The sequence below is a fragment of the Podarcis gaigeae genome (assembly GCF_964106915.1).
Source record: "Podarcis gaigeae genome assembly, chromosome: 15".
NCBI classification, from domain to species: domain Eukaryota; kingdom Metazoa; phylum Chordata; class Lepidosauria; order Squamata; family Lacertidae; genus Podarcis; species Podarcis gaigeae.
The window spans coordinates 33,143,557-33,200,219 of record NC_139692.1 but is presented as its reverse complement, the minus strand read 5'-3'; the positions used below and the strand labels follow the sequence as shown (position 1 = coordinate 33,200,219).

At 45.6% G+C, this 56,663-nt stretch overlaps 1 protein-coding gene across 1 annotated transcript; it reads left to right on the top strand.

The window, feature by feature from the left end:
- The first annotated feature begins 22,822 nt into the window (after positions 1-22,822).
- MYL10 (myosin light chain 10) lies at positions 22,823-45,775 on the top strand. Its single transcript, XM_083714897.1, has 7 exons — positions 22,823-22,954; positions 31,246-31,335; positions 32,139-32,214; positions 33,224-33,328; positions 38,608-38,686; positions 44,092-44,140; positions 45,426-45,775. The coding sequence occupies exons 1-7, from the start codon at positions 22,952-22,954 to the stop codon at positions 45,522-45,524; spliced, it is 501 nt and encodes a 166-aa protein (XP_083571023.1). The 5' UTR covers positions 22,823-22,951; the 3' UTR covers positions 45,525-45,775.
- The last annotated feature ends 10,888 nt before the right edge of the window (positions 45,776-56,663 follow it).

The following is a 56,663-nucleotide window of genomic DNA, read 5'->3' as shown; positions in this document are numbered from 1 at the left end:
GCTCAGCCTAGCGAGAAGAAAATTGCATCAGATCTGTCCATGTTCAGTGCTGATATATCTGATGGGAGGCTGCTGAGCAGGACTTTTCAATATGCATGGGTAGGTTCTGGAACCAAATACGTTTTTGGCTCAGGTGCTGCTCAACTGGTACCACCCACAAGGTTCCTGGATCTCAATGCTGCTGGCAAATTAGATAAGGAAGTGGATGTGAAACCTCTTCCATATTAACATATGCATCCGAGGCTGGTCCTTCAAGATGGAGAAAGGGAAGGTAAACAGGATATTTCCCAGTGTTTCCCAAACTTGGGACTCTGGCTGTTTTTCAGGCTACAATTCCCATCATCCCTGACCATTGGATAGGTAGGGATGATGGCAGTTGTAGTCCAAAAACAGCTGATTTAAGCAATGCACTTTATATGGGGCTGCCTTTGGGCTTGGTCAGGAAGCTGTGTTGTTGTTGTTGTTTAGTCGTTTAGTCGTGTCCGACTCTTTGTGACCCCATGGACCAGAGCTTCTATCTTCCACTGCCTCCCCCAGTTCGGTCAAACTCATGCTAGTAGCTTCGAGAACACTATCCAACCATCTCGTCCTCTGTCGTCCCCTTCTCCTTGTGCCCTCCATCTTTCCCAACATCAGGGTCTTTTCCAAGGAGTCTTCTCTTCTCATGAGGTGGCCAACGTATTGGAGCCTCAGCTTCAGGATCTGTCCTTCCAGTGAGCACTCAGGGCTGATTTCCTTAAGAATGGAGAGGTTTGATCTTCTTGCAGTCCATGGGACTCTCAAGAGTCTCCTCCAGCACCATAATTCAAAAAGCTCTATCTGGTGGAAGCTTTACCTGGTGCCAAATGCAGCGGCCAGACTGTTGATAGGGGCATCTGGCTGAGAACATGTGTCACCAATGTTGAAACATTTTCCCTGCTGCCCATCAACTACCAAGCAGATCCAAGGTCTTTAATTTACAAAGTCCTGAACAACATTGGTCCAAGCTGCCTTATGAATGAGCAAACCATCCTTACTCCATATCTTCTTCTGTGTACATGCTCTGTGTTCCACAGTGACAACTGTGCAGTCTACCATTGTCTTTGTTTTTTAAACAATTATTGAAGGAGCAGAATCCCAACCATCTCTCAGTTTAGTTCCAGGGAGCTCATGGGACATTTGCTAAGGCCAAAACAGAGAGAGGGAAAGAGAGTCAGCAGAAAACTCCAATAAATTAAGAGATGGTTGGGCAGGCAGAGGATGGGGAAGGGGGAGAAATCTCATCATCTATTTCACCTTACTTCACATCAGAGAAAATCAAAAAAGATTACTCACATAATACAATGATGACTTTCTCCCCCAGGGTGTTGAGTTCCTTTCTTCTCAACTTCTCTCAGTGCTTTTAAGATTGCCACATTTCTTCTTAGATCTGGACCTCATTCCAGGCTAAAGTTGATGCAACCCTGGGTGATTAGGGATCGCAGGAAGGCCTATGGTACGAGGAGAAATCTTCAGGTGGCTTTTCTTTCTCAGTCTCTTGATCAACTGCTTCACAAGTTACCGTCAAAGTTGTGAAGGGTGATGAGTAAGTTGGTCCCAGGTCTCAGCTCCCCGAAGGGTCTCCTTGGGTTTTGTCTTGGGCCTGGTGACTTGGAATAGAGGGGATGTTCCACAGATTTGCATATGACATCAAACCAGGAGGGGTAACTAATGTCTCAGAAGACAGAATCAAGATTCAAGATGACCTTAACAGATTGGAGACCAGGTGCACAAAAATAGGATGGATGACACTTAGCTTGACAGTAGTACAGTGGTACCTCGGGTTACATACACTTCAGGTTACAGACTCCGCTAACCCAGAAATATTACCTCAGGTTAAGAACTTTGCTTCAGGATGAGAACAGAAATCGCGCGGCCCCATTAGCTAAAGTGGTGCTTCAGGTTAAGAACAGTTTCAGGTTAAGAACAGACCTCTGGAACGAATTAAGTACTTAACCCGAGGTACCACTGTACATGTGAAAAGGATTTAGGGGTTTTAGCAGAGCAGAAGCTTAGTAGCCATTATCCTCCATGAATTTATCTACATAAAAGTTGTTAGGAGACCCTCTCTCCCAAATTCCCTTCACAGAACTACAGTTCCCAGAGTGGTTTAACAATCAGTGCCTTTCCCCAGCAAACTGTGGGAATTGTCGCTGTGTGAGGGGAGTTCTGAGGAGTCCTCCTAATAACTCTCAGCACCCTTAATAAACTACAGCTCCCAGGATTCTTGGGGGGAAGCCGCAACTGTTTAAAGTGACATCATATTGCTTTTAAATGTGTGGTGTGAATTTGGTCTGAGTATTTTTCCCCATGGTGCCCCACTTCCTTTCCCCAGCCACAGATAGGATGGAGAATTATGATAGACGATTTGCAGACAACACCAGTCAGAACTGCTGGGATCACACGGAATCAGGCCACTGATCTACCTCCAGTGCAGTATATCCTACTCTGACTGGCAGCAGCTCTCTTACGAACAGGTCCATTTCCAATTCTGCTGAGATCTTTTTAAAACAACTAAAAAACTGGTGGTGTAATATATTGAGCATGGGGTATTCAAACTACCTCATGCCAGTTTAGACCGTTTGTCCATCTAGCCTAGTGTTGTCTGCTCAGACTGGCAGCAGCTGACCAGGGTAGTCTCAGGCAGAGACAGGTCTTTCCCATCCCCTGCAACCTGTTCCTTCTAACCTGAGTTGCCAGGGATTGTTTGTATGCCAAGCTGGTTCTCTGGAACTGTCCCTGTATATATTCCTGCCCCATGTTCCCAACTTTCTGGGGACACACATGGACTCCCCCCAATATCAGCCATCTTGGACCCTACAGCTGGCATAGGAGGTGCTCTGGCTGCTGCCCACTTGGCACTGGTCTGTGACAGAGCCTTTTTGGTGATGGCTCCCCATTTGTGGAACACTGTTCCTAGTGAGATGTGATGGTCTCCCTCATTACTGATCTTCAGAAGAAATGTAAAGACATTCCTATTTACCCACGCATTTGATGGCTGAGAGATACCGGCTGTGGCAACAGTAAAATTCAACACTGTGAGGGTCTGTTATTTCCACATACATCCAGATGTTCTCATTTTTATTTTAAGTTCCAGGTGGTTTTAAATGAATGCATTTTTTATTTGATTTCATATTTTTTATTTTATTTTTAACATGTTGCTGTCTGCTGCCCTGGGCTGGATGCAAATTTAATAAATACAGAAATGAATAATCGAAGGTGTGGGTTTATTTTCGCTTGGCAAAGCTTGAACCCAGACTCTTGTCTCCTGTATTTCGAGCCTTCTCCTGGGCTCAGCTGCAGATGCGGGCAAAAGAGGGAGAGGAAAATATTATTGAAAGAAACACTCTCAGCACAGAATAGGACATCTGGTGAAATTCAGAAGATAAAGAGAGCAGGAACTGTTCCCACCAGACGCTGTGTGATGCTTGGTGGTACAAGGTGTCCTTGATTACTGTAAAAACGTTCCACGCCAGCATGCAGGGAAGGTATCAGTTTTTATTGGTAAACTCTAGGTGTTTTGAGTTACTCAATGTATTCCCATGCTGTTCCAAGGCCAATTGTTGAGACTTTGAGCTCCCAACGAAAACACTTTCTTTGTCAGGGAGGTGCCACCTAGTGTTGAACTTGAGTACTGCTGTGGAATGTAACTTATTAAGAACTGAGAAACTAAGAAAGAAAAAGAAAAGAGGTCACAATTTCACTTTCAGCAGACGTTTTATGAATGGTGAAATGAAGTAGACAGCTACCAGACAACACCAATTGCAAAAATGAGGGCTTTGTCCTGGAGATATAGAAATGTTTGTCCTGGGGAGATATAGAAACGCTGCTGGCATCAAGAGAGGCAGTGTGGTGTAGTGGTTAGAGTGTTGGACCTGGGAAACCAGGGTTCAAATCCCCACTCAGTCGTGTAGCTCATTGGGTGACTGTGGGTGCAACTGAGCTTTCCCCAAAACAATATATGAGCTGAAACAAAGCCGTCCTTTGAATTTTGCCAAGGTATGAATTGTCAGTGGATGCTTGGCCCGGCCTTTCTGTCCACCGGAGTCTACTTTGAATCATCCACTAAGGAATAAAAAGGCTCAGCTTATCATAACATATCAGAGTCCTTTTGTGTATCCTTCCTCTGCAGATCTTATGATAGCTTTAAATTTTGTGTAGTTTTTACACTTCTTATAAACACTTTTATTCCACATATATCCTTGCGGTTCTTAGTTTTATGCCTGCTGGAGTTTTTGTTTTCAGTTTTTAAAAAATTCATTGCTGATTATAGCCGATGACTTATTCATGAATAGAGGCATAAATTAAACCAGGCATTTTAGCATCCTGATGCCACAAGTGCCAGATACACAGAGCAACTCCCGGCCCCCCTGATCAGGCAAGGTGAGGCATCCGCCTTGAGCCGCAAAGCCCAAGAGGGAACACCCACATCACCTCCACCGTCACTGGAGAAGCAGTGCTGGCAGTGGCACCAGTTTCTGGTGAGATCTCGTGAGATCTCATTGAAATCTCACAAGGTCTCTTGATATTTCAGCACTATCCCTCCAGAAGTTGCTGCTGCTGCCGCTTTGTGGGTAAAGGTAAAGGGACCCCTGACCATTAGGTCCAGTTGTGATCAGCTCTGGGGTTGCGGCGTTCATCTCGCTTTATTGGCCGAGGGAGCCAGCATACAGCTTCCGGGTCATGTGGCCGGCATGACTAAGCTGGTTCTGGTGAACCAGAGCAGCACACAGAAACGCCGTTTACCTTCCCGCTGGAGCACTACCTATTTATCTACTTGCACTTTGACGTGCTTTCAAACTGCTAGGTTGGCAGGAGCAGGGACCGAGCAACGGGAGCTCACCCCGTCGCGGTGATTCGAACCGCTGACCTTCCAATCAGCAAGTCCTAGCCTCTGTGGTTTAACCCACAGCGCCACCCTTTTGCTTTGTGGGTGCTGCCACCAAATACAAGTAAGAGAGGCATGGCACTGCAGGCTGTTTTGGCAGTGTGAAATTTATTTCTAGCCACCTGTGTGGTAATAACTAAGTGGCCATTAATAATATGAGTCACTAGCTGGAGTAACAGGACTGCCCTGCAGGGAGAGAATGTCGTCTGCTACTTAGCTCAAGCTTACACTGCAGACGGACTTTTAACACAGTTCAGAGCTGCGGAGAATCTCCTTCCCAGGAAACGCTGATCACCAGCCGATGCTACCAGCCTAACAAAGCCTGTGCTCAGTTTATCTATCTCTATCACACACAGCCTAGTACTGAGCACAAGTGGTCAGGACTCAAACTGACCACTCAGGACTCAGACTGGAACAACTGAGAAACAAGAGGCTGGCAACTGCAGAAGAACAATATACACACAGTGCCTGGGAGCAATGTTGCCACTGATTAAGTTCTTGTTTTGTTTGCAAAGTGAAGGAGGAATATGTACGTAGAGGTGCAGACACAGGGAAGCAGAGCCTAAAGCAAAAACGGTGCTATGTATCAGCCCTCAGAACACTCTTTCGGGAACCCCTGCCACATTTTATTTCTATTAAAATCATTTCCAAATTTACACCCGTACATATAAATTGCCATATGCAAATTTCTTCTGTTTTCGATTTTGTGGCTTTTTTGGCAATGCATGACTGGCCATCCTCTTTGGGGGCTGGTAAAGGCAGGTGTTATGTACTGAGTTGAATAGGATCCAAAATGCAGCAGTCTGATTGGTCCTAGAACAATAGGATTCAGACTGCAGCATTTTGGATCCTATTGTTCTAGGACCAATCAGACTGCTGCATTTTGGATCCTATTCAACTCAGTACATAACACCCCTCCCCTCTAAGTTCCAGTCCTGCCCGGGAGGTTGCATTCATAGTCCTCAAGGTACGCTGGCTGCCTACATGTGCGTTGCGGCCTGGGGTGTTCCCTGGTCCAGGGTTCTGCCTCGTGTTCCGAGGATGCTGGCTGTGATGGGGCCGTTTGGTCTGGCGCAACCAGGTCGTCAGTCATGGCTCTGATTCCGGTGTCCTTTCGGCCTCGCGGGTCCTCTCTGTATTTACTGATTCTGCCAGCTTTTTTTGGAATGGGGAAAGAGGCAGAGATAGTATGGGTGTAGGAAGCCAGGGATTAAAAACCCTGCCTCTCATGAGAGGTGGGCCAACAGCTCATTTGCAAACCTGGCCCAAGAGTTCTTGCCTCTAGAGTTTTAATTGAATCCTGATTCCTTTCAAAACCCACTAGAAACCTCTAAGTTTATATCTTCCCATATACATAAAGGTTCTTGTCATGCAGCCCCCATTAGAAAATGTGTAGGCGCATAAGAATCCTGGATTTCCATGAAGGAAAACCCAAGAGGTTAAGAACAGTGAGCTTAGTAGCTGCACGGGGTGGGAGGGAGATCTAAAGGGGTTAATGTGTGTGGGGGGAGGTAATGGCAGGTGGTTGATAAGCAGAGGATGCAGCCCCTAATAATATCTATATCTCTCCAAAGCTGTTTAGTCCAACTTCGCTATTGATTATTCAGCACTGCTTGCTGGCTTTACAAATGTTTGGCTCCCTCATTCCTCATCCTTCTTCTCTTCTCTGCGCTGTGCTCCCCCCGCTTTTCTTTGCAAATAACTGGGCCACTCTGTTTCCCCAATTGGAACAAGCGTGTTGTTTGATTTATCTGATGGAGAGCCTAAAACTAATTCTGAAGAATAAGGAAGGGGCGGTGGGGTGGGTGGGAGAAGGGAGAAAAGATCTAGAAGCCGGCTGTGAGCTTTTGACTGGTGTCGTTTGTCATTTTCCTTTACGGAGGTGAGCAGGGACAGTTTTATGGTGTCAGGCTGTGGAGTGACAAAGCTGCCCGCAATTTGACACAACCGTGTCCAGGTTTCCTTTACAGCCTCTTGCCTTTCTCCTGATATTATTTTATTTTATTATTTATTCTGCACCCAATTCAGTTAAAGCACAAGATTTGGAAGGGGGATGTCGTGGAACTTTATGCAACAGTCATGGAATGGTTAGGCTCCTGTCTGTACTTTAACATTAATCAATGTTTCCAAAAGTCTCCTTGACCGCAATCCAAATTGCTCTCCGGGCGCTGCTGCTGCAGAAGAGCAGGTGACAACCTGTCACTGAATAGGGATGAATGCACTAGGAAGACTCCCATTTTATATTTACAAATGCTATTATGCAAAATGGTCTGCACGCCAATTCTGGAGGTTTCAGGGATGGGCAAAAACCCTCCTGCAGGAAGGTGTAGTGGATGTCCTGATGGGGGAATGCACTTATACTTAGGGACGGGGGTGGCGCTGTGGTCTAAACCACTGAGCCTCTTGGGCTTGCCGATCAGAAGGTCAGCTGTTCAAATCCCCACAACGGAGTAAGCTCCTGTTGCTCTGTCCCAGTTCCTGTTATCCTAGCAGTTCGAAAGCACACCAGTGCAAGTAGATAAATAGGTACTGCTGCGGCGGGAAGGTAAACGGCCTTTCTGTGCGCTCTGGCACTCGTCCGGGTCCTCCGTGCACCAGAAGTGGTTTAGTCCTGCTGCCCACATGACCCAGAAAGCTGTCTGTGGACAAACACCGGCTCCCTCGGCCTGAAAGCGAGATGAGCACCGCAACCCCATAGTCACCTTTGACTGGACTTAACCGTCCAGGGGTCCTTTGCCTTTTACCTTACCTGCACTTATACTTACGAGGTGCCCCATGGGCTTTTAAAATACAGTGGTACCTCTGGTTGCGAACGGGATCCGTTCCGGAGGCCCATTCGCAACATGAAAAGGCCGCAACCTGAAGCGCCATATCTGCGCAGATGCGATGCACGATTTGGTGCTTCTGCGCATGCGCGAGCAGCAAAACCCGGAAGTAATCCTTTCAGGTACTTCCAGGTTGCCGTGGGACGCAACCTGAAAAAACTAACATGAGGTATGACTGTAGCCTTTTATCCATGTTTCAAAGAGAATTTTTCCAAGCAGGCAGGGAGGTGGGCTTCGATGCCTCTTGATGTGGTGCTGAAAGGAACAGCATCACCAAATCAAGTGGACAAAAGAAAACACAGATTTGTGTAAAAACAGTACAGTACATGCTACTTTTTATATGTGCAGGGGCAAAAACAACCCATCTCACTCTTGCAGGGAAGGTGTTGACCCTGGCTATTATCAGAGGAAGCCTTGGTGGAGCAATGCCACTGGATTCCCACAAATGAAGAATCCCTGAGAGGTGACCATCCAACTTCATGTGTTCTTGTTTTTTGGTTTTCCCCCAGGAGCCGCCTCTTGAGAGGACTTCTGAAAGGAGCCCTCCTTCTCTCCGTGTCTTCAGATCCTTCCCTCGAGGTGGGGGAAAGGGGCTGGAGTTGAGTCCCGGGACTTGCCAGAAGCCTTATAGGAAGCGTGGCTGCAAAATCTTTCTTCTTGGATCTTGCATGAAGCGATCGTTACACAGTTATCACCGCCAATTTCATAGGGTGCCTTCAGCTGTTATGTCCGCAGAGTCACATCAAGGCAACAAGTTTAAGAAGAAGTCAAGGGCAGGCCCTGCCAGAGGACCCCCCAGGCATCCATTCTGCAGAACATAAGAAGAGATGGCTGGATCAGGCCCAGGGTCCGTCTAGTCCAGCGTCCTGTTCTCACGGCGGCCACCCAGATGCCTGTGGGAAACCCACAAGCAGGACCCGTGCCCTCCTGCATTTTCCAGCAATAGGTATTCAGAAACATTGCTGCCTCTGGCCAACCTGGCTAATAGCCAGATAGCCATATCCTGCATGAATTTCATCCTCCTTTAAAGACATCAAGATTTGTAGTCATCACGGGCCCTTGTGGGAGTGAGTTCCATAGGCCCTTTCTTTTCCTCTTTCCCAAATCTTCCATTATACAGCTTCGTTGGATGTGCAATGAGAGAAGGGGAAGGGTTCTAGTGCAATGAGAGAAGGGGAAAACCTTTCTCTGTCCACTCCCCCCCCCCGTTGCTTCTTTCTCTAAACTCAGAAGCCCAAATGGTTTCAGCTTTCCTCGTGGCTCTGCTCTCTTCAATCCTCTGTGTGTTCTGAGAGACCTGAGGGAGGGGAGCTGGTTGCAGCAGGAGGGGGGACTCAGGGTCAGGAGGTGAGGACAGCCGCCCCCTCCTCTTCCTGCACCTTCCCAAGAAGAGGAGGACAGTATAGATTTAGAACAGTGGTTTGCAGAAGGGCATAATTCAGAGGCTGCAGATGGGAGAAGCTGGGAAATATTGGGAGAGGAGCAGCAGGGAGAAGAAGCACCAGGGGAGAGACAGCTGACAGACTCAGTGTCTCTTGAAAGCATTCCTGACTCCCCTCTCCCAGGACCAGGCAGGCATTGAGAATAGGAGAACAGAAAGCTCAGAGGCGCAAGGGTGACGTAGAATAGGAGGGACTGAGGGGGGTGGGGCTTACTCAGAGCAAAGCCATTATCTGAGATAGACGGCATTTCTACATTCTCTCTCTGTGAAAATTGAATAAAATACTTGGTAAGAACCCTTGTTTATCTGCTTCTTGACATCTCACTGTGGGAGGGATAGGATTCCCTGAAACCTGACAGCAGGCTTATTCCTCCCGGTCTGCTCCCTCTTCTCCCTCTGACCCCTCATGGTTGTCCTACCACCAGTCCCCTGGCTCTGAGCCTTTTTCCCCTGGGGTTTGCCTTTGGGGTTCCCCAGCTGGTGTCTTCCCCCACTCCTCTGCATCCAGCCAGTCCATCACAGCTACTTTTGTTTATGCAGTTGTTGTCATACTTACATTCCTAACCTACCTTTCCTCCAAGGAGTTCAAGGTGACTTACAGAGTTCCACTCCATCCCATGTTATCTTCACAACAACCCTGTGCGGTAGGTTAGGCTGAGAGGCAGTGACTGGTCCACAGTGGCCCAGTGAGCTTCTTTTTAAAAATAATAATTTTTATTGGTTTTTTCAGCTATTTACCATCAAAACATCCATCTTACATACAAAATATAAAACCATTTGGCTATTACAGCCTGAGACCTCCCTCCTCTTCGGCTAATGGTTTTCCAAATAAATCTCTAATATGCATTTTATTCTTAATAATATTACTGTTAAATCCTAGTCTTTAAAAAAAACAAGCTATAAATTTCCTTTTAGCAACAAATGATAAATTTAACCTACAAAACTTCTTGTAACCCTACTAGCGATTGCCCAGTGAGCTTCCTGTCTGAATGTGGATTCAAATCCTCAGCTCTCCCAGGCCCAAGTCTGACAGTCTAACCCAGAGCTTTCCAAACCGTGTGTCGTGACACATCAGTGTGTCGGCTGCAGTATGCAGGTATGTTGTGCAAATGCTCTCTGTGCTCTTCCTGAGGCTGGAAAGGGGTTAGTTTAACCTTTGGTTTGCTAGTCAACCTGTGTCATGAAATGATGCATGTCTAAAAAGTGTGTCACCAACAACCAAGTGTGTCTCTGGTCTATTCCCCTCTCTCCAGTAGAATAAAAATTAAAACTTTACACCCGTTCTTTGGCCCTTCTGCTCCTGCTTAATTTAACATGTAGCCCCCTTTAAAATTAGTTCTCAGACCTGTCAAGGAAAATAAAGAACTTATTTATGTATGCTACAACAGCAGCAAGAGTCTTGATAGCACAAGGATGGAAGAATGAGGAAACCCCGACAAAAGAACAGTGGCAAGAGAAACTGATGAACTATGCAGAACTGGCGAAACTGACATGCAAATTGCGAGATAAGGACAACTGGTACTTTAAAGAAGAATGGGAACTTTTTACAAATTATTTAAAAAGACAACAAAATGAACTGGACTCTTTGGCAGGCTTTGAATAAACAAACACAAATTTATTGAGGGTTAATATAGTAGACAGATAATAAAAGGATATACAGTGGTACCTCGGGTTAAGTACTTAATTTGTTCTGGAGGTCCGTACTTAACCTGAAACTGTTCTTAACCTGAAGCACCACTTTAGCTAATGGGACCTCCTGCTGCCGCCGCGCCATCGGAGCATGATTTCTGTTCTCATCCTGAAGCAAAGTTCTTAACCTGAGGTACTATTTCTGGGTTAGTGGAGTCTGTAACCTGAAGCGTATGTAACCCGAGGTACCACTGTATACAATTTTACAGTATGCAGAGAATAACATGAGTTGAGAAATTAGAGAGAGGAGCTGAGGGAAGTCTTGGGGGGGGGGAGGGAGGGTTCTTTGGGGAGAGGGAGTGGGGAAAGGGAGGAAATAATGATGATGATTTGTTTTGATAATTTGTTATGTTGAAATTGTTAATAATAAAAAAGAATAAAAATTAGTTATCAATCAGGTCATAGCAGACGGTGGAGTGGTGGGGTGACATTCCCCTGAGCCACAGTGGCTTTTGTTGCTAGAGATATGGAAGGGGAGGCAGCCCCCTCTCCTGGGACGCAGCAGCGATGCAGGTAGCCAGAGGTCAGGTGAGAGCTGCTGGCCCACTGTAGGGATAACTCTGCCTCTTTCATGTTCCTCTCGAGACTGAAAATAGCAACCACCTGTTCGCCATCTGCAGCCAGAGCATAGAGAGGTCCCGTTATATCCAGGCAACTTTGGCTCACCAAAGCTATGGCGTTGGTTGAGTCATGATCTGTGAGTACGAAGCTGTCAAGCGTCTTTCTCGCAAAGTCCTAGGGATCAGTTGCCTTCATCTGACACTGGGAGGGATCTGATTGTGAAAGGTCAGTGTATTATAGATCCATGTTTAATTGAACCGCAGGCCAGCCATTTGACCGGCAATCGCTGCTTTGCATTAAGATTCTTCTCCCAATCTGTATTTGTCACCGGGGCGAATTTATCTTCCAGGGGCCTCCTCATCAATTTTCCCCATGACAGCTGCAACCTTCTGTCTTAGCAAGTAGGCTTAGGGGGTATGACATGATGGTCTGATTTTGTACACACACACACACACACACACACACACACACACACACACACATCAGCTATTTTGGCAGCCTGCTTGAAACAGGGTGAAGACTTTGGCCACTGGAGGATTACACCCTGAACAGATGGCAAGAGAAAACTTAGCAGCCGACCGAAGAAATCTTAACAGTGGAAAATTGGAAAGATAACATTCTCATGCAGAGGTCTCCAAGTTCTGCACCAGAGCATTAGAACGATGGGAAGGCTGAGCAGCATATTTGGTGGTTAAGGAAAATTGGATTGCAATTAAACAACGCCCACCTCCGTATAGCAGGATACCAGCGGAAGATGGATCCAATTGCCTCTCTGTTCTCCCCTTCTAAAGGACTTCTACAGATTTATTCATTTATTTCCACTTGTGAATCTCTTCCCATAAAATATCTCGGCACAATTACACAATAAGAACATCGGCAGGGGAAAAACAACAACAATTAAGTTGTGAACTGGCCTGTGATCTTCAGCTGAAGGGTGGTGCCTGGTCCCAGTAGTTCATGCACTGGTTATTTCAAGACTGGATTACTGCAATGCTCTCTTTGTAGGGCTTCCCTTGTGCTTGATCCGGAAACTGCAGTTAGTGCAGGATGCTGCAGCACGATTGCTGACAGGAGTGGGGCATTGTCAGCATAGAGCACCTGTGCTCAGAGACCTTCAGCAGTTGCTGATTTGCTACCAGGCCAAGTTCAAGGTGTTAGTATATTGAGTGCTTTTTTCTGGGGGGAATGCAGGGGTACACATACCCCTAAACATTTTCTAATTCTAAGTTTGGCCTCACTGAGAGGCAGTATTTCAATATGAGTAGGAAAATGAGAGTATGCTTAAACATTTTTCTAGGAAAAAAAGCACCGAGTATATTAGTATATAAAGCCCTTGACAACTTGGGACCAGTTTACCTACGAGATCGTCTTGTCCCATAAATGCCCACTTGACCACTTGAACTGGAGTTGTTACAGGTGCCACATAATTAACCCATTCTGCGTTTGCAAGAACTCAGGCTTTTAGTGTGGCGGGGCAACTATACTTTGGAACTCTTTCCAGCACCTGCAAAAAACAACAACAAAACATTTTTATTTAGATGCTATGAAGAACCTTGATGTGGGTTTTAATCAGTAGTTAGTTTATTGATGAATTAAATTTAAAAAAATAAATAAATCGCCGTTTTAACTGCTTTCACTGATCACTTTGTTGTTTTATTCTTTAATGCTGTTGTTTTTATTACCGTCAAGCATGTGTATAAATTTTATGAAATAAAAATCAATAAACTACAGAGATTCTTGGGATGCCTACACACACACACACACACACACACACACACACACACACACATTTGCATGTTGCATAGCCACAAGGCAGGAAAATCTAGTGAGTAAGCATGTCATAGGACTGCCTGAACACTGTTGGGTGACCCCATACTCATACTGGGACACACCAGCCCTGATCAAACCTTCATGTCCAAATGGAACATTTAATCAATGAAAAATTAAAGCATTCACAACTAAATGGGCAGTAAAAAAAATTCATTTTAGCAGTAATTTTTAGACAAATCACGTGGGTATTGTGGTAAAGTGATTTGCTTTTGAGGGGCAGAGACAGCTTCTTACCAAGGCTGGAAAGCACCCTAGGTAAGCCTCTGCTTCCAGGGGCCACAACCCAGAAGGCCCTGCCCCTATGACAGTTTTAAGTGTCAGACTAGGTGCATGGAGAGCAAAGTTCAAGCCCTACACAGCCAAGAAACTCACTGGGTGACTTTGGGCCAATCAGAATACCTCTTGCCTTAACCTGCTTCTCAGGGTTGTCATGGGAAGTGAAATGATATGTCCCTATATAAATCAAGGAGGGGCAGGAATGCTTGCAAAAATGAGTTTCAGGGGAAATTACATGCAAAATTATCTTTGAGTTTTCATGCAGACTTTAAAAAAAATGTTGCAGAAATGGGGTGAACTGCACTTAATTGTGGGGGAAATGCAAGAATCTGAAACGGATGGATTTGTTTATCCCTGCCCAGTTGCTGGAAGGGATACCCTTGTTAAATCTATGGCCCTTTATTCTGTCTCTAGATCAGATTCTACTAAAGCAGGGGTCAGCAAATGCACTTTAAATAAAAGGACACATTCTACTCATGTAAAAACACACTGATTCCCGGACCGTCCGGGGGCCGGATTTAGAAGGTGATTGGGCCGGATCTGGCCCATGGGCCTTAGTTTGCCTACCCATGTACTAAAGCCTATCCCAGGCCTATCTTGCTCCGAGATTTGTGTAGCAGTTTGCAGTTGGGTTAAATCAGTGTGAGTGATATATAGCTGGCCTCCATGCCCTGTGACCATGTTCGGTGTTATGTTAAGGTGCCCTTCAGAAGATGCAGCTGCCTCTAAGGTCAAACAAGACTAAGGGCTTTATATCGGCAAAGAACAATAGAGACCAAGCAGCTGTCAAATAGTTGCTTTGCTCTCTCGGGTGGTGGTCTGGCAAAAAATAAAAAAAGGAACGAAAATAAAAATGGGATCTGATTTCATTGTTTCCTCCTACACTTTTAAAAGGGGGCTGGTAGTTATTTCAGCCATATTAAATACTGGCATCCTGTTACGTGTGGCTGCCGGGAACATTTTTTGGGATCAAAGCAGGAGCACAACATCTGTGCTAAAGATTAGTGGGTGTAAGAGAAGGCAGTATGCTGGCTTTGATGGGTTTGTGCCCCCTCCCAAAATATGCCTGCGTGTCATCTTTGAATACAGTTGGTAAAAGAAACCACTAAGATTTCTTTTCGGAGTGTGTGCCTTCACTGTCCTCTTTTCAGTGCCTGCTAGAAACATTTTTTGTTTAGACAAAAGCTTACTCAGATATGTAGATTGTTGACTTTTGCTTTCATCTGTTTTTGGTTTATAGCTGATCTTCTTTTTCCCTTTTTCTTTTAAAATGTTTCGAATAGTTCTTTTCATCAATAATTTTATTAGAATCATGGGATCAAAGAAGTGTAGAGTTGGAAGGGACTCTAGTCCAACCCTGTGCAATGCAGGAATTGCAACTGAAGCATCCATGACAGATGGCCAACCAACCTCTGCTTTAAAACCTTCAAGGAAGGAGGGTCTACAACCTCCGGAGAGAGTCCGTTTCACTGTTGAACAGCTCTTAACACCTGAAAGGTCTTCCTACTGTCTAGTCGGAATCTACTTGTTATGTTCTCACCCTGGGCCAACAGGGGGATACTGTAGGTAGTTTTCACTCAGGTCCACATATGCAAATAAGGAATTGAAAGTGACATTCAGTGATTGGATAGTTACAGAAAGTTGTTACTGTTGCATTGTAGTGGAGCTCTATATAAGCAGGTTGGCTGAACCCTTCAGTTCAGCTCAGTTCTGTTCTGGCCTGTGAATAAACAAGAGCTGTTTGAAGAATCGCTGTGTCGTCTGATATGTTCACCCACAACTTAACACCACTTGCTTGTAACTTGAATGCATTGGTTCAGGTCCTACTGTCCTCAGCAGGAGAAAACAAGTTTGCTCTACCATCCAAGGCACAGCCCTATGAAGAAGCTTGGCTTCCAGACCCTTGATCATCTTGGCCAACCTCTGCAGCACAAGTTCCAGCTTGTCCACATCCTTCTTAAACTGTGGTGCCCAGAACTGGACACAGTATTCCAGTGTGGTTTGGTCAAAGCAGAATAGAGCGGTCCTATGACTTCCCTTGATCTGGACACTAGACTTCTGTTGATGCAGCCTAGAATTGCATTAGCCTTTTTTTTTTGTTTTGCTGCAGCACCACACTGTTGACTTACGTAAACCACTTTGAGTGTTTTTACAATCAAGCAGCGTATACATTTTTGTGAGATAAAATTGATCTAAAATCTAAAAGTTTAATGTATGTAAGAATGGGTACTTTAAAAAAAATCACTTCAAACGTAACAGGAAAACAGAAAGAAATATTGTCATCGGACAGTAACAATTAAAGTACAGTCATACCTTGGAAGTCGAACGGAATCCGTTCCAGAAGTCCGTTTGACTTTCTAAATGTTCAAAAACCAAAGCACGGCTCTTGATTTGCTGCAGGAAGCTCCTGCAGCCGATCAGAAGCTGTTGAAGCCCCGTTGGACATTCGGCTTCCAAAAATTGTTTTCGAAAACTGGAACAGTCACTTCTGGGTTTCAATTGTTTGGGAGCCGATTTGTTTGAGAGCCATGGTGTTCAAGATCCATGGTATGACTGTATTCCAGTGATTCGGACCTAAATCAATAAATTAATATAGGCAGCCCATATGTCCAAATGCAGAAAGGCTGTGAGATCTTCCAACTGCTGAGTAGTTTTCCAGCCTCCCATTCTCTTTGCAACCACAAATCTTTGCTGGGTCCACTTTCGTTGTTCATCTATTCTTCCCCACACCACAGGGTTATAATCTAAGACTGCCTGCACATCTGCAGTATTAAGAGCTTTTTCCAAAACAAAGTTAATATGAATAATAATTTCTGACCAGAAAGAGGACATCATTGGACACGCCCACATTATATGCCTCAAAGAAGCACGAGAATGGGATTTGTGGAAGAGCCCGGCCATCCCGTTCTTTGAAACAGGACTTTTGCAAAAGAACTTAACCCATGGATTGGGCTCTGATGCACTGCCCTTGGGATAAGTCAACCGGGATCTACACCAAGTTACCTTCTGAAGGAAGCAAAGCTAAATGAGGTGGCCCTTGTAAGTCTGCATACATTCCGCAGTTTTTAATTCTTGCTTTTCAAATGTTTTATTTATCGTCTGCACGACATTTTATGTTCTGTTTCCACGCACCGCTAGTGCGTCCTCTCGTACAGCCATTTGTAAATTCTGAAATACATACAATAAAGTAAATAAATAAATAAATTTGCAATGCACGGGCTTTGATGGCTTTCATCAAGCGTTGGTGCTGCTTTAAGCTTCCTTCAGTGGCTGATTGATCTTCCGTGTTAAAAAACAGAGGCATCTGAGATGGTTATCCCACTGGGTGAAACCAATTAGCACTCAATGTGTGTGTGCAGTGAACTGCTAATTTGGACTCTGCCATTGCCATTGGACAATCAATACGGAGCGATCAATATGGAGACCTGAGCAATCCTTACCTCCCTTGGAGGTGTCTTGCAAAGGGATGGAAAGATCAGCGTCTCTTCCGTGCCACATCAGTCTCACATGTGTTCAGTCATACTGAATCATAGAACTCTACGCTTCTATGTTTCTAGAAGCTAGACCAGGGGTCAGCAACCTTTTCCAGCCGTGGGCCGGTCCACCATCCCTCAAACCATGTGGTGGGCCGGGCTATACAGTGGTACCTCGGGTTAAGTACTTAATTCGTTCTGGAGGTCCGTTCTTAACCTGAAACTGTTCTTAACCTGAAGCAACACTTTAGCTAATGGGGCCTCCTGCTGCTGCCGCACCACCGGAGCACGATTTCTGTTCTCATCCTGAAGCAAAGTTCTTAACCTGAAGCACTATTTCTGGGTTAGCGGAGTCTGTAACCTGAAGCGTATGTAACCTGAGGTACCACTGTATTTTGACAAAAAATATGAACAAATTCCTATGCCCCACAAATAACCCAGAGATGCATTTTAAATAAAAGCACACATTCTACTTATGTAAAAACACGCTGATTCCCGGACCGTCTGTAGTCCAGATTTAGAAGGGAGTTGGGCTGCATCCGGCCCATGGGCCTTAGGTTGCCTACCCTTCAGCTAGAGCTACCTTCCTCTTCTTGTGGACAGCATTGCTCCCAACTCTTCTGTCCTTTGGACTAGACCATAATTGTTCATTTCAGGCATCCTTGAGGACACTCTCCCTCCATCTCATCTGTCACCAACTGATGTGCAGCAGTGTGTGTGTGTGTGTGTGTGTGTGTGTGTGTGTGTGTGTGTGTATCCCATCTTAGAAAGAAAAGATTTATGGCCCTCCTAATGCTCCTTGACTTTAGTTAGCATGGCAGACATGAATCCTATCCAGAACAAGATTATGGCAAAGACATAGAGTGAGCATCAAGTCCTCCACGAGACATTCCTAAAGGAAGGAGATACTTGTGCCTTTACTTCTGCAGACAGATATGGTGTTCCTAACTCCTACCCCGGTCTATCCATATGTAGCTGGGGCACCAGCCTAAAATGGGCACAAACTATTGTTATACCCCAATTCTGAGCGGTGAGATACTCCAGGCACTTACCCAGGGTTCAGTTTCGTTTGAATGGAGGCCAGCGGAGACTGTGGGGTCTTTAGGATACAAGGTTTTATTTACACATATACACAACATAGACAGCATCTTAAAAAGCAGAGACATCACGTTGCCAACAAAGGTCCGTATAGTTAAAGCTATGGTTTCCCCAGTAGTGATGTATGGAAGTGAGAGCTGGACCGTAAAGAAGGCTGATCGCCGAAGAATTGATGCTTTTGAATTATGGTGCTGGAGGAGACTCTTGAGAGACTCATGGACTGCAAGAAGATCAAACTTATCCATTCTTAAGGAAATCAGCCCTGAGTGCTCACTGGTAGGACAGATCGTGAAGCTGAGGCTCCAATACTTTGGCCACCTCATGAGAAGAGAAGACTCCCTGGAAAAGACCCTGATGTTGGGAAAGATGGAGGGCACAAGGAGAAGGGGACGACAGAGGGCGAGATGGGTGGACAGTGTTCTCAAAGCTACCAGCATGAGTATGACCAAACTGCGGGAGGCAGGGGAAGACAGGAGTGCCTGGCGTGCTCTGGTCCATGCAGTCACGAAGAGTCGAGCACAACTAAAAAACTAAACAACAACACACATACAACCTGGGCATAAGATGGAAGGTCTCGCAGCACCCAGGCCCAGGCGAAGAGGTGGGTGCGCCAGGTACACTTGCCCCAGGCCTCAGACCATTAAGCATCCGGGGATCCCTGCCAGGGACTGGCTGCTTCTTTTGTTTGTGTTTATAACATTATTCTTACTAGAGTCCTGCTCCAGGCCTCAGACAAGCTCTGCATGGGTCTGTGAACAACCCAACAGATTCTGCTTCTTGATTGGTTGCAGCTTTCAGTCCAGCACAGAGCAAGCAGGTCTCTGTGTCTCCAGCTTCCAGCCTGCTTCCAGCCCAGCTTTCTCCCTCCCTCACTCCCTCCCTCCCTCTCTCTCTTGTACTCCTAGCTAGCAGCAAGGTTTGCAGGGTGGGAGGTGGCCCACCAATTTGTTCTATGGCACAGAGCAACACCTTTGGTTATGGTAACTGTCTCCCCAAAACTATTATCTAGACAAAGGGCCTGGGTTTGGCAAGCTAGCTGTTATACAGTGGTACCTCGGGTTACAGATGCTTCAGGTTACACACTCTGCTAACCCAGCAATAGTACCTTGGGTTAAGAACTTTGCTTCAGGATGAGAACAAAAATTGTGCTCTGGTGGCGTGGCGGCAGCGGGAGGCACCATTACCTAAAGTGGTACCTCAGGTTAAGAACAGTTTCAGGTTAAGAACAGACCTCCGGAACGAATTAAGTACGTAACCAGAGGTACCACTGTACATTTTGCCTTCACAGAGACAAGATCTCAAGAACTGGTGGGGACTCAGGGCATCATCTAGACTGACCACCAAGCCCCCGACAATATGTAAGTGAGGAGCAAAGCAGGAGCACTTTGATACATGGAGGATATTTTTGAAAGGTAGCTCTGCAGCAGCCATTGTGTTCATGAATGGACACAAAAAGAAGAAGGTAGGTGGGGGAACAAACTGTAACCTAGTGGTAGAGTACAGTGGTACCTGTACTTAATTCGTTCCGGAGGTCCGTTCTTAACCTGAAACTGTTCTTAACCTGAGGTACTACTTTAGCTAATGGGGCCTCCTGTTGCTGCCACACCGCTGGAGCACGATTTTTGTTCTCATCATGAAGCAAAGTTCTTAACCTGAGGTACTATTTCTGGGTTAGCGGAGTCTGTAAGCTGAAGCGTATGTAACCCGAAGAGTATGTAACCCGAGGTATCACTGTAACTGCTTTGCACTCAGGAGTTCAATTCCCGGCATCTCCTGGTAGGGCTGGGGGAATGTCCGCTGCCTGAAACCATAGAGCTGCTGCCAGTCAGTGTAGACGATATTGAACTAGATGGACCACCGGTCTGAGTCGGGGTGAGGACAGCTTCCCATTTCACTCAGCACTGGACGGTCTTGCTTCCTACGTTTCTAACGCACACACCCCGTAGCCAACGCTCTGTGCTTATTGTAGAAGAATAGATACCAAATGGAAATGCACATCGTGGACATAACAAGGCATTCCTCCACAGCCACATCAGATTATGTCACCTGCCCCCCACGCTTGTTTGGATTAGTCTGCTTCTCATTCATGACAGATTATCCCTCTTGACGCAGTGCGACAAGCTGTAAGTAACAGAAAGTGACCTTGGAGGATGAAAGGGAGCACCATATTTGTCAGATTAGATACTGACTCTACAGGCTCAGCGGAAGAGACAGCCACAAGCCTGCGCTTGGCTGTTGCGCCATTGTAAGTCATGACCCAAAAGTCACGACGGCAGTTATGGGGGTGGGGGGAAGCATCCGGGAATTGCCACAAACGGATATAAACTCTTGAAGCCACACTTTCATAAGTGGATCTCTGCTGGATCTGGCCAGTGGGCCACCTGGTCCAGCAACCTGGTCCCACAGCAGCCAACCAAATGTCTACAGGAAACCCCCAAGCAGGACTTGAGCCCAAGAGTCCTCCTCTCCCCTCCTGCTGTCTCCAGCAGCTGGTATTCAGAAGCAGAGCATAACCATTGGGCTTGGAAGCCATCGCTATCCCCATAACCTCTGCTGTGCTCTCTTCATCAGGCCTTTACTGTTTGATGAAGAGAGCACAGCAGAGGTTATATTTTCTCAGAATCCTCTGGAGATATAATCTCTCAAAGGACCTGTTGATGGCATTTTACCATTGTACTGTTGAGAGTGTATTAACTTACGGTCTGTGTGTGTGGTTTGGGAGCTGCACGGTCAGGGGAAAAACAATGCTGTCCAGGGTTGTAAAGACTGCAGAGAGAATAATTGGTGTCATAAGAAAGCTGCAGAGATAGTGCAGGATAGTGCACACCCCGGAAATGATCTCTTTCAGCTTCTGCCTTCTGGAAGAAGGTACAGGGTTATAAAGACTAGGACTAGCCGCCTGAGAAACAGTTTCTATCGAAATGTGATTTTGGTTTTAAACGCAGTGTAAGGTAGTCTCTGTGGGAGTATATTGTATTTAATTATGGGGTATCAGAGTTTTTAGGGGGTTAACCGGGCTGGGATAGCTGGGATAGCAGGCTTGTTGGTTTTTGAATGTCTGATGTAGATTTTTTCAATTTCGTTGTTCTGTATGGGACAATGACAATAAAGATTATCGTATCGTATCCTTCATGAATTTGACTCGTCTACTTTTTTTTTAATGTAGTTTTATTAAATCTTACCCATATAACCCAAATAACAAAATAGAACTTAATTTGTCTTATCCACTTTGAAAGTCATTCCCGCTGGTGACCATCCATCACTGCTTCCTGCAGGAGCCCGTTCCACAGAGTAACCATGCGCCACATTAAGAATTTCCTTCTGTTCTCTGCCCTGACTCTTCAGACGTTCAGCTCCATGGGATGTTCACAAGTTCTAGTGTCATGAGAGGGGTGTGTGTGTGTGTGAGAGAGAGAGAGCTTTCCTCTACCCACTTCCTCCATGCCACGCATATTTTTATGAACTTCTTAGTCGCCTTTTTCTCTAAGCTAAAAAGTCCCAAATGCCCCCATCTTTCCGGGAATCGCTCCATCCTTTTGATTATCTGACTTGCCCTTTTCTGAACCTTTTCCGACTCTGCAATATCTTTTTTTTGAGATAAGGTGACACAGCACTCCAAGTGAAGCCACACCATAGATTTGTAGGATTATTGGCATTTTTATTGTCAGTTCCTTTCCTAAATGGGATTTGCCTTTTCCACAGCTGCCACACACGTTATCTAACTATCCGCTAAGACCTGAAAGTGCTGCTCCTGATCAGTTCAGACTCCATGACCGTATATGTGAAATTAGGGTTTATTCTATTTTATTGCCCCAACATGCATCACTTTACACTTGTTTGTGCTGAATTGCATTGCCATTTTACAGCCCATTGACTCAATTTGGAGAGATCCTTTTGGAACTTTTTCACAACCCCTTTTGTGTTTTAACCGCCCTGAACGATTTCATCTCGTCAACAAACATGGCCCCTTCGTCACTCATCCCTAACTCAAGATTGCTTACGAGCAAGTTAAAAAGCACAGGTCCCAACACCTTCTTCTTCTTCTTTGGCGATCACTCGTAGCCGAGTAAGATTGTCTTCCATAAAGACGGTTTTAACAATGAGTCCATAAGTGACTGTGGGGGCCAATTCTGGATCCACACGTCCTTCCACAGTGGGGACATAGGTTCCTGGGCGGGAGCTGATCATGGTGTGGATTTGCCAAGCGTGCCTTCCTCTTAGCACGTTTCTCCCTTGTGTCCTGAGTTCGAGTGTCTTCAAAGCCCATGACACCTTTGGTAAAGCCTGTTCTCCAATTGGAGCGCTCGCAGGCCAGTGTTTCCCAGTTGTCAGTATTTATACTACATTTTTTAAGATTTGCCTTGAGACAGTCTTTAAACCTCTTTTGTTGACCACCAGCATTACCATTTTTAAGTTCGGAATAGAGTCCTTGGGGGAACTCCACTTTCTCCATTGGGATAATGGTCCATTTATTCCTACTCCCTTCTTCCTGTTTCTTAACCAGGTTCTGATCCACTAGAGGATCAGTGTTGTACACGAAAACACCCCTCCCCATCCTTTTCTCTCCCAAAGATCTTGCCCATGTGGAATTTCACTTTTGCAACTGCTCTTGTCACTGCTCTCCGGAAAGAGTTATCTGCCAGGTATTAATTCTATGGAAGCAAGGCTACCAGTTGGGACGAAATGTCTGGAATGGCAGTGTGGTCTGCTTGCTGCCCTTCTCCAGTCTCACATCTATTGTCTAAACTTGGGCTGAGCATATTTTTACTCCCAAATGCTGCTATATATAGAGGGACAATAGTCATTGTGTCGTTTGGCTGGTGGATTGATAGCAGCGGTGAAGAACTCCAATATGGTAGGTTCCTTCCTCCCTCCTTCCCTTCCCTAGGAGGCAAAGCAAATTCATCCTTATATTTAATCTTGCGCAACCCATGTCTTCTTTTTGCAATCAGTTCCTTCCTTCTTTATTTCCTCCTTGGTGCTGTGGCCCAAAATTTGTCCTGGTTTTTTTTTTTAAAAAAAAACCCATTCTCCTTCAATTACTAAGAAACAAAAAAAATGCATTTCAAAATTATCAAAGGGAAAATAACATTTTAGTGATGTTCTTGGGGGTGGGAGGGGGGGGCAGGGGTTTCATTGCTTTCCAGGTGGCCAGGGGAGGCTTTTATTTCATGCTGCAGATCATCGTTCTGGCAGCCTGCGCTCTGCAGCCTCCTTGGGTGCCCAGGTTTCCTGAAAACCTCATGGATATCCTCAGCTGGGTTTTCTGTTGGAAGGTGGGGAGGCTGGCTGCTCTGTGCCTGACAGTCGTTTACCATTCTTTTTTTAAAGTGAAGTGGGTTTTTTAAAAGTCACTTTTAAAGAAATCAGTTCTGAAAGGGGTGGGGTTTTTTTTTTAGCTATAAGGAAAGATTTCCCTTAAGAAGAAATCCATGATGGTGCCAGTCTCAGGTGCTCAGAAGGCAGCCACCCCAGCTTCAATAAGGAACATATGGAACTGCCTTATATTGAGTCAGAGCATTGGTCCATGTAGCCAGTATTGTCTACACTGAATGGTAGCTGCTCTCCAGGGTTTTAGGCAGGGTTCTCTTCCAGCCCTATCTGGAGATATTGAGGATTGTACTTGGGACCTAGGGGAATGCTCTATCACTGACCCATAACCTTTCCCCTGAAAATAATGCTCAGGGGAAGATATTAGGAAGTAACTTCTCCCATGGGGATTTTTCAGATCAGGGAGATTAACATAAAACAGGCTTACAGATCGTCTAAAATGCTAAGCCGTCTGCAACTGTTTTTCAGTAAACAAAGAAAAATAAGTGCAGGCAGCTAGGGAGGCTGCAGGGTGCTGGATTAATGTTTAATAGAAAACTGGGGAAGCCTTCTGGATGCTTTGCAAGATGCTCACCTCTCTATGATAAGATACGTTCAAGGGTTAACCCACCAAAATATTCTGGAGGGAGAAAAAAATGGGAGGCTCTTTCACAGGAAAAGAAATGTTTTGAGAAGTGGAAGTTTTGGGTACAGCACTATTCCAGCCTTCTACCCTTCACTGAATGCTTTTAAGCAGAGGATGGGTGACCATCTGCCTGGGGTTCTTTAGCTGCATTTTCTGCATTAGGGGTGGATTGGATGACCCCTGGGGTCCCTTCCAACTCTACAATTCTATGATTCTCTCCAAGCATAGCTGTCACGTTTCCCTTTTTTTAAAGGAATTTCCCTTATTCCGAATAGGATTCCTCACAAGAAAAGGGAAAAGTTGACAGCTATGTCTCCAAGTCCTGTGAAGGCCTGCTCCCCTTCTTATCATTGTGGTTATTTTGCATTGTAAGCAGCTTTTTGTTCATTTTTTAAAATGGAAAGAGGGATGAATAATAATAATAATAATAATAATAATAATAATAATAATAATAATAAATTGTGCTTTAAAAAATACTTTCTGAAGCACACAGAGTCTCAGGGAAGCATCAAACATGTTCAAAATGGCAAAAAGGGTAGGGGGGGGGAATCCATTCCTACCCCAAGTAATGATTGTAATATTCTTAATGAAAGCAACCCGAGGACGTCTATACATAAGGAAACGATCATTCTTTATTAATCAGAGAGAAATGTACATGTAATTATGCCAAATGAGCTCTGCAGGGAGGCTTTCTGCCCCCACCCCCACCCCCCGCTGCCCCCTCCCCACCTCTCACACTTTACGATGTCTTAAAAGGATTTATAAATATTACTGGGGTTTTATAGCATCGTAAAGTTTCAGCTCTTTCTGTAATGCTACTTTCAAACGATTACTGGGAGACAAACCTCTGTTGTCAGAAGTAAGACAATAATCGCTGCAAGGCGGGGAACTGCGGCGGCCCTGAATCTCGAGGGCTGGGGAAGGGGAATCCTAGAATAGCAGCTATTCAGTCCTTCCCCTCTCCTCACTTTCTCCTCACAACATCCCTGTGAGGTAGGTTAGGTTGGGAGATAAGGGCTGGCCCCAAGATCACCCAGCGAGCTTCATGGCTGAACGGGCCCTAGCCCAACACGTCGCCACACGGCCTCTACCACTTCATTCTGAAGTATGCAATTTGTGCAAATTTAGAAACAGTTCCCTTTGTGGTTTAACAAGCAATCCTTCTTCCCGTGGAAGCTGTAGCTGTGAGGGAAAAAAGGCTCTCTTAACAACTCTAGCACCCTCAATGAACTGCGGTTCCCAGGATCCGTTGGGGGAAGCCATGACTGTTTAATAATAATAATAATAATAATAATAATAATAATAATAATAATAATAATTTATTTATACCCCGCCCACTCTGGGCGGCTTCCAACAAAACACTAAAATACAACAGCCTGTTAAACATTAAAAGCTTCCCTAAACAGGGCTGCTTCCCTAAACAGGTGTCTTCTAAAAGTCTGGTAGTTATTTTTCTCTTTGACATCTGGTGGCAGGGCGTTCCACAGGGCAGGTGCCACTACCAAGAAGGCCCTCTGCCTGGTTCCCTGTAACCTGGCTTCTCGCAGGGAGGGAACCGCCAGAAGGCCCTCGGCGCTGTGGTGTCCGGGCAGAATGATGGGGGTGGAGACGCTCCTTCAGCTATACTGGACCGAGGCCGTTTAGGGCTTTACAGCGGTTTACAGCGGTTATCGTAGTACTTTAAATGGGTGAACATGGAGTTCATCTTTTGGTAGCCGGTTCCTCAGCGGGTTCGTTGCAGAGGGAGCTGCCTCCCTGTTCTCCGTCCTGAATCATCCACTTTGCTTGGAGGATCTCCAAGTTCAAGTCTTGTGAGGAGGAGACAAACTTCCTCCCTGTCTACTTTCATGCGCTAGTTTCTCCTCAGACCCTACAAATCTTCCGTCTGCCTTTTCTCCCTCTCCTGCTAATCAGCTTCCTTGGATGACCCCACTGGGTTGTGGTGCTATGAGAGAGAGAAAAAACCTTCATTTCCTCTCCCCCGCCTCCATGCATAATTTTATAGATTTCTGTTATCCCCCCCCCCTTCCTCGCCTTTCCCCCCATACTAAAAAGCCTCTAATGTTATAACCCTTCCATGAAGGGAAGTATTTTTCAGATTATTTAAAGAAATACTATAGTATGATGGTTTCACGAGCTGGATTTGAACCATGAGGAACAGGAGGAATGAGAGAGCGTTGTATTGTCGTTGTGGTGAGAGAAGTTAGGGTGCAGCAAGGGGGAGGAATAAAAAGCTTCATGGAAAACGGGTGGGAAGTCGACAAAACCAAAGAAAAAAATCATTATGTATTGGAGTACGTATGGGATTGTTTTGAAAATTTAATAAAATATAATTGGGCTGCCATACATCCAGGATTTCGCAGACATATCTGGGATTGTCTGTCAGAAATATCATCTGGATAGAACCCCACTCCACACTCCAAGAAAAACTCAAAAAAATGCCAAAAAATATTTTTTTGTGTCCGGATTTTCACTTATTGAAATATGGCAACCCTAGAGGGGGCAATGTTATAACCTTTCCTCATAGGGGAAGTTATTTCCCTATTCCCTGGGAGAAGGCTACTGCCTCCCAACCCTGCTTTCCCAAATGACCTGGATGCAGGACTAGGCAAACCTTTTGAAAACCTCTGCAACATTTTCCAACTGAAAATCGGGGGGGGGGGGGTCTTTTGGTGCTGCGCTGCCACGTAATTCGGCTGACTGCCTCGCCTGCCCCTGAGTTAGTTGGCTGCCTTGCCTGCCACAGCCTCTCCCTGGCAGATGCTCGCTCCCTTTCATCCTCGCTCGCTTCCTCTGCCCACACCACACCTCACGCCACCATGACAGTGGTGGCAGCTTTGGCGGCAGCAGAGAGAAGCCAAGAAGAAGAAGAAGAGAAGGAGGAGGAGTTTGGATTTGATATCCCACTTTATTACTACCCTAAGGAGTCTCAAAGCTGCTAACAATCTCCTTTCCCTTCCTCCCCCACAACAAACACTCTGTGAGGTGAGTGGGGCTGAGAGACTTCAGAGAAGTGTGACTGGCCCAAGGTCACCCAGCAGCTGCATGTGGAGGAGCGGGGAAGCGAACCCGGTTCACCAGATTACGAGTCCACCGCTCTTAACCTCTACACCACACTGGCTCTCAGTGTGAGCAAGAGCGCACATCCACCACCTCTGCTCCGGAGGGGAAATGTCTCCCCCATGCGCAAGGCTTCAGCTTCAGGAGGTTTCCATCGATAAGCGCAAGCACCGGCTTCTCCTCCTCCTCCTCCTCCTCCCGTGCTCGGGGGCAGTGCTGGAAGGGGGAAAAACGGGACACTCCCAGATGAAACCAGAAACCAGGATGGCTTCTGTAATTCCCCGATTGTCCCAGGAAAATAAGGACACTTGACGGGTATGTTTGTGCGACCCATCAGTCAGAGATGTTCTTATCCAAAGAGGATCGGGAGGTTGGGTTAATAATAATAATAATAATAATAATAATAATAATAATAATAATATATTTATACCCTGCCCATCTGGCTGGGTTTCCCCAGCCACTCTGGGCAGCTTCCAACAAAGTATTAAAATACAGTAGTCTTATTAAAATACAGTAGTCATGCCTATAGGACAGGAAGGCTAAATGGAACTTCCTTGTTCAGAGGAAGTCTATCTCTGGACACCAGGTGCCCGGGACAGATAACTGGGGGATGCCATCAGATTTAAGCCTTGTTTGTGGGCATCCATTTGGCTGCCGTGGGGAAGAGTATGTCTGATGTGGGAGCAGTGGCGTAGCGTGGGGGGTGCAGGGGGGGCCGGCCGCACCGGGCGCAACATCTGGGGGTTAGGGTTAGGGGGCGCAAATCCACGGGTTTGGGGGTGCAAATTACTTGCCTTGCCCCGGGTGCTGATAACCCATGCTATGCCACTGTGTGGGAGAGTTGTTGCCATGGGCTCTTGCAGTCCGCTTTCCTCCAGGGTAGATAATGAACTTCCTTGTTGATTTCACGAAATGTACATGCCATAGCATGATTGAATTGTGGAGTTGGAAGGGATCCCCAGGGGCCATCTAGTCCACCCCCACCCCCCGCAATGCAGGAATCACGGCTAAGTAATCCCCACCACTTTCCGAGCTTCTATCCTGGCAGGCAGTTGCCTGCTGTCTGAAATTGAAGTTGAAATTGAAATGGCGTGCAAAGAATCCCCCTTTCCTCCCACTGTCCATATGAATTTCTTTTCTTTCTTTCTTTCTTTCTTTCTTTCTTTCTTTCTTTCTTTCTTAAATCGGAACACAAAACTCTCTTTTCCATTCTTGGATCCCCCTAAACGTCACCTCGCCGGCATCTCTGCCGTGACACCGTGAACTGAGGCATAAGCCTGGATTAGATTTATCATCTAATTATAGCTAGAACTGGAAAAGGAGGAATAAAAAAAATAATAATGATCAGAGGTATGGAATGCCGTCCATAAAAGGAGAGGATCAAAAGATCGCAGCACACCGGATCCAAATGGAATCCCGGGGGAGGGAAACAGAGATGACGGCAGGACTCTCCAGGGGACTTCCAGCTCTTTCTACGAGACCACGGTCCCATCTAGTCCAGCATCCTGTTCTCACAGTGGCCAACCAGATGCCCCCATGGGAAGCCCAGAGGCAGGATTCGAACACAAGAGCCCTCTCCCCTCCTGAGGTTTCCAGCCACTGCTGTTCAGAAGCTTTGCTGCCTTCCACCATGCTGCCACTGACAGCGATGTCCTCCACAAATTTCTCCAGCCCCCCTCTTTTTATAAAGCCATCCAAGTTTGTGGCCATCCCTGCCTCCTGTGGTAGGGAGTTCCATAGTTTAACTATGTACTGCATGAAGAAGTCCTTTATTTTTCCCCCCTCGCCCCGAATCTTCCGACATGCAGCTTCATTGGCTGCCTGCAAGTTTGTTTGTTTATTTCCTTTATATCCCACCTTTTCCTCCCAGAAGTTCAAGGTGGCGTACGTGGGTCTACCCCTCCTCATTTAATTCCCACAACGACCCTGTGAGGTAGGTCAGACCGAGGGGCAGGGACTAGTAAGCTTCATGGCCAAGTGAAGATTTGAACCCCGGTTTCCTAGGTCCCAGTTCAGCGCTCTAACCACTGCTCCACTCTGCCTCTGGTTCTGGTCTTAGTTTAGCCCCCTCTCTGCTCACACACACACACACACACACACACACACACACAGTCTCTGTCCTGTCTCAATCCCTGGATGGCAAGGGTGATTCACACAGTCTGCTCAACTGCGTCAGTCCATTGCTCTCATTTCTCTCCTCACTTCCTAACCCCGGCAGCCAGGAGAAATGTAAAGAATTACAGTGGTACCTCGGGTTACATACGCTTCAGGTTACATACACTTCAGGTTACAGACTCCGCTAACCCAGAAATAGTGCTTCAGGTTAAGAACTTTGCTTCAGGATGAGAACAGAAATCGTGCAGCGGCGGCACGGCAGCAGCGGGAGGCCCCATTAGCTAAAGTGGTGCTTCAGGTTAAGAACAGTTTCAGGTTAAGAACGGACCTCCGGAATGAATTAAGTACTTAACCTGAGGTACCACTGTATTGCAGAGAAAATCTTTAGCGAGGATAATGCATCTTCGCCTCTGGTTTTATCTTTGCACACTGTTTCATTTATTTTCAAGTATTTATTTTAAAGTGTGGGGTTTTTTTTTAACTCTGTTTTTCTTAAATTTAAAAATGACAGCATTGCAGAATCCTCAAAAATCCAGATCCGTTATTATGACACTTGTAACTTTGGGGGGGGGGTGAAAGTGTGGCAGAAAAAGAGGGGGGAAGAAGGGTCCTATCCCACTCTAGCTCCAGCCTTGCCCCCTTTTCACTGTGGTCCCAGGTACAACTCCTTTGAACCCCCTGACAGATAACCAAGGAAAGGAAACAGAAAAAGGGTTTAGATAAGAACTTTGTCGTCTCTCTCAAAACAAAAACAGCAACAAGAAACTCCTGACTCCACCTGTTATAATTAGATGGAGTTGGCTCCTAGGGGCTGAGGTCCCTTTGCCCCCCCCCCAAAAAAAAATATTTGAGGGGGCTGGGTGTCCCCAAATTTGATGGGCATTGCTATTCAAATGGTGCGCGTGAGCCGTGTCTCATCATCAATAGTCAGGACTTACCTGGGCCCTCCCAATATTACATTTAAACTGGCACCCCGATTAGGTCTCTCGCCACCTAGTGTCTAAACTATATAATGACGCTATCCACACAAAGTTCCTCCTCCTTTTAAGGAGCACTTCCTCGTCGCATACAAAGTCTCTGCATTCAGAGCAAACTGGGAGATCTTATGTGCAAAAACATTTGTGGGTTTTGTATGTTGTTGTAAGTGAACGCCATGTGAATGCAACAAAGTTGTTGCGTGATACAAATTGTGTTGCATTACATATACAAGTTTAATGTGTACATTTAGTCCAGCTATGATTGTGTGGGTGCTTACCTTATTGATATTTGCCATTAAGGTCTTAATATCTCAACAAGTACAAATATTATCATTTCTATTATTAAAGTAAAAATGAGATCATGTATTCATTTTATATCCTGTGTCAATATTTTTTGCTGGTCTACCCTTGCTGGGGGGCCTGGCCCAAGGGAAAGGAAAATCGCTGGCGTGGATTGTAGTCTGTAATGCTGCTGGACTCCAAAGTTGAATTCATTTCAGTCTGAATTCTCATCAGGACCAGAGTCACGCTCTGCCTGGGTGCCTGGGTATAGTCCCCCTCCCAGGATTATTCTCAGGACTGTGATGCCTCAAGGACTGCCTCTTTCCATATGAACCTACCTGGACCGATATCATCTTCTGAGGCCCTCCTTTGTGTGCCTCCTCCTCGAGAGGTCCGGAGAGAGGCAACACGAGAACGGGGCCTTCTCTGCAGTGGCTCCCCGTCTGTGGAATGCTCTCCCCAGGGAAGTTCACCTGGCGCCTTCATTATACACCTTTCAGTGCCAGGCAATAACGTTCCTTTTTAACCAGGCCTTTGTTTGATCTGATTTACATCCTATAGCCTTTTAAAATGTGGTGGGGGGTTTTTTGGTGGGGGGCTATTGGGTTGTTGTTTTTATTTTTATTAGGTATTTTGTGGTTTTATAACTTGACTTTATTCTGTGAACCATCCTGAGACCCTTGGGTATAGGGCGGTATATAAATTAAATAAAATAATAATAATAATAATAATAATATTCTCATTCTTAATTTGCAGGCACCCAAAATGGCCAGACACAAGAAGGAAGGAGGTGGTTCCAATGTATTCTCTATGTTTGATCAAAGCCAAATCCAAGAATTTAAAGAGGTAAGTTCTCCCTAAGGCTGTGGGTGGAGACGCTCCTTCAGGTATACTGGACCGAGGCCGTTTAGGGCTTTCAAGGTCAGCACCAACACTTTGAACTGTGCTCAGAAACATACTGGGAGCCAGTGTAGGTCTTATGTGATTTCGGCGGCCGCTCCCAGTCACCAGTCTAGCTGCCGAATTCTGGATTAATTGTGGTTTCCGGGTCCCCTTCAAAGGTAGCCCCACATAGAGTGCATTGCAGTAGTCCAAGTGAGAGATAACCAGAGCATGCACCACTCTGGTGAGACAGTCCGCGGGCAGGTAGGGTCTCAGCCTGCGTAGCAGATGGAGCTAATAAACAGCTGCCCTGGACACAGAATTGACCTGCGCCTCCATGGACAGCTGTAAATCCAGAATGACTCCCACCTTGTCCTTCAGGGGCACAGTTACCCCATTCAGGACCAGGGAGTCCTCCACACCTGCACGCCTCCTGTCCCCCAAAAAGAGTACTTCTGCCTTGTCAGGATTCAACCTCAATCTGTTAGCTGCCATCCATCCTCCAACCGCCTCAGACACTTCTCCAAATTTCGTCATATTGTTCTTGGCTCAAAAAAACGTAACGAAGTGCATTTAAAATGTGTATTTTATTTTTGAAAGCATACGCAAAGTGTTGAATGCATTCATGTTTTACTTACTGCAGACGTGTTGAAATTAATGGACCCCAGTTAGCCGTTTACGAAATGCTGAGGCTACAGAGGGTTTTTCGCCTCGTTATAAGCAATATCCCCCACCGCCAATCTCTCACTCTTTGTATTTTGCAATAGGCCTTCACAATCATGGATCAGAACCGAGATGGCTTCATTGACAAGGCTGACTTGAGAGACACCTTTGCTGCATTGGGTAAAAAGCACAAACTTTTTTGTGTACTGGCATCTAATATGTATTTTGGAAAGTTGTTTGTTTGCTGTGCGTTTGGACGTCTCTTAGGATATTGGTAACCACATTATTTTGATTTTAATCCAATTTTAAGCTGTATTTCAGCCGATTGCTGAATTTTATGTCTTAATGTATTATATATTTTGATGTTAGCCACCCTGAACCTGGTTCTGACTGGGGAAGGTGGGATATAAATAAAAATTATTATTATTATTATTATTATTATTAATAATAATAATAATAATAATAATAATATTAACAATGGTTCCTGAGATAGAGGAGCAGGTTTTGAATCAAGATGGAAGACTGAACCTTCTTGTGTTAGTTGGTTTATCCTAGCCAATCAGAGACGACACAGAAAATGGGATGGCACGATTTGTGCATGAAGTGTTGAATAAACACTCCCAAGTACTTCAGTTTATTTCACCATATAGTAAACCCAGCCAACCTGGGTCTGCAATTTTGCACCAAAGGTTTAACATTGTTTCTAATTCCAGCTTATTTATTTTTACACCTGCCACCCCACCAAACCAATAAATTTCTGCCAAAACCTCAGGTGCTGCCACTTCTGGGATCATTAGTTAGAAGGCAATAACATCTGCCAATAAACTGATTTTCCCTTCACCCATAACCCTTGTAATTTGAAGTCATTCTATAGCCTGTGGCCTTCTTCTTGTCCTGACAATTCTTGAGTTTTCCACAGTGTCCCCAGGTTCAAAATATGAGCAGTGATTTTGTTCTCTTAAGGTTTTGTTCTCTTAAGGTTTTTACACTTTGCTGCAATCTCTATTCAAATATGAAGAAAAGCTAATATTAGGTTAGAGATTTTGGAGCGGTGGTTTGCGTATCATTCATTCAGGTGCATGTGCAGATCCCTGGATGATGTCACACACCTACAACTATATAATTCTTCATGGCTGATTGCCACCATTTCCATTTACTGTCACATGACAAGAACGTTGTTCTATCATAGGTCGCATGAATGTCAAGAATGAAGAGTTAGAAGAAATGATCAAGGAAGCTCCAGGGGCCATTAACTTCACCGTCTTCCTTACTATGTTTGGTGAGAAGCTCAAAGGTAAGCAGAAACCAGTGGTCAAATGGTGTGCGTGGATCTCTGTTTACAAACAGTTCCCAGAATCCTTTGCATGGGGCAGAGCCATGGCAGTTTAACTGGCTCAATGGCAGAGCACATGTTGCATATGCAGAGGTCCAAGGTTCATTCCTTGGCCCTCCAGTCAGAAGGACCCGATAGCAGGTGACATGGAAAAATTGTCAAGAGCTCGTTCTACGCTCAAGTAAGACTCTGGTAGAATCACATGCCCGACTGGCATGTTCTCTCCCTCCTGGTCATTCGTTCAAGAGCTTCAAAAGCTTTCTTCAGCCCAAACATCACAGCGAGCCATGCCAACAGACCTCGGCACACACAGGGATCCACAGCAACTCAGCATTTTGGCTAATCTACTTTATTTACATATAAACACACATGGAGCACTGCAACATGGCTCCCTCTCTCTCTAGCATCAGACAGCAAAAAAGAAAAAGAAAAAAAAGAACAAAGGACATTAGTCCCACTTCACAGAACACAGTAATACTAACATCCTGTCTATGTCACTTCCCACTCTGTGGAGTCAAAACATACACCGTCATGTGATAGACAACAATCCCATGACTGCAATCACGGAGCAGGAATTCTAACAAAAATGACAGAGTAATGAGCACCAGGGTAGATGGACAAAAAAGTCTGACTCTAGAGAAGGCAGCTGCTGGTGTTGGTATGAATCCGAGGTATACTTGGAATGTAGCTATTGCAGCTTGCAATTTTTTGTTCATGGAGCAATGGTTCAGGTATACATGCCAATGTCATGGACTGGTTGAATTCAGAGGAATGGTGGGAGGAGTCAGTGGCGGAGCAGCTGCGGAACAAGCCGTTCGGGCGCCTGGGGCAGTGTGCATGCCCTGCACCCAGGGGCGGGGCCAGCCACCCGCAAGGTGAACTGGGGCAGGACACTCCGCAGGGCCTCCGAGGAGTCTGCCTGCCTCCTCCCACTCAGCTGCCCTACAACTGAGAGGGAGGTGTTAGGCAGACTGTTTGGGGCAGCACAGAGCCTGCAGGTGCCCAAGCCACTGTGTCACTCCCAGGACAGACCTGTAGCTTGGGCACTTCAGGCCCTGTGGTGAGTGCCCAAGGCATTTTGTCACACACACCCCTCAGTGGTGACACCCAGGGCGACTCGCCCCCCTGCCCCCCTTCCTCTGCCCCTGCTGCACAGCCCCCCAAGGGAAGAAGGCTCAGAGCTGGGGAATTGGTGGTGGGATGACAATTAGCGGTCAGAGGGAGAAGTGGGAGAAGACTGGGGAGAAGTGGTGTCAGAAGCTGAAGAGGTAACAGGGCTTAGTGAGCGGGGAGAATCTGTGGCAGAGAGAAGACCAGAAGCGGAGGCAGAAGCTGGAGAGGAGGGAGGCCAAAAGGGAGAGATGAGTCTGGCTAGTGAAGAGGCACGGGTGTCTCCCTCTCCTTCCGCGACCAGCTCCCCTCCCCCATGGTCTCCCAGGACAAGAAGTGGCGTGAAATGAGAAAAGCAAAGACAGGCATGCAGGCTTGGTCTCAGATTGCTTGGGGAAAACCCTGGAGGTGAGGATCTTCAGTCTCTGCAACTGCTTCATGGGGGCAAGACCTATGAAATAAGAGTTGCTGTGCTCCTTAGGCCTGACCCTCCAGTGCAGATCCTGTTTTTTTCTAATAAAAAGTTAAGTCCACTTACTTTGTACTGGTGGCTGGCTCGCTTGGGACAGCACACACTTTTGCATATAGGCGCCGTCCCTGGAACGTAACCCCAACGCAAGACACGATCGTACTGTACTGAACAGGATGGACCAATGGTATGACTCAGTAGAAGTCCACTTCCTCTGCTGCTGTTTTGCTCTGCCTAGCCAGTTTGGTATCTCTCAAATTTGTTTAAAAAATAATCAGTGTTGCGGCGCTGTCTTCCATCCCATACTGTCTTTGGGTGGAAAAAAAATAAAAGAAGCAGTTTGTAGTCTGTAATCCTACTGGACTCTTGAGCTTTGAAGTGGAATTTTGCGGCAAGCATTCCCTATTGATTAGCTGGTGCACAAAGTGGTCTCTTTGAGGACGGCGCGGCATCTCTGCGTGGTATACAAATTGCATTTCCTCCAACTCTTTGTGGAGCAGAGGCCCATGTGGCTGACATTAACACAGAATGCTTTCGGGAGGGTGGGTGTGTTTGCTGCTCATCTGGCAGTGGGGTATATATCACTAACCAAAGTTTCCAGCTTCTTCCTAGAGTTCCAGCTCTCTCTCCCCTTGCTCCTGCGCTGACAATGCTTTGATGGCTTTAACAAATTTCTAGCACAGCTAATTGTATAAATCATTGTCATCATCATCAGTAATTACCTGCCCTTCACTCAAAGGTCCTTGGATGCATGACAATGTTAAAACACAATATTAAAAACAGTTGAAAGCCATTTACAATCCCTACGGTGTCATCATGTCTACAGACCTGGGATAACTCAGTCGGTAAAGCATGAGGCTCTTAATCTTAGGCTCATGGGTTCTAGCCTCATGCTGGGCAAAAGATTCCTGCATTGCAGGGGGTTGGACTGGATGACCTTTGGGGTCCCATCCAACTCTACAATTCTATGATTCTAAAGTGACTTGTGCTGGGCTTATGTTCCAGGAATTTGAAAAAAATGTACATAGCCAAACCACCCTCATATGGCCATCCTTAGCTTTCAAGCAAGGCAGAGAGCTTTTAAGAGTTGCTTACCGGGCTCTGGTAGGCTCTTGTGCAGGCTCTTGGAGGACCGTTTGAGTCCCCACAATATCTCACAAGAGCCTCCCAGAGCCTGATAAGCAAGTATGAGAACTTAACAAGCTCTTTCCGCAGCAGGAGAACCCGGCTCAAAGGAGTTTTCAAGCTCTCTGCCTTGCAAGCAATTAATTTGCGGGGTTTCAAATTTGTTGTTGTTCAGTCGTTTAGTCATGTCCGACTCTTCGTGACCCCCTGGACCAGAGCACGCCAGGCACTCCTGTCTTCCACTGCCTCCTGCACTTTGGTCAGGCTCATGTTTGTAGCTTCGAGAACACTGTCCAACCATCTTGTCCTCTGTCGTCCCCTTCTCCTTGTGCCCTCCATCTTTCCCAACATCAGGGTCTTTTCCAGGGAGTCTTCTCTTCTCGTGAGGTGGCCAAAGTATTGGAGTCTCAGCTTCAGGATCTGTCCTTCCAGTGAGCACTCAGGGCTGATTTCCTTAAGAATGGTTAGGCTTGTTCTTCTTGCAGTCCATGGGACTCTCAAGAGTCTCCTCCAGCACCATAATTCAAAAGCATCAATTCTTCGGCGATCAGCCTTCTTTATGGTCCAGCTCTCACTTCCATACATCACTACTGGGAAAACCATAGCTTCTACTATACGGACCTTTGTTGGCAAGGTGATGTCTCTACTTTTTAAGATGCTTTCTAGGTTTGTCATTGCTTTTCTCCCAAGAAGCAGGCGTCTTTTAATTTCGTGGCTGCTGTCACCATCTGCAGTGATCATAGAGCCCAAGAAAGTAAAATCTCTCCGTTCCTCCATTTCTTCCCCTTCTATTTGCCAGGAGGTGATGGGACCAGTAGCCATGATCTTCGTTTTTTTGATGTTGAGCTTCAGACCATATTTTGCACTCTCCTCTTTCACCCTCAATAAAAGGTTCTTTAATTCCTCCTCACTTTCTGCCATCAAGGTTGTGTCATCTGCATATCTGAGGTTGATGATATTTCTTCCGGCAATCTTAATTCCAGCTAGAGATTCCTTCTACTCCACACTTATTAAAAGCACGGGATCCATAGCTGTCAACTTTTCCCTTTTCTTGCAAGGAATCCTATTTGGAATAAGGGAATTTCCCTTAAAAAAAGGGAAACGTTGACAGCTATGACAGCATCTTTGTTCTCCTTTGCACCTGACAAAGTGGAAGGTGTGCAAAGGAGGGCAGCCTGGAAACCTAGCCTTATGAAGAACGGTTGAGGGAGTTGGGGATGTTTAGCCTGGAGAAGAGAAGAGAAGTGACTTGATAGCCATCTTCAAATACCTGAAGGGCTGTCCCATGGAAGATGGAGCAACCTTGTTTTCTGCTGCTCCAGGGCGTAGGAGCCAAACCACTGGTTTGTTACAAGAAAGGAGATTCCTCCTGAACAGCAGGAAGAACGTTCTGGCAGTAGGAGCTGTTCAGCAGTGGAACAGTGATTTCCCCATATATTCATATTTCTCCCTTCCCGCTATATATTTAATACTTTACACTGCTAACTTTACACTAACCCTGCTAAAGTTTTAACCAGATTAACCTGATTCTTCAGCTATTCTCCAAACATTTCCCACTCTTCCTTAAATACTCCATCTTCCTGATCTATTATTCTATTAGATAAATTTGCTAATTCTACATATTCTACTTCTCCTGTGTTGCTATTGTTCTCTTGGTTGCCCAGTTTCTTTGTAGGACTGAGATGGAACTGTTGGTGGCTTAAGTGTCAGTTCTGTTCTCTGTAAAGGTAAAGGTACCCCTGGCCGTTAGGTCCAGTCGTGGCCGACTCTGGGGTTGTGGCGCTCATCTCACTCTATAGGCCGAGGGAGCCGGCGTACAGCTTCCGGGTCATGTGGCCAGCATGACTAAGCCACTTCTGGTGAAACCAGAGCAGCACACAGAAATGCCGTTTACCTTCCCGCCGGAGCGGTACCTATTTATCTACTTGCACTTTGACATGCTTTCGAACTACTAGGTGGGCAGGAGCAGGGACTGAACAATGGGAGCTCACCCCGTCGCAGGGATTCGAACAGCCAACCTTCTGATCAGCAAGCCCTAGGCTCAGTGGTTTAGACCACAGCACCACCCACGTTCTCCATAGGCGACTGTGAATGTTGATATAGGGATCATTTTCTAGGATAATGCAGAAAGTAACGGTCTGGTCTTCTTCTGTAAGCAGCACAGGAGGTTGTGGTATGATGAGGGTGATAGATTGCGTATGTATGTATGTGTGCACGCATGTATGTGACAATATTCGTGGGAAGCCCTAATGTGATAAGTGGTAAAAGTTGGCTCTTTAGTTACACAGATGATTGGAAAATGAAGATCATTTATTTACTGTTAGCATGTGACTTGCTGGGCTGGCATGAGTCGTCTGGGCTACCAACAATGCAGTGCTCTGTACTGGAGTATGTTCACACATTCATCTGCCAGTCCTCAAGTGCCCAGTAACTGAGTGGAGTGAAATCAGATTATGTTCATTTGTGGTGTGAACAAGCAGATACATGTGTGCACAGAAGTATTGGAAATATAAATCTCTGCTTGTTCCCCTTATAGGCACAGATCCGGAAGAGATCATTCTGAATGCTTTCAGGGTTTTCGACAGAGAAGGAAAAGGTCATGTGAAAGCAGATTAGTAAGTTTTCACTTCATTTTGAATCTCTTCCCCATGTTAATTTCGCTTCTGTCAAGTTTGTGACTCATTGCCAGCCTGTTGTATTGCACTGCCCAATGGCTGGATCCCTGCCCTGTGGAATGCCAGATTCTGTGAGCAGTCATCGAAACATCAAATCATGGAATGGTAGAGTTGGAAGGGACCCCAACGGTCATCTAGTCCAACCCCCTTCAATGCAGAAATCCCAGCTAAAGCATTCATGACATATAGCCATGCAACCTCTTCTTAAAAACCTCCAAGGAGGGAGTGTTCATCACCTCCCAAGGGAGACCGTTTGCTGTTACCAATAAAGGTCTGGGCCAGTTTTAACCCAGCTTCAGCCTCTATTTGCTCCCATGCACGCTACTCTGTGCTGCAGACACAAATTAATCCCCATGTAAACAAGAGTCTCCTCCAGCACCATAATTCAAAAGCATCAATTCTTCAGCGATCAGCCTTCTTTTTGTGAGAGCTGGACCATAAAGAAGGCTGATCGCCGAAGAATTGATGCTTTTGAATTATGGTGCTGGAGGAGACTCTTGAGAGTCCCATGGACTGCAAGAAGATCACACCTCTCCATTCTGAAGGAAATCAGCCCTGAGTGCTCACTGGAAGGACAGATCCTGAAGCTGAGGCTCCAATACTTTGGCCACCTCATGAGAAGAGAAGACTCCCTGGAAAAGACCCTGATGTTGGGAAAGATGGAGGGCACAAGGAGAAGGGGACGACAGAGGACAAGATGGTTGGATAGTGTTTTTGAGGTTACCAGCATGAGTTTAACCAAACTGCGGGAGGCAGTGGAAGACCGGAGGGCCTGGCATGCTCTGGTCCAGGGGGTCACGAAGAGTCGGACACAACTAAACGACTAAACAACAACAAAACCAAACAAAAACAAAAACTGTCCTTGCATGTAGAGAACTAGCACATCAGGGAAAGTGTTGAAGGGGCTGAAGCGGCTCTAGCCACTACACAATGATCCCCCTCCTACTTTACCTGCACCCACACAGTTAATGCCACCTCTAGTCTTATCCAGGGAGAGGAGGATCAAGGGCACCCACAATTTCATAATACAAAGTGGAATATAAATGCGTAATACATAACTGCAGGGTTTTTCTTGCTGGAAAAGGACACCCATAACAGCCCACCAAAAATGGTCCCTGCCCAACCTAGCCAAAGTCACAAGACAATTTCATTAGCTCATCACCACACAATAGAACATACTGTTTTCTTATTAGACCCAAGGGTAATGTCAATCATTACATAACAAACCATTAAATCAATCCCATGGCTGCATTTGATGCTCAGCCTCATTTCACATAATTCCAGCATTTAGACATTTGACTCTAATAATTTTTTTAAGCGTGGCTCACACATCCCTTTGAAAGTCTTTCCGCTTTCAAGGCGATGGTTGCTATTCATTAATAGCATTTCTCCATGTGAAGAAGGAAAGACAACAGCAGAACCCTCCCCCCCGCCACTCCATTGGCAGTGACTGACCTTTTAATAAGAACCTTCATCTAATTAACATCCTTTTGGGGCATTTCATTTTTTCCACTGCGTGTTTTCACCTCTCACTTGGAAAATCGTGACTCATTTGGGAGTTTTGGAACTGATTTTGAATGTGATGGCAAAGATATGTGATATCTATATTGCCTTAAACACCATACTCTTACCACACAGAGGGATAGAGAGATGAGAAAGAGATTGGGCACACCGTCCTTTGCGATGTTGAAGCTCAACAACAGGCAACAGCCTCCTTCCAAGGTGGGCAAACAAAACAAAAACTGGCATGGCGTTTGGAAAAGTTTGGCGATTCAGGTTGCAAAGTTCCCTTGACGTTTATGAGGTTTACTCACAAGCAAGAGAGCACAGCGTTGCGATTATGCTTCCCACAGCTGTCCAGTAACAGTCTTGTTGATACCAAACAACACTCCACAAATTTGCACCAACTTGGACCGGGACGGAAATTAGCTGTATTTAAAGTGTGGCCAACCACCTTCTCCAAAGTCCACATTTTCAAAGCCCAGAATATCCCATTTCCCTCCCCGCTTGTTTGCGAGGAATGTGCGTATGTGAGAGACCTGCGCATACATGACGCCAGAGCCCTCTCCTTCCTTCCATATCCTGTTTGCAGAAACAACGCTCTGTTTCCTGAGCAATGCAGGAAGTCATTGTGGATCCAACCTCACATCCACAAGTGAGCTCACAGAGTGGAATAGAAGGCAGGTAGGCACTTCCAATTGCATGCCCTTCTAGGACTGCAGACCCTCCAAGTGTCCCTGTTTTCCAGGGACAGTCCTGGATTTACAGAAGCCATCCCAGTTTCTGATTTGATCCAAGAATGTCCACTTTTCTTTAGAACATCCCTTTTTCATCAGAGAAGTGTTAGAGGGTATGGAATTTGTTGTTGTTTAATCGTTTAGTCGTGTCCGACTCTTCGTGACCCCATGGACCAGAGCACGCCAGGCCCTCCTGTCTTCCACTGCCTCCCGCAGTTTGATCAAACTCATGCTGGTAGCTTCGAGAACACTCTCCAGCCATCTCGTCCTCTGTTGTCCCCTTCTCCTTGTGCCCTCCATCTTTCCCAACATCAGAGTCTTTTCCAGGGAGTCTTCTCTTCTCATGAGGTGGCCAAAGTATTGGAGTCTCAACTTCATGATCTGTCCTTCCAGTGAGCACTCAGGGCTGATTTCCTTAAGAATGGAGAGGTTTGATCTTCTTGCAGTCCATGGGACTCTGAAGAGTCTCCTCCAGCACCATAATTCAAAAGCATCAATTAGTCGACGATCAGCCTTGTTTATGGTCCAGCTCTCACTTCCATACATCACTACTGGGGAAACCATAGCTTTAACTATACGGACCTTTGTTGGCAGGTGATGTCTCTGCTTTTTAAGATGCTGTCTAGGTTTGTCATAATAGGACATCCTTATTTTCATCAGAGAAATGTTGGAGGATATGGGATTGGGAGTTCAGTTGCCTCTCCTCTTTCGACTTACTTGTCAATCCTCAACCAACAATCAAAGGAGGTTTCTAGCATGTGAACTTAAGGGTGTAATAGGCCAGTTCTCAGTTCAATTCTGTGTTGCAGTGGCCTTCAGATACTCTTTGTCCCAAAAGAGAATTTTCTGTTCCTCCCTTTTTCAAAATGAAGAGGGTTGTTCTCCATAATTATAGAGTCCACTCAGGGGTGGAGGAAGGGGTGTGTGGTGGGGGAGGCATGCCCCGGGTGTCACCACTGAGGGGGTGACAAAATGCCAAGTGGCACTCACCGCAGGGCCTACAGCGCCTGAGTCACGTGTCTCTCCTGGGAGTGACACGGTGGCTTGTGCGCCCACAGGCTCTGCGCTGCCCCAAATGGTCCGCCCACCGCCTCCCCCTCAGCTGTAAGGTGGCTGAGGGGGGGGGGGAGGCAGGAAAACTCCCTGGAGGCTCTGCGGAGCGTCCTGCCCTGGCTGGCCCCACCCCTGGGCACAAGGCACGCCCACCGCCCCAGCTGCCCAATCGGCTTCCTCCGCCGCTGAATCCACTAGCTTAGAAAGATCAGAATTAGGTGCCTAAGGAACTTACACTTTCTTTTTGTTTAAGTGCAAAGAGTAGGAAGATCCAGTTGTGAGTCTCAATTGTTTCTTCCCCAAGACTGCAGGAGACAGTCTGATGGAGCCACAGAAAGATCAAATCCTTCTTGGATCTTCATCCAGACATCACTGGTGCTGCCCACAGCCCCACCGACCTCTTCTTGAGGCTACAATGTGCGCTAGATTATCTCAATTAACGCACAACTTGTTCCGTGCCATTTCTTTTTTGGAAAAAAAAGGAAAACGCAGCTCTCTGTGACTTACTAGGAAACCAAATATTGGGACTGAAAATATTGGAACGAGCTGAAACTGGCCGCGACAGATACCATCAGGACCCCAGGGCAGGCGCTGTTTTTATAAACCCAGTTTGTTTCTATGTGTCTGATTTTGAGGGTTGTTGTCTTCTCCCTCCCCGCAAAGAAACAAGTAATATGGAAAACAACAACTGCAGGGAAGCTGACGGCTTCTTAGTTAGGAAAATCTGAGTCTTTGTTTCTCTATAAAATAAATAATGGAAACTGTGGGGTTCTTTACTCCGTCCTTCTTATGTGTAATGGTGCCAGAGGCTGCCGTGCTGTGCTTCTGAAGCTCGAAATTGTATTTGATCCTCCTCCTTCGCCACCACCACCTCAGCCACCCCCGCCGCCCTCAATCTGGCCTCACATTCTTTCCAAAAACACTGGATGCATGTGAACAGAAGATGCCAAGTGACATTGGTTGCTTTCTGAAAGAGAGAGAGAGAGAGAGAGAGAGAGAGAGAGAGAGAGAGGGTGGACTGAGCCTCTTTGGAAACCAAATCAATAGAAGAGTCTTGCGGCAGAAGGTTTCATGGACTGGAGTCAACAGATTTAGGACAGTTGCCAGATACAGACAGGTGGACACAGAGGAGGAAAAATGGAAACGGTGGAAACAGGGAGACCAAAAGTGGCCCATTTTGTCCAGCATCCAATTTCTCTTGGTGGCAAACCAGATTATTGGTGCTTGGGAAGTCTGTCTTCAAAGAGGATAAGTTCCAGTTCCAGTTCCAGTTCTCCCCTTCCAAAACAGGATTAGTTCCAGTGCGAGTTCACCCCCTCCAAAATGGAACAACAACTGCTCCAGTTCAATTTTCACAGTTCAATTCAAAATTCATTCCCATGGCGATTTTTTTCAGTCTTCAGAGTTTCACTAGCTGCTCACCTGAAGGATAAAATGTACTTAAGAACACTAAGGCAACATCCAAAGGCACATGTAATACAACAGGAACAGTTGTTTTGTCTATTTCCTAAGCTTAAACAGGAACATCCCTTTTACAGATAAGGGGGGGGGGGGGGGAATGATGACTGCAATGAAACACAATGAATGTAATGAAATGTGTGTGTGTGTGTGTGTGAATTAAAAAGCGGCCTCCAAAAAATCAGCACAAAAGTAACTTAATTCCTGTTCGGTTCACCCGGACATTGCAGAAACTACTTTCAGATGTGACTCAGAGCTTCCCGAATTAATTGAGCAAATTAGTTCACTTGAATCCATCCGTTTCAAGCACCACCAGTTACACCCTTAGACATACTGACCTGGCTCTATTCACGTGCAGTTGCTTCTCTAGCACGAGGAGGATACAATGGGACACAGTGGATCTGTGATTCCTGCATTGCAGGAGGCTGGAATGGGATCCCTTCCAACTCTACAGTTCTATGATTCCACCCCTTCAGCCATAATGGCGCCAGCACTGCATTCGTCCTGCTACGTACTCCTGTTAGGTTTGAGCACAGTGCAGATTGCAAATGTGGCCTCCTCCGTGGCCCTTAAATAGATTTGCTTTATTTCAAACAGCATGAAGGAAATGCTCATGACACAGGCAGACCGGTTTACTGAAGAGGAGGTAAGAGTCCTTACATGCTGCACTCCCTTTATTTCCTGAAAATGTGAAGATTTTTCTATTTGATAAGAACAATTTCCATTTTTTTTTGTTTCGTTCCAGATTTGATGGTTGAGATGGCATCATGAGATTGCCAGGGGTAGTCCTTGGGAGTCTGGTTATCTTGAGATAAATGGGGGAAAGAGCTGGTCTGGGATGGATAGATTGATGGTCCTTTAGAGGGGGAACTTCTTACCGTCCCAGTTTCTGTATTTATTTCCTTTATATCCCACTTTCCCCTCCAAGGAGTTCAAGGTGGCCTACATGGTTCCATGGGTGTAGCCATGGATTTTTGTTTGTGGGGGGCAGACAAAGTTGTTCAACTTTTATTTTTGGAAATCCACCAAAGTTGTTGAGCTCTTTTTAGGAGACTGCCCCCTAAAGTTGAGGAATTCACGGGTAAAAAGTAAAAATACCCCCAAGAGCAGGACTTTAGGGGGAGCAGGCTTTGGTTGGGGGGCAGGCTGAGGCTAGGGGAGGCATAACCTCAGTTTATTGAGCACTTTCTTTTTTGTATATAATTTCAATTAAGTTTTCTGTTTTACAATTTAAGATACTCATTTTACATCCTTAGCATATCAATGATTTCCCTTCTTCTCTTTCCGTGGTTCATTTTACATATCATAAATCCCTGCATATTTTACAAAAACTATACCGTTCAGTATTCCATTATTGCATCCAACGAAACTTATTTACACTGTTGAATTTATTTTAATGCTGCCAGCGTTTTCAGCTGTACACAATTATTTCCCATATATTCAATAAACGTTTTCCAATCTTCTTTATTGAGTACTTTCAATGCTTTTCAATAATTCTTGTACTCCCCCATGCATAGTTCTGATCCTTCTCCATTTTATCCTGACAGGTAAGTTAAGCTAAGAGACTGTGACTAGGTTAGCCAATGAGCTTCATGGCCAAATCCTGGTCTCCCAGTGCCACACTCTTAACCCTACACCACACTAGCTCTCAATGTTGTTGTTTGACACCAGCTCCCTATGGAAGGCTCCACATCAGCATAGAGTGGAGTGTGGTCCATTTGTGGAACCTTGGGCTGCAGCCACCACTCTGAGAAATATGGCTCCTGCATGATTACAGTGGCTCTCTTCAATGGTGCCAACTAATGGGTAGAGCAGGGGTAGGCAATCAGTCTTTGAACTGTGTGATTGCTGACCAGCACGCTCCTGTGACAGTTGAGATGCAACTCCCATCCTGTCCTTTCCAATCTTTATTTCCTTCTTCTGTTCCTCAGATGAAACAGACGTTCACCGCATTCCCTCCAGATCCTGCCGGTAACCTGGACTACAAGAACCTTGTTTATGTTATCACTCATGGTGAAGAGAAAGACTAGAAGATGCTGAGATGATCCATCAAGAGAAGGCTGTTCACTGTTGCCTCTTTGGAGGGTCCAGCTTCAGAAGAAGCTGAGTGAAATGAAAACCATTATATTTCACCAGGCTTCATCACCCTGGGGTCCTCCTCATGCTTTGGAGTACAACTGCCATCAGACGTAGAAAACAACTGGGGAGCAGCAGATTGTTGAAGGCTGCGCTTAGATGATCTTGGGCATTTTTATAAATAAAAGCGGAAGATACCATTTTGTAGCCATCTCCTTGCCTGGTCTTCTGTGTATTCTTGTTTTTTGTTGTCGTCAGCGATGTAGAAACGGGATGTTCTTGATGTTGGGAAGTGTAATGTAGCTCCACCTCTTCCCCTTCCCCTTATTAAACACCAGGAGATACGTGAAAAAGACAAGGGATGGAGGGAATCTTTGTGAAACAGGGATGGGTTCTTTTTATATCCCTCCAACCTGGCTTAATGTGAGCAGGAGATGAGTACTGGAACCTGTTTTAAATCTGAAGACCCAACCGAGGAACCTGCGTGTTGGAATAACGTGTAATTTCACAAAGGTGTCTCTGGTTCCCTGCTCAAGGCTTAAGGGAATCCTATCCCTCCCACGGTGGGATGCAAAGAAGCAGAAAAACAAGAAGAATTCTTACCAAGTACTGGTAGTTTATTCAATATTCACAGAAAGAGACAAAGGAAAGCGGTCTCTTTTAGATAATGTCGTTGTTCCAAGTAAAGTCCCACCCCCTCAGTCTCTCCTATTACAGTGGTACCTCGGGTTACAGACGCTTCAGGTTACAGATGCTTCAGGTTACAGACTCTGCTAACCCAGAAATAGTACCTCGGGTTAAGAACTTTGCTTCAGGATGAGAACAGAAATCACGTGGCGGTGGCATGGCAGCAGCTGGAGGCCCCATTAGCTAAAGTGGTGCTTCAGGTTAAGAACAGTTACAGGTTAAGAATGGACCTCCAGAATGAATTAAGTTCTTAACCTGAGGTACCACTGTAAACATCATCCCTGTGCCAGCTGATCTGTGCTTTATGCCTCTGCGCTTTCTGTTCTACTACTCTCAATGCACGCTGGGTCCTGGGAGAGGGAGGGTCAGGAATTCTTTCAAGAGACACTGAGTCTGTCAGCTGTCTCTCCGCTGGTCCATCTTCTTCTCCCTGCTGCTCCTCTCCCAATATTTCCCAGCTTCTCCCCTCTGCCGTCTCTGAACTATGACCTTCTGAAAACCACTGTTCTAAATCTATACTGTCTTCCTCTTCTCCAGGAAGTGCAGGAGGAGGGGCAGGGACGGACTCCACCATTCCTCCTTTTCGGACCAGTCCCTGACATCGAGATTCTTGGAGAATGCTAGTACCAATCGCTTGCTTTAGGGCCGAAGTATACAATACATTTATAGTATATTCCATGGATGTTTATAGGGCATGACTTCCCCCAAAGAATCCTGGGAACTGTAGTTCCCCTTTATAAAGCTATCAGTTGCAGCACCTTTAACAAACTACCATTTACAACAACTTACAATCGCAAAAATAAAGTGGGTCCTAAAAATATACAACCAGTGTCAAAAGGTCAAAGGGATGCTGTATAATGAAGACGCAAGACATAGCTCTGTGGGGAGGGGGTTCCACAATTTAGGGAATGCCATAGAGAGGGCCCTTTCCTGGGCTGCTACCCCCAAATCTCTGTGGGAAGAGGAATTACCAAGAGGGCTCCCTCTGCCAATCTTAAAGGTAACGGTACCCCTGACCTTTAGGGCCAGTCGCAAATGACTCTGGGGTTGTGGCGCTCAACTCACTCTATAGGCCGAGGGAGCAGGTGTTTGTCCACAGACAGCTTCCGGGTCATGTGGCCAGCATGACTAAGCTGCTTCTGGTGAACCAGAGCGGCGCACGGAAATGCCGTTTACCTTCCTGTCGGAGCAGTACCTATTTATCTACTTGCACTTTGATGTGCTTTCGAACTTCTAGGTGGGCCGGAGCAGGGACCGAGCAACGGGAGCTCACCCCGTCGCGGGGATTCGAACCGCCAACCTTCTGATCGGCAAGCCCTCATCTCTGTGGTTTAGACCACAGTGCCAATCTTAGCACCCAATAAAATCTGTAGGGAAGGAGGTGGTCATTCAGGTATTTGGAGCCTATCAATTATGACTTTAAACACAAACGTGAGCACCTTGAATTAGGCCCAGAACCACCTGGCAACTGGTATATTCTGTAGGTCTGATGAATCAATTTCAGATGGCCACATAAATTAAAAAATAATAACAACAACATGAAAAGGGAGAAATAGCCATCACTCATAAATTGCTGGTTTCTGCATTTTCAGACGAGAACACCTTGGCCAACTTAAATATTGTTCCAAAACCCCTTTTAGTGACTTGATTATTTATGGTATTTTTAAACCACCAGTTCACATTTCATTGGTGGTGAAAGCTAGAAATAAATACGCCATATGCTTACATGCAGTTCCAGAGAATACTGGGTTTGATGCCACCATCGTCAGAGGCAGCAGTGCTTCTGAATCCTAGTTCTGAATCCTACAGGCATCTGATTGGCCACTGTGAGAACAGGACTAGTTGGCCACTGGCCTGATTCTGCAGGTTAATTTGGCTTTCATTTAAAAGAATAATAGGTAAATAAAAAAGAGAGTTCCCTAGATGCCTAAGATCCAGGTTTAGGGCAAGTACTCTTTGGTGAGAGAACCCCAGCAGAGATTTAAAATCACAAAATATTCAGAAAAGTAAATCATGGAAATATAGGATGTTAGACTTTTACAATATACCCCTTCCAAGTCGCTTTCAAAGTCAAACAGACCACACATTTGGCAAGTTAAAAATGGTTTACTTACAAACACTTCAAAGGTCAGGTTCATGTGCTTTTCCATACAGCAGTTAAAAAAACACAGGCAGTACAATCCTGTATCCATTTTTTATGGCTTCCCCCAAATAATATTGGGAACTGTGGTAAATCTGGTGAAAGTGCTCATTATCAGAGTGGCCAGATGGAAAGAGAGGAGAGGGCTTCTGAAACTTTAATAGCTGGATGGAAGAGAGAATTTCAGCAATGACAAAGTTCACTTGCTGAAGCCCCCTCTGAGAAGTGTAGTTCTGTGCAGGGAATCAGGGCATCCTAACAACTCTCAGCATCCTTAACAAACTACAGCTCCCATAATGCTTTGGGGTTAGCCATGTCTGTTTAAAGCACTACCATAGTGCTTTGAATGGAATCATAGTGCTTTAAATATGAATGTGGCCCTAGAGTCCCATAAGATCTGAGGGCCACCATCTCAACCACCCCGGCTTCAGATTGCTCGGCAGTGATTTTTGAAACATACATGCATACACCCCTCTGCCTTTAAGGTTGCAGGGAGCCAGTCTTTTGCAGGAGTGGGCGTGCATAAACACTGCTACATCGCTATCATAAACACTGGCTGGATGGTGGTGGGAAATAATTAAGTACCAATAATGGAAATGCTGACATCAGACCTTACCGTAACAGTACGAACAGGGGTGGGCTGTCATTCAGTTGTAGCCTGCAAAGTGCTTTCTTTGGAACGTGAAACATTATAAGATACCTAGGTTTAATTGGCTAACTGAAAGGTTCACCGGACAGGCTTCAGAATCAGTCACCTTGATCCACCTAAATACTCTGAATTCTGTGCTGTTTCAGATGCTTCAGTGGTTCCCAAACTTTTTTTGGACACCCCCCCTTTGGTCCATAAACTCATCCCCAGCGCCCCCTTTCCCAACCCTATAAACAGCTTTATTCAGAATAGTGGTTTGTACAACCCACTAAGGAGGACAACAACATTCAAGACAATAGCAGTTTATTGCACATTTATTCAAAACCCTGTTAAAACTACAGTGGTACCTCGGGTTACATATGCTTCAGGTTACAGACGCTTCAGGTTACAGACTCCGCTAATCCAGAAATGGTACCTCGGGTTAAGAACTTTGCTTCAGGATGAGAACAGAAATCACACGGTGGCAGCGGGAGGCCCCATTAGCTAAAGTGGTGCTCAGGTTAAGAACAGTTTCAGTTTAAGAACGGACCTCCAGAACAAATTAAGTTCTTAACCCGAGGTACCACTGTATTGAGTTTAATTAATTCAACAAAATTTACAAACTTGATCCTGTGATGCCAGCTTTTCAAAGCCTGATAGTTATTTACATCTCCAACAGCCCCCTATTGCCCCCTTACCTCTTATTGCCCCTCTAGCTAATCCCACCCCCAGGGGGCGCTACTGTTCCCATTGGGAAGCCCTGCCTTAGTCCATGTCTGGTTGTTCTACCTGCAAAGGAAGAATACTTCCTAATTCGCCCCACGTTCAGATTTATTTATCCGTATCTACTCATTGGGTTGTCACAAAACAAGAGTTTAACAACAGGATCTACACAGCCATATAAACTAAAGGTGTGGATATCCTTCCCACCCCCCTTGAATTTGTCCTATTCAACTTTAACTGAATTGAGGCCAAGGTGTTAAGTGCCCCTCTCTCCTCTGCAGCGGATAAACTGCATCATCCAAAAGGATACCAAATGCAAGGGGACCAATGGATGAATGAACGGACTAATTCATTCCAAAGGTTAAACAATGCTCCATGGAGAATAAACAAAACTTGAATCGGAAGAGGGTACATTGTCTTACGAAGATTTTGATTTTTTTAAAAAAAGCGCAGCAAAAAGGCAAATACTCCAATTAAAATGAAAGAGGAAGTTTCCAGAGAGAAACACTTTTTGCAATCAAAGCATTGCACATCTGGAACCAATCGTCAAGTGTTTAGAAACCATCAAAGCAAATGTTATTAATAAATGCAAGGAGACATTAGCAGACAGGCAAGGAGGAGAGCAGACTAAGGACAGAGGTGGGGCTGACATGAACCCTCAACACAAGCAGACTCATTAGCCTAAAAGGACTTCGTCTCCTGCCTTCGCAACTCCACATTCCTTTTCATCACGTCCTTGCGGTACTTACAAAGATTTTTTTGGCATCAAGACTACTTTAGGTAGGAGACAGCCCAATCCAGACGGCACCTCCCATATGCTCAGCTCTCCCCCTAAGAAATCAATGCAAGCAGAAAATGCATAGGCAATTATTAGGCAAGTGATTGAGAAGAAAATAGACAGCACCGTAATGACTTTTTGTCCATTTAGGGTGTAGCCCAAGGGAAGCCAAAGTGGTGGCTTCCATCAGCCACAGCCAGCAGAGGTGGAAGTCCAATGACATGTGGAGGGATACAGCTCTCCCATCTCTGCTTTAAAGCCTTCCAGAGGGTCCCGGAGTGATATTTTTGGGGAGGCGGAAGCAGAGAGAGCAATAATGAAATGCTGAAAAAGACTGACCTGAACACAGTGAAAACAGAGTGAAACAAAATGAAGACAGAGTGAAACAAAGTGAAGACAGAGTGACCTGGACAGAGTGAAGACAGGGTGAAGACAGTGTGAAACAAAGTGACCTGTAATAATATTTCTAGGGAGCAGAGAGAGCAGTTTCCTTAACAAAATGCTGACATGGAAAATATGCTGCAGTGCAGAAATTGAGAGGGTCTTGTTCACCCCCTATTTTCTTTGGCCTCTGTTGCCCCATATCCTGCCTCTGTTTAATAGGATAATTTAATTAACTTCTCAAGTTTGGTATCATTTGCTTGGTCCACCTTTTTTCTTCTTAAAACCAGCTGAATAGATGGAGAGAGTATACATTTCAAAGCTTTCCTGCATTAAGATAATGAAATAAAATATACTGCAGCCTCCTGGATTTTGTTCTCTCTTTCTGTGTGTATTGGATGGAGGAATGGATGGTCAACTTATACAATTGGAACTTGGGGATGGGAAAACAATCTATTCGCTCAGATGTGCCCCCCCCCTTCCAAGTATGTCTTAACCTTGAAAAAACAAACAGCCCCAAAAACATACACACAGAGGTTGGAACATAGAAAGCTGCCATACTTTTCTCCCACTCTCGTAACATCCAATGAAACTGAGTGTTGGAAGATTCAGAACAGAGAAAATAAAGTACTTATTCACACACAGCTGAAAATTTGTAAAAGGTGATACGATGTGATAATATTGTCAAAAAATTGGAAAATTAATTTTAAAAAATTATTAAAAGAGGTACCTATTCATACACAGCACATGGCTAAACTATGGAGCTCACTTGCACAGTTTGGAGGCAGTATTTGTTCTGAATACCGATTGCTAGAAACTGCAGGATGGGATAGCTCTCTCCACATAATAAATGCTTATTTCCTATCTTCTCTGCTGTTGGCAGTGCAGGCTCCCAATAGCTGACAGCCCTGGTGAGGAACTGTGTTTTTTAAACAAGGAAAGAAGAAAAGGTCTTCTGTAGGTTTGCTGTGTAATACCAACGCAAGGCACAGCACACAGGCAGTTAGCTGAGCAGAGTTAGGAGAACGCCAGCGAGATGTTTGGGGTGGGAAACATATCAAAAGATTGGTAGTGAAGGGTGCTTGCAAGCTATTGGATGCAAACAGGAGATGGGTTTCTGTGCGAGCATGATAACTTTACCCACACTCTTCTCGCTTTTAATGAGCTTTTTAATAAACCTTCCTTACACCATCATTGTTAAGTTGTGGGTTGACATAGCAGACGACACAGCGATTTCTCCAAAGCAGCTCTTTATTTTGTAAGTTGGAACAGAACTGAACTGAGGAGCTCAGTCAGCCTGCTTATATAGAGCTACAGAACAATGGTAACTGTTGCAATGTTCTAAAACTATCCAATCACTGAACGTCACTTTTCGATCCTTCATTTGCATACAAAACTATCCAATCACTAAACGTCACTTTCGATCCTTCATTTGCATAACTATCTACAGTATCCCCCTGCTGGCCCAGGGTGAGAACTTCAGTACATAACAATCATCATCTTTCCCACTTGTCAAACCCCCAACCACCATGACTGAGAAGGCAGGGTGGAAATTACCACCCAAAATGGGGCAGTAATAACAGAGCATGCTCAGCAACCATGGACTTGTCTGTTGGGAAATGAGAGCAGAAAACTGGGGAACGATGGAATGGCATGTTAGAGGAGGGTATGGCTGGCAAGAACTCTCCCATTAGGGTGTGAGGATGCACTGCAATGTTTTGTTGGTGATCCCTCTTGTAAGAATTTAAAGGTCAAGTACATGCAGTGCGAGGGACGCAGGTGGCGCTGTGGGTTAAAGCCTCAGCGCCTAGGACTTGCCGATCGAAAGGTCGGCGGTTCGAATCCCTGCGGCGGGGTGCGCTCCCGCTGCTCGGTCCCAGCGCCTGCCAACCTAGCAGTTCGAAAGCACCTCCGGGTGCAAGTAGATAAATAGGGACCGCTTACCAGCGGGAAGGTAAACGGCGTTTCCGTGTGCGGCTCTGGCTCGCCAGAGCAGCGATGTCACGCTGGCCACGTGACCCGGAAGTGTCTCCGGACAGCGCTGGCCCCTGGCCTCTTGAGTGAGATGGGCGCACAACCCCAGAGTCTGTCAAGACTGGCCCGTACGGGCAGGGGTACCTTTACCTTTACCTTACATGCAGTGCTGGATTCATGTATAAGCTAAACAAGCTATAGCTTAGGGCCCCACTCTCTTGGCCCCCCACCAAAAAAATTCACTATTAATATACTTCTTCTTAATTGTATTTCAGTTCAACAATTACTTGGATAAAATACATATTTTGTTATATGCAAATAGCATTAGATACCTATTAGGTCCATAAATTACCATATAGCATATATTTAACACAAAAAAGTGACAATTTGTTGTTGACAAAGGACAGCTGGACATATAAAGGACACATTACCTTCAGTAGCTTAGGGCCTCATCAAACCTAAATGAGTACATCAGAATGTTCTCAATCGAGCTGTTTACCGGTAAGTTTTGCACCTAGCCATTGCGCCCAGAATCTGTGACACACATCTAAAGATGCACAGTTTGAGTTTTTGCAGGAAACTGGCAAGATCTCCGTTTCCAGCTTAAGCCATCTCCGTGTGATTTACAGCCAAGGCATTTCTGTAGGTGTGGCTAATCTTCTTTTGGCATGGCTAGACTAGAATGCCGTGGCTGAGTGCCACACAAATAAGGCTTGGACCTGGGTTAACGGTGGGTCAGTGAGACAGTGGGAAGAATGTGATTTTGGGAAAACTTTCTCAGACATGAAAAAAGACAGCTTCTGTGGTTGGTGTCTTCAGTTTCCTGTTAGAGTCCCACAGCTGTACAGTAGTACCTCGGGTTAAGAACTTAATTCGTTCTGGAGGTCCGTTCTTAACCTAAAACTGTTTTTAACCTGAAGCACCACCCCAGCTAATGGGGCCTCCTGCTGCCACTGCGCTGCCGCCGCACGATTTCTGTTCTCATCCTGAAGCAAAGTTCTTAACCCGAGGTACTATTTCTGGGTTAGCGGAGTCTGTAACCTGAAGCATCTGTAACCCGAGGTGCCACTGTAGTCTTCACTCTTTTTAAAAATAAAAAATAGAAGTTTTATTGAAGTTTTCCAAGTAATACAGTGAAGTTCATGCAACACACACAATACTATAAAACAAAAGCTTTGCAAAGAAAAGGAAGAAATCTACAATGGACAATTGTTATCAGCCCTCACATTAATATGATAATAGTAGATGCAATCTTAGGTAAAAGAGCTGAACTTTTCCCTGACAACCAGTTATGCTCCCTAGTGTTTGGGTGGGGCTAGGGTTAGCCTACCCCACCCCATCGACTACACAAGACCTTTGGCTTTCAGGAAACTGTTGGATAAATCTTTAAAATTTATCCTCTCAGCTGAAACAGTCGCTTTTGATGCAAAGCTTCCGCCAAGCTCTGATTTCTAAATCATCAGCATAAATCACCGGTCCTCAAATTATTTCCTCTTGAATTGTGCCAGAATTGGTTTTGCAAGAGCTATTTCTGGTTTCAACCGGTTCCAGTAATGTTTACGGGCCAAGAGTCGTAATCTCAGCAAGATGGACCACTGGTGAGATATCAGATTGGCCAGATTTGTTGTCCTCACCATATCCTTTGCGGTTTGTGTCTTGACCTTGATAAATACTTCCCTTTATCATGTCTTGGCTCAAGGTATTTAGGGCTAGATATTGTTACACACTACCCCAAATCTGAGCGGTGAGATATTCTAGGGTCCCTGGAGTTTACACGGGGTTCAGTTTCCTTGGAAAGAGGCACAGCAGAGACTGCCGTTTCTTGGGATATATGCTTTATTTACACATATATACAACCTGAGCCTAGGATGGAGGAGCTCACAGCATCAACACCCCAGAAGGCCCTGCTTCTCCACTGGTTGCAGCCTTGGTTACTAGCGGAAATCAAGCACGTCTCTCTCCCAGCTTCTACCTGCTGCCTCTGAAGACAGTTCAGAAACTTCAGCTAGTGCAGAATTCAGCAGCCAGGTTGCTCACCAGGGCAAGACGGTTTGAGCATATTACACTGAACCTGGTCCGACCACTGGCTACCAATCAGTTTCTGGGCCCAATTCAAAGTGCTGGTTTTGACCTATAAAGCCTTAAATGGCTCAGGTCCACAATAACTCAAGGAATGCCTCTTTCCATATGAACCTACCCTGAGATCATCTTCTGAGGTCTTCTTCCTTATCTGCTTCCTCCATGAGAGGTCCGGTTGACGACAACACAAGAACGGGCCTTTTCTGCAGTGGCTCTCTGTTTGTGGAACGCTCTTCCCAGGGAGGTTTGGCTGGTGCCTTCATTATACGCCTTTCCTCTTTAACCAGGCCTTTGGCTGATTGGCATCCAATACTCTTTTTAAATGTGGTGGGGGTAGGGTTCTTGAGTGGTGTTTTTTAAAAAAAAATATTATGATGTATTTTGTTTTTGTATATTGTGATTTTATGTTGTAATCGCCCTGAGCCCTGGAGGTATAGGTTGTTGTTGTTGTTTAGTCATTTAGTCGTGTCCGACTCTTCGTGACCCCATGGACCAGAGCACGCCAGGCACTCCTGTCTTCCACTGCCTCCCGCAGTTTGGTCAAACACATGCTGGTAGCTTCGAGAACCCTGTCCAACCATCTCGTCCTCTGTCGTCCCCTTCTCCTTGTGCCCTCCATCTTTCCCAACATCAGGGTCTTTTCCAGGGAGTCTTCTCTTCTCATGAGGTGGCCAAAGTATATGAAATAATAATAATATAGTGGACGCTCGGGTTGGGAACGTGATCAGTGCGGGAGGCACGTTCGCAACCTACAGCATTCACAACCCGCCACCCACACGTCTGCGCATGCGCAGGTTGCAATTCGGCGCTTCTGCGCAAGTGGCAAAACCCGGAGGTAACTCGTTCCGGTACTTTCAGGTTCGGTGCAGTGCACAACCCGAAATCGTGCAACCTCAAGTGTCTGTAACCCAAGGCATGACTGTAATAATAATAATACCCACCCATTTGCCCTCTGGCACAGGGCAACTTCTTTTGCTACACTAATGATGGTACTTAGGTGGCAACTATGGCCATTATCACACAGAGAAACTTGCCTCACTAGTTCAACAATTGAATCCTCCATCAGACATTTCTGGGTCCAGGACCCCAGGAATTAGAAGGGACTCCGACATCATGTAGACTGACACCCTGACCAAGCTCACAACGATATCTTCTGCGCCAGGGACAAGAACACCATACCCGATGGTCTTCCTCCATAGGTAAAGTCTGCCCAGTCCTTTGCATAAGGACCACACAACCGTTGTCTCCTGTCGAGCATCTGGAATGCTGAAGAGAGGAAATGATTAAATAGTTCCTCTCTTGAAATTAACCAGCTGCGATGTACATACTGGAAATGCCTCCCTCTCAAATCCCATTAAATTGCCCATCCGGAGGGGTTTTTGTATTCAATAATGATCTTCTGCTGGAATATCGCTGTCATCTTCATCACGGACCATTTAATTTCTTTAGATGATTTGACAAGTAGTCCCTGACCTTTAGGTGACAGCGGCTCTGGGGCATTTGACCTTTCAGGAAAGAGCTAGTTGGCATGTTCATAATGAGGTCATGCGTCCCATAGGTTCTGACTGTACTTCCACTAGCCTGGGCACACACAAACACCCCTCTACCTCCTCGGTCCAGAAGAGCATGTATTTGGCACCCTCTGTTGTTCTCTTTAGTCGCTAGTGCAAGCATACAGTCCAAACGTCCTTACAGAATAAAAT

What these genes read in the sequence shown, in the direction of transcription:
- MYL10 (XM_083714897.1), top strand. An exon ending in AAATCCAAGAATTTAAAGAG is followed by an intron (nt 31,336 to 32,138) that starts GTAAGTTCTCCC and finishes ATTTTGCAATAG; the next exon opens with GCCTTCACAATCATGGATCA. An exon ending in GGTCATGTGAAAGCAGATTA is followed by an intron (nt 38,687 to 44,091) that starts GTAAGTTTTCAC and finishes TATTTCAAACAG; the next exon opens with CATGAAGGAAATGCTCATGA.